Source organism: Pseudoliparis swirei, chromosome 10, assembly GCF_029220125.1.
Source record: "Pseudoliparis swirei isolate HS2019 ecotype Mariana Trench chromosome 10, NWPU_hadal_v1, whole genome shotgun sequence".
NCBI lineage: Eukaryota > Metazoa > Chordata > Actinopteri > Perciformes > Liparidae > Pseudoliparis > Pseudoliparis swirei.
The window spans coordinates 17,221,210-17,292,069 of record NC_079397.1 but is presented as its reverse complement, the minus strand read 5'-3'; the positions used below and the strand labels follow the sequence as shown (position 1 = coordinate 17,292,069).

Here is a 70,860-nt window from a genome sequence, read left to right as displayed (position 1 = left end):
TTCATCACTTTTTTACATTGAATTTACATGACGTGAGCTCTACTTCACGTAGGGACACGTGATGCATGAATATGTTCACGTAGTTAAAGCGCCACCTAGTGGCGAAACTGGACTTTGTCGAATCTGCCCCAAACTTTTATAAGTCGCGGCCGAGTCGAGTCCGACGGCGCTCGCCGAGCGGGCGGCATCCGGCTCCCCGACCGGCGTGGGTGGCGAGGACCGTTCGACGCTGCTTGCAGCTTTAATTATTCTTATTCCGCATCTTATTTTTGAACATTGGGCGCATATTGGGGGTATGTATCATATCCCAAAACTCACCAAATTTGGCAAGCTTGTCAGGCTTGGTGAAAATAGCCGGATGACAACGACGTCGAAATTCGGCTTTAAAAAATTGCTCTCTAGCGCCACCTGTAAATTTGACCGGCGACGCCCCTCACCCAGTATGTTCAAATGACTAGCTTTTTTTTTCACAAGTCCACTTGGACCTGCTCTACAAAAAAGCCTCTCAGTACCCTAAGCTCCGCCTACTTAAATTTTCCACCATATTTTTTTTGGTGAAAAACACATCAGAGGCGTTTGCTCTGACATACGGGGTCCAATTCAAACCAAACCTATTGGAGATAATGATTATGGAAGCTACATCATCTAAGATCTATCATCCTTTTTCAAATATATCATTGTGGTAAGGATCTATGGCCCAACGAACATTTTAGGGGCGTGTCCTGTTTTGAAATGCTCATAACTTCAACACTATTGGGAAAAAAAAATAACAGACTTTCAGGATATGTGCAGAATAGAGCCTGGAACATTCACAGCAAATTTAGTGCAATTTAAACCGTAGGGGGCGCTACAATAATTCACCAAAGTCGGCCGTTTTTGGCGTTTTTTGGCGTTTTTCGCTTGATTTGGCCAGTTTCCACTTTTTCCCCTTCGATTATTTCTCCCACAAAACGCCAACAGAATCGGCTAAAAATCAGTTTTATAGAATCTCAAGACTTGAATAATGAACACTGTGAAAAAAAACGGACTTTTCGTCGGTAGAAAATTTACGTTTTTTTACTGCCAATAATTTTGTACTTTCTGTGATTTCTTTATGTTAAAAACTATTGCTTAAACTCATCCGATACTTCCCCAAAAAATCATGTGTGATGCCAGTCAAGGCCTGAACACATTCACACGAAGAAACAAGCACATTTCTTGGAGGAACACCTATTGATCACCTATTGAGAAGTAAAATAACCAAATTTTCCTGCCCAAAATAATGTGAGCTCCTACGGCTGCCTGTAAACCAGCTGGCTCATAGCTCACCATGATAAGTGTTGGTCTGGACACCTGGAGATGCGTGTTCGATTCCAAGACAAGGCAGCATTTTTTCATCATTTTTTAAAAAAACATTGTATTTACATGACGTGATCTCTACTTCACGTCGGGACACACGACGCATGAATATGTTCACGTAGTTAAAGCGCCACCTAGTGGCTCAACTGGACTTCCTTCAGTCCGCCCCAAATTTGTTTGACTAGCCCGTTATTTAGAATGGAATAAGAACTCTCTCTCTCTCTTTTCTCTCTCCTCTCTCTCTCTCTTTTTCTCTCTTCTCTATGTCTCCTCTCTCTGTCTCCTCTCTCTCTCTCTCTCCCTCCTCTCTCTACTGCCCTCCTCGCTGGTCTGATACGGATCCGTATTGCCCTCTTACGTCATTTTCAAAATGAGCTATATTGATAGACAGCCAAGAGCAGTGGTCCTCAAACTAAGGCCCGCCTCCACATTTGTCCCGGCCCTCTGAACAATACCAGAGGCATTATGATTTTTTTTCAGTCTGGCCACGCAAATCCTAGACAAGCCCGTTATTTAGAATGGAATAAGAACTCTCTCTCTCTCTTCTCTCTCTCTCTCTCTCTTCTCTCTCGCTCCTCTCTCCTCTCTCTCTTTTTCTCTCTCTCCTCTCTCTCTCTCTCTCTCCTCTCTCTTCCATGACGTGGTCTATACTTCACGTAGGGACACATGACGCATGAATATGTTCACGTAGTTAAAGCGCCACCTAGTGGCTGAACTGGACTTTGTCGAATCCGCCCCAAACTTGTCGCGCTCGTTACAAGTCACGGCCCGAGTCGAGTCCGACCGGCGCGCCCGGGTCCTCGGCGCCGGCTCCTTGGCGCCGGCTCCCCCGACCAGCGCGGGTGAGCGAGGACCCGTTCGACGCTGCTTGCAGCTTTAATTATGTTCATATCTGAGACATTAGAGCGAGAGTTAGGACTGCGACACAGGAAGATGTGTGCAGATAACATCGACACTCTCACCGCTCACCGTCTCCTGTCATTAATGGCACCTCGATGTGCAAATGTTTTGTTTTTCCCCATAAGCTGTTTTAGGGTTCGAGCACGAGAGAGGAGGGTGCTGGACGAATACCTGCCTGCTATCAGATCCTAGTAGGATTTGAATATTTCTATGCCCTAGTCAAGGGCCATAGATGGGATCAATTGCATTTATCATAACCAGTAAAGATAAATAAAGTTAGATTGGATTGGATAAGTAATTGAGACTCTGTTGGACGACGGATGGCCATTTAATAGATGATTCCTCCCACACAGGGTGAGAAGCTGTTCCTCCGACTCAGTTAAAGATTGCGAATTCAAGCCTAGAAAGTATTAGATACTTATTAAATATAGAAATTAAAATACAATTTTTCATAGTCAAGTGTCACATTCTGTATAGATCCGGCCTAGTGGCTGTTGTGTTGTGTTTTCTCATTCTCTTCAACAGCTACACCTGACGCTCCAGCATCGACCTCCATCGTGTGCTGACTGCCTGCTGTGAGGACCTGCCATGAGGAGCTGCCCACAGGAGCATCGGACACCATCATCACCCGGCTCAGAGACTGAGGAGCCAATGAAGAGCACGCTCTACCACCCACGATGCTGCCCATGAGAGTCATGTCGAATCCAGGACCCATGCGACACCAGTGAAAGAACAACAACAAGCCTGGCCAGGACGATCCTGACGAAATCAAGTTCAAGACCACCGGATGAAGACCCCATCGACAGCCGGAGGAGACGCTGACGCGGAGCAGAGGAGCAGAGGACCAGAGGACCAGAAGGACTTCCAGGACCAGACAGGATGAAGCAGATGGATTGCAGCGGGGACCGGATCGTCAACTGGTTATCAGGATGCCAACCTGCTACTCACCAGCCGCTAGGATGCAAGACCCCCCCTCCTGCCTGACCACTCTCAATTTCATCTCTTTCCTTCGACACCTGCACACTACAGATTTAACGCACACAGACATACTGACTTCCCTAGGATGGAAGATCTAAGAGGGTGGATCGGAGTACCACATGACAGAAACCACGCCCCTATTCCCATCCCGAACCGAAGGAGACTCTCACCTGGAGAAGCAGGTATCGAGACAGAGCCACTGTACGCGATATGGCACGAGAATTATCAGTACCTACAACGTTGGGCTATCACACATCCCTTTTTCACTGGTTACCCTCCCGCAAACAGTCTCACAGGGTTGCAGATCCTATGGGATCTCAGTTTAGGCAACGCCAAGAAGAACAAACTTCGGGTCAGACAGTACAACTGGCCATACCAAGCAGTCGAGGACTGGGCGGTCATTAGTACGGTAACACAGTGCTCCACGGTTTCTGGCCTACAGATAACTCTGGGTATGGATGTTGTGATGTGTACCGGCGCCCCCTGTCCCTTTGGCATAGCCCCAACTTTCTATGGGCTGAAAGAATGGGAGAGCGTGTCACAAAATGAACTTGAGCTCCATACAAGTAGGCCTCAGTACCCGCCTTCCTCCTCTCCGGTTCTCCGTTGGGCACAGCGGGAGCGAGACGAGAGGGAAGCAGCCCCTCTCCTTCCCCCACCGAATGCTAGGGAGATAGCCGGGGACAGGGAGATCCATAGGCGCTTGGCAAAGAAAATAAAGTTCTTCCAGACCATGGATCGTAGCCGCTCAGTGCGGCCAGGCCAAGATGAAGATCTGGCATAGTGAGGGAGATAAATATTCCCGGAAGTAAAGGTTCACATCCAGCGGATGTGAAAAGAGGGATTTGTAAAGAATATATACTTTAGTTTAGCTTGCCCTTATCGTGATGTGCATAAAGCTTAGGTTTAAGGAGGGAATAGACTGGAGGAGGGTTGGAATGTCTAATGGGGCACTCTGGCGCCTGGGCTGATCTAAAGAAAATAACAGTGACACCTATGTACCCCCTCCCCCCCGAGAAACAGCAGGCACAGATGTCCCCTCTGACCTAACACTCATCTTCTCCCTCTGACCAAGCAGACACAGATGTCACCCTTGACCTAACACTCATCTCCTTCCTCTGACCCAACACACACTCTCACATGGGAAGAGGCCCCCCTTTTGTTTGGACAGCCTTCTGAGAAGATCCAAACCCCATCCCTGCACGGACAAGGCGCCTTCCTGTCTCTCACACTTCTTTACAAGCATATGAACTCATTGGCAGACGAGAAGAACCAATGAAGGAGCGACAATGGCGGAAGCAAAGAAACAAGGGCCAATGAGAAAACCCCACCCCCTTATCTCCTGACGAATCAGAACTGTTCTTTTCGGCTATTTAAGATGGCCGCTCACTCTGAACCGGCACCTCCTTTCTCCAGCGCTGAGGCCATCGGTCAGAGCTCTGGAGGGGGGTCCATGCATGATTGTCCACTTGTATCCTGATTTCTGAATAAAACGCTTATAGATGTAACGTAGAAGTCTACCGCTCTTTCTTCCAGTGAGTGTCGTCCAGGTGGTGTGTCGCTGTCCAACTCCAACATAGTCAGACACTTTACGTGTTAGATTTATACACCTACGGGGAGCAATTCATATATACAGTATATATTTATATATGATTTTAATTACATAGTTATGTAATTGTTTGTTGTATTTAAAACGTTCCCTTTCATATAGTTTGATATTTACGGTATTAAAGTTTTCAGTTACCGATTTTAGACTTTCAGATTTAAATGTGATTTCTTTCCACTTTTAAATCGTAAAAAATTGTTTTAATTGTTTGTTTTTTATATGAATAACAATAAATAATCACAAACAAATAAATGTAGATGAATATTATTGTCCGATTTATTTTTTCTGTTTGTTCTATGTTTACAAAAAAACACTTTGCCGGGACCTCTAGGTCCGGGTTTCATTGCGAATCTTCGCGAGGGGCGGGGCTTATCTCCATGAAAAGTCATTATATTTTCCTCCATCTACCGTGGAAGAACTATAATCACTAATTCTGCTTTATGTTTTAAAAAGACAAACGTCTGAACATCCAACGCCCTCGTGTTCATAACAATATATTTTATATATAATATATATTGATACGTGCCTGTTTTATTCTGTGATTCCGGTGCTCATGAGGTGTTAAACGGCTCCGGTGTCCTCCATTTGTTTCTGATGTAACAGCGATGAGCAACTCGAGAGCCGATTGGCCGAGTTGTGAAGTTTTAGGCTCCTAAAACTCCGCCCGGTGAAATGTCCCGTCTGTACGTTGACTTTGGGGGATCTACTCGCGGGAAACTTTCTTAACGCTTTTATTGTGAACGCACCTTTACACACTCAGGTGTTAGAGATGAGATTATATATATATATATATATTGTTGGGGAAAATCATATAACCTTGGTTGAACTCCTTAGAGTTAGCCAGCATAAATAATGATGTACCTTGCGATGACACTCGGTTATCCAACAGATGTTCTCCTGAATGTGGACTACGATCCCTGGTTATCTGGTGCGGTTGGGCCACTGTCACCTTGATCCAACCGGAGTAAATCATGTGCCTGGCTCTTCAAATAATTGATGTGATTGGTTAAAAGGTCTGATGGGAGGGGCTAAATATACATTACAAGTATGTGCTAAAGATGCTAAAAAGATGGACTTGTTCACTAGTTGGATGTTGCCTTGTGCTCATCAATACAGTCCCGCTGGGTTGCTACATCAAACCCCAAATCATCGTCTCTCTACTCTTCATTTTTGCCACAACATATTGGAGCCCAACGTGGGGCTTGACCCAGCCTGGCCAAAAGGTGGCACATTTGATGTGAGGATATGGAGCTAAGAATCAAAGATTACAAACCAAAAGATAAAAGCAAGAAACGTGTAAAGAAAAGAGAAGTAGAACTAAAAACAATTAACTTGTTTCAGGTTGAATAGAATAGAATCAGCTTTAATGGCCATGTAGGTTTGCACATACATGGAATTTGACTCCGGTTTCACTTTGCTCTTCCGTACTTATACACACACACAATATACAATAAGCGGGATAAATATAAAAAAGACATTAAAGACAGTAGTCAAAAAGTGCAGATAGTGCAGATGGAAGAGTCTGATTAATTGTTCATCAGGCTGACGGCCAGTGGAAAGAAGCTATTTCTGTGTCTGGTGGTTTTGGCGTACAGTGCTCTGTAGCGCCTACCAGAGGGCAGGAGTTGGAACAGCTTGTGTCCAGGGTGTGAAGGGTCTGCAGTGATCTTTCCTGCCCGCTTCCTGACTGGCGGTGTACACGTCCAGAATGGAGGGGAGGCTGGAACCAATGGTTCTTTCTGCAGACCTGACGATCCGCTGTAGTCTGACTCTGTCCTGTTTGGTGGCCGATCCAAACCACACAGTGATGGAAGAGCAGAGGACAGACTGGATGATGGCGGAGTAAAAAAGGATCAGCAGCTCCTGAGGCAGGTTGAACTTCCTGAGCTGGCGCAGAAAGTACAGCCTCTGCTGGGCCTTTTTGTGGATGGTGTTAGTGTTGGAGGCCCACTTCAGGTCCCGGGAGATTGTGGATCCCAGAAACTTGAAGGTCTCCACCGCAGGAACAGTGCTATTTTGTATGGTGAGCGGGGATAGTGTTGGGGGGCTCCTCCTGAAGTCCACTGTCATCTCCACAGTCTTGAGCTTGTTCAGCTCCAGGTGGTTCTGTCCACACCAGAGGTCCAGCCGTTCAACCTCCCGTCTGTACGCAGACTCGTCACCGTTCCTGATGAGGCCGATGACTGTTGTGTCGTCTGCGAACTTCAAGAGCTTAACAGACGGGTCCTCTGAGGTGCAGTCGTTGGTGTAGAAGGAGAAGAGCAGTGGAGAGAGCACACATCCTGGGGGGCGCCAGTGCTTATGGTCCGGGTGCTGGATGTGGTTTTTCCCAGCCTCACCTGCTGCGTCCTGTCTGTCAGGAAGTTTGTGATCCACCGGCAGGTGGGGGCTGGCACGGCGAGCTGGGAGAGTTTGGGTTGTAGAACCTCCGGGATGATCGTGTTGAATGCAGAGCTGAAGTCCACAAACAGAACCCTTGCATATGTCCCTGGGGAGTCGAGGTGTTGCAGTAAATGGTGCAGTCCCATATTTATTGCGTCATCCACCGACCTGTTTGCACGGTAGGCAAACTGCAGGGGGTCCAGCAGGGGCCCTGTGACGTCCTTCAGGTGGGTCAACACCAGCCTCTCAAAGGACTTCATGACCACAGACGTCAGGGCGGTGGATCTGTAGTCATTTAATCCTGTGATGGAGGATTTCTTGGGCACCGGGATGATCAAGGAGCGCTTGAAGCAGGAGGGGACTTCACACAGCTCCAGTGATCGGTTGAAGATCTCCGTGAAGATGGGGGACAGCTGGTCAGCACAGACTTTCAGGCAGGAGGGGGACACGCCGTCTGGGCCCGGAGCCTTCCTGATCTTCTGCCTCTGAAAGAGCCGACTCACATCCTCTTCGCAGATCCTCAGTGCCGGTGGGGGGTTGGATGGGAGAGGTGAGGCAGAGAGTGGAGGTGATTGTTCGATGATGGAGCAGTTGGGCGGGGTGGAAGTGGGCTTGTCGAACCTACAATAGAAGACATTCAGGTCGTCAGCCAGTCGGTGATTGTCCTCAGTGGGGGGGGATGGTCTCTTGTAGTTGGTGAGTACTTCCAGGCCTCTCCAAACTGACGAGGGGTCGTTGGCTGAAAACTTTTTTGCCAGCTTTTCAGTGTAGCTCTTCTTAGCTACCTTGATCTCCCTCGTTAGTGTGTTTCTGGCCTGGTTGTACAGAATCCTGTCCCCACCTCTGTAGGCCTCCTCTTTAGCCCGGCGAAGCTGCCTGAGTCTTGCAGTGAACCAGGGTTTATTTTTGTTGTATGTGCAGAAGGTTTTTGTCGGCACACACATGTCCTCACAAAAGCTGATATATGATGTCACAGTGTCAGTTAGCTCATCCAGGTCTGTAGCAGCAGCCTCAAAAACACTCCAATCAGTGGAGGCAAAGCAGGACTGTAGCTCCAGCTTGGCCTCGGTGGTCCATCTCTTCACAGTCTTCACCACAGGCTTTGCAGATTTTAGTTTCTGCCTGTAGGACGGGAGAAGATGAACCAGACAGTGATCAGAGAGTCCCAAAGCTGCACGAGGGACTGAGCGATATGCGTCCTTTAGTACAGTGTAGCAGTGGTCCAGTGTGTTTTTGTCCCTGGTGCTACACTTAATGTGCTGTCTGTATTTTGGCAGTTCTTTGCTGAGGTTTGCTCTGTTAAAGTCCCCAAGAACAATGAGCAGGGAGTCTGGGTGTTTGTGCTCCATGGTGGTGATCTGCTCTGCCAGGTGTTGGAGTGCCTCACTCACACAGGCCTGAGGTGGGATGTACACACCGACCAGGATGAATGAGGAAAACTCCCGCGGTGAATAAAATGGTTTGCAGTTTATTAAAAGAGTTTCTAGGTGAGGGCTGCATGATTCCTTTAACACCGTGGCATCTGTGCACCAACCTTCATTAATATAAAAGCAGATTCCACCTCCCCTCGTTTTCCCCGACAGAGCCGTTACGCGGTCCGCTCGGTGGAGTTGGAAGCCCGGCAGATGCAGTGCGCTGTCCGGGATGTGCGCACCGAGCCAGGTTTCGGTGAAGCACAGGGCGGCAGATCTGCTAAAGTCCCTATTAGTTTTGTTCAGGAGCAGCAGTTCATCAATCTTGTTCACCAGATGAATTGACGGGAGCGCAGTTCGAAATCCCCGCTGACTCACTTTAACAAGCGCTCCTGCACGCTTCCCACGCCGGCGTCTCCGGTGAATTCCGAGAAGAGCAGCTGCTCCTGCAACCAAAAACCCAGTAAAGTCATCCGGTTCATTGAAGACCGGTGAAAAAAATTGTCCAGTGGATTCACGGAAGTTTAAAAGTTCCTCCCTGCTGAATGTGATCAGAGAGGGAGAGCTGGAGACGAGACAAACAAACAAAAACAGGAAAAGTACGAGAGAGCGCAGTACCGAGGCTGCCATCTGCGGCGCCATCTTATACCTTCTATCTAAGGTCAGTGCTACAGAAAGAATGTAAGAGACGGGTTAGTTGAACTAATACAAAGAAAAGCAAAAGCTGGCAAAATGGACTATTCGAGAACTGCAGGAATGTATCCATCAATGGAGACTGAAGTGAAAGGCAGGTGCGTCTCCATCGATGCACAACACTCCCGCACTTCGTCGCCCGAGCACAGCGTCTGCTCCCGGGTCAAACCTAAATCACAGTTTGTACGGCTATAAAATGGATGATCAAGCCCCAAAATGTTGCAGCACCGAAAGAAAAAGGGAAAGTAACAAAAGCATCGCAAATATTAGATTGTTATGCAGGACGGAGTGAGACGACAGGAAAAGACGCAGGAGAGTCGTTCTGGGTGGATGTGGAGCAAGTGAGAGGAGGAGAGGGAGCAGAGAGGAGAGGTAGTTCGGACCACGATTAAAGAGACGGAGGAATGCAACGACACTGTAAATGCCAAATCGATGACGGCCACAAGGAGCTGTATGGGAATCGGGGTGGGGCAGCAGGGATGTGGGACTCGTAGGAACACGCATAAACACATGATTTAAGACATAGAGTCAGTCTCCAGCAACCAGACAGATACACCAATGGAGAGTTTCCTATTTTGATCAGGGGACCTCAGGGGCCTGATACACCTTGGCAAACACTTGACCTTGCAGGACTGATTTCCAGGCTGCCTGACATTCATGAGGGGGCTGGGAAGTGGATCAAGGCATTTGAGGAGGAAACGGTTAGTAAAATGCTGGCTTTGGGAGATATTAAGGCCGTGTGTGCACAGAGTCTTGGGGTATCTACTATGGGAAATATTTGGATGGCAGATCCTATGGCAGATGGGACTGAGCTCAATGCTTACAGGGCTGGGCTCTGGGCAGCCTTGAGGGTGGAGTCCCCTACCAAGATAGATCCCAAGGCATTGAAGGGTGAGCCTCTGGCAGAGACCGAGAATCAACAAACAGCTGAAAAGATGTAAGCAAGAGGAAGCGGCTGAGAGGAGCCCAATCCTAAGGACTTGGTTACCTTCGCATTCAAAATGCAGAAGGTTATGTTTTGATCGCCGTGTATTTATTTATTTATTTGTATGCGTGTTCCTCGCATAACTCAAAAAGTATTAAACCGAATCGCATGAAATTTGGTGGGATGTTTGGTTGTTATCCGGGGATCATTTGATTCGATTTTGGGATCGATCGGTTCAAAGGTCAAGGTCATGAAAAGGTCAATATCTTCTTGAATCACATGAAATTTGGTGGGATGTTTGGTTATTATCCGGGGACCATTTGATTAGATGTTGGGATCGATCGGGTCAAAGGTCAAGATCAATTTCTATCCAATTGGCATGCAACTAATGCCAACATGTTCATAATTCAATGCCCAATCTTGTGAAATGCGAAGGTATGCGCTCTACCGAGTGCCCGTTCTAGTTCAGGAATGCAGTGATTGAAGTCCTGCCAAGTCCAGTGCGAAGCAGGCTGGAGGATGTGGTGGGCCCGACATCGGCGCCTCACCGGCGGTTCCGTGATCACGTGGTATATAGGAGGGAGGAGAATACAAAGACCGAGAGAGGCCTTCTACGAAAATTGGCACAAATGCAAATCAATGACCTGCAAAACAAACAAAGTGATGACAAACCCAGAGATGCCAGCACCTGTTTGTGTGCGTCTGCGTGAGTCAAAGACTGTATGCACACGTGTGTGCAGGGTGTCTACAGGAATAAACCAGTGAAATTTAAGACTTTTTAAGACTTTTTAAGACCACGTCTAAATAAAATTTAAGACCTAATTTACGATGGAAATATACATTAATCTAAATTAATTAATTCAAAGTAAACACACTGATGTCTGTTCAAAATTAACAGTATGGTGTAATGCAAAAGGATAACACAAATGTCATTGCTGTTGTAAATTATATTTATTAATACATTTTCAGAACATTTAAGTCCCATGAACAAATGTCTCTAAAATTAAGTAAATATATTTAAAAAATACATGCAACATAGTTCCTTTTGAACAAAAAAAATCCATAAAACAAATAACATTTCCAGCTGCTTTTAAAATGCAAATTCATTTACATAATAGAATGTATGTGTGTGTGAGTTCTTATGTCTCTATGTGATGGATGTTTGTGCACAGGTTCATGTCTACTCCTGAGCTTTTGTGAATATACTAGGAAAACAATCTTTTTCAAACTGTATTAATATAAAAACTTCCAGTTGACATTTGGTCCATTCTCCTGGAAAAAAGAAAGAAAAAAGGCAGACATTAGCCAAACAACAGTCACCACATCTCTTCATGACACCACCACTTCAGATTAATGTCAGACTGGATAAATAGGAATGAATACTATTTTTACAAATTAAGCAACGCGAGCCATCTCTTGAGCCTAGTGAACACTATGTAGACATATTGACAGGTAAACACTCTACTTACTACCATTATAAAACTATTTTTAATTAGTTTAATTAATGTGTAGTGCGCCTATGCATAGCTGTTATTAACTTGACACATGAGTAAAGCTTAACTATATGAAACACACTCATATACATGAGGTTAGTTAATACATATATTTATGTTACTTACTTTGAGATGCTGAAGTAGGTCCTGGTGTCATGGCCCATGAGCTCCAGAGGATCCTGACGGGACCTGGTCATTTCACCAATAGCACATGAAGTCCAGCTGTCTGCTCGCGCTGGTCTGGTCCAGAGTCTCGTGGAACAGAATGAAGAACGCACTGCAGCATTGGTCTTCGGTGATGAGCTCTTTGTTGCAAGGCGCTGGATTTCCTCCGGTGACCTCCAGCGTTGTAGTTGACGTCGTTGCGGGCGGCGGAGCAGGAGCTAGCGGCGGAGCAGGAGCTAGCGGCGGAGCAGCAGCTAGCCCCGCGGGCTGCTGGCGGCCTTCGCTAGTCTCTGTGCTTCTTGCTCTGCTCGTGAGATTCCACCGCTGGAAAGTCTCGCAACACACAACGCAGATTCAGAAGCATTTCACCCACCGTGACCAGAAACATTCGTTCTTTTCAAGCCGTTGTTGAACTTGCATCCTGCCATGTTTTCTAAAGTAGCCGATGCTTCACGTTGTAGGGGATTGATAGGACCGAATACGCGGTGCTCACCCGTGTGCGCGCATCACGGCAGCTTCGATGCCGGCGCGCACATCGCTCTGTCGCGCGAGCCGAGAATTGTTTGCGGGGGGGGGATTTCACCCTGTTATAGGGGAAACACTGGAGTTGATAAGCGTGTCTTCTTGTCTGATCAATACGCAACTGTGAGGTGCGCGAATGGACCGAGCGGACAGCTGCTGATCACTCAACAGCCCGACCTGCACAAATAGACGGTGCGCGCGCAGCGCGCCAACATATTTTTTGGGAGCACCGAAGACCCATTTTGACCCAGGAAAACCCCTGGACATGACACCCAAAAAATTTAAGACCAATCCAATCTGAATTTAAGACAATTTAAGACTTTTTAAGGCCTTATTTTTAGGAAAAGCAATTTAAGACTTTTTAAGGACCCGCGGACACCCTGTGTGTGTGTGTGTGTGTGTGTGTGTAGCACGAGTAGATTACGTTGAGCTCTAATGGGCCCGGGGTCACATGACCACCTCCTAAGAGTGAGCTCAGCATGTAGAGGGCAGACAGGCTGCTGAGTCAATAGAGGTGTGTGTGTGTGTGTGTGTGTGTGTGTGTGTGTGTGAGACACACATCCTGGAGATGATTCTTTTTCAATCGCCCCCAATGACAATGAAAAAAAGGTGCTGAGGACCAACGAGCCCGATCTCATGACTGAGGGCATTGAACCCGAGTGACCACACACACACACACACACTAGGCAGCTATTTGTGGAGCTGCTTGGCTTAAACCCCGAGCCCACGATCTATTCATACGGCTGACTCAGCAACTCCACACACACACACAGTTACCTTCAATGTTTTATACTAAAGTTCAAACGTTAAACGCTCTGATGGCGGCGTAACAAACATTCTGCGTCTTCTCCTGTGGACCCGTGCATCGGCAAAGAGCGGGATCCCATATGCAAAGGGAAGAATGCAAAGTAGGGTTGAGCTCCAGTGACACGGCGAGCGCTCCAGGTAACACACCGCCCTCTCGCGCCAGGTGAGCGGCGTGACGCGGAGCAGGACGCAGACGGAGCGGCTCGTTTGCATCTCGTGAAGCGGTGAAGTCACGGGCGCCGGCGGCTCCGGGCGTCACGGTGACGCTTCGCTCACAAACACAATGGAGATGATTTTTATTATTTCAATATTTTTACTTTGAAGTCATTTAAAGTCCGAGAAGCACTCGGCAAAAGTTCATCTGCCACAGAACTTTAATTTCCACTCGCTATATTTTAGAGCGCGATAACCTCCTGATGTGCAGAATGTTGAGAGAGAGAACAACATAGAGAGAACAAAAGAGAGAGAGAACCACAGAGAGAGAACCACATGAGAGAGAGAGAACCACAGAGAGAGCGAGAACCACATAGAGAGAGAGACAGAACCACATAGAGAGAGAGAGACAGAACCACAGAGAGAGAACCACATAGAGAGAGAGACAGAACCACATAGAGATTTTTTGATTTTTGAAAAACACTTTATTTCACATTTTCTCAGCTTTTACATAGCTTCTTAAAAATAAAGTGCTTTAAAAAATTAAGTTGTTAAAAATAAAAAAACACCACAACCAAAAATAAAACATTAAAAACAAATAAAACATGTTTTACCTCATAAAAAGTGGTGCAAACTCCAGCTCCTCTTCCACCACAGAGCAAACAATACCGTTAAAACACCAGCGTTGTTTAAAAGCATCCAGGTCTCCAATGTGTTTATAAAATCTGAACTCCAACCAGAGTCTGGCTCTGATGTTGCAGAGCCACACTGCCCTGGCTTCCTGCCCCTCTCTGTTTTCCACCCGGGACTTTCTTGTTAAATATATGGCCATTTTGGCTTCGCCGGATAAAAAATTAAGGAGCTGCCATTTTTCTTTTTCCGTCTTTTTGTAGGCAGCTCCCATGATAAAAACCTTCTCTGTAAAAGCCACATTAAAAAGACTAAAAACCAATGTTAAAAGAGCGAAGAAACTCAAAAGTCTCTTACACTCGTTAAAAACATGGTAAATAGTCTGCCGGAGGTCACAGAAAGGGCACTGGCTCAGGACAGCGGGATTGATTACCGAAATAAAAGCGTTGGACGCGACAGCACCGTGTAAAATCCGCCACTGGAGGTCAGCGGTCCTTTTCTTCAGGGAGGCTAGTATAGGACCCCCACTGCGGGCCAGGGCCTCCATGCCCAAGTCTCTCTGACCACACAGTGGGCGGTCTGTTGCACAGTCTGGACCTGTTGATACTCTTCACGAGGTTAAAATACAAAGTCTTCTTGTCTGCTTTGTTCAGTGTGCAGTTTTCTGGGTGGCTCGTTCTTAGCAGGGGCGGTGAGTCCCCTAGCCCGGGCTGAGGGAGATGTCTGGGAAGGGTCTGCAGGGTCCGGCTCTGCTCTCTGCTGGCTGTAGTCGTTGAGGAGGCTCCTCTCCAACCCGGTCAGCCTCTGCCTCCACAGCTCCAGGAGCCTCCTCGCCACCCGGTCGGAATGCATCCCCAGCAGGGAGCCCAGGGCCGGGGGGTCGCTCAGCGTCGGCCCCACTGCATCCACCAACTGCTGCAGGCAAAGGGTCTTTGTTCGCAGCAGCGCCCCCGTTAGTCCAGGGGTGACGCTGCTGCTAATGTCCATTCTCGCTTTATAAATTAATGGTTCTCTCAACAACCAGAACAGAGAGTCAGACTGTGAGCACCTTTCGTGTTTAAAAAGGGCCCATGACTTAAAAACACCCTGATAAAAAGGAGGCAGCCCACTTAGTTTTAAAAAGCTGGGGTCTATTAAAAACAGAGCAGTATCCAGCCCCAGGTTGTCAGCACGTCTGAGGATGCAGCTGGCCACGTCTCGCCACACTAAAAACCCCGGACTCGTTAAAAACTTCTGAACAAACTGTAATCTAAAAGTGGCCGTCCGGCTGGCCAGGTGGACAAGGCCCTGTCCCCCCTCCTGTCTGGCTAAAAACAGCACCCCCTGTGGCACCCAGTGTAGACCCTCCCAAAAGAAATCCACCATCTTCTTTTGTATGTTGGCTAAGAAGCCCGAGGGAGGGTCTAAAACTGTCAACCTGTGCCACAGTTGGGATGCAATAAGATTGTTTAAAACCAGTACTCTACCTTTAAAAGACATCTGGAGGAGCAGCCACTTCCACTTGGAAAGTTTCCCCTCTATCTTCTCTGTGACGCCTCCCAGTTCTTCTGGACCATGCTCGGTTTCCCCAGGTATATTCCTAAATATTTAAAACCGTCCGTCTTCCATATGAGTTTTTGTGGAAGAACCGGGAGGCCGCCACGCCACTCCCCACAGCGAGGGCTTCGCTTTTCTTCCAGTTCACCCTCGCTGATGATGCCGTGCTAAAATCATGTACTATTTGATTTAAAAGGTTTACATCTTTTTGGCTTTTAATAAAAACAACGACGTGCCGGCATACGCCGATAAAATCATTCTTCCATTAAAACCAGGTAAAACCAAACCATGCAGGCTAGAGCGTATTTTAATGAGGAGGGTGAGGAGAGTGAGTAGAGCATCCCGGACAGAGCACAGCCCTGCCGGACCCCTCTACTCACTCTAAAAGGAGCACACAGCCTGCCGTTTATCTTCAGCACACTCTCAACATTACTGTACAACACTTTGATCTTAGCTATGAAACCAGCGCTGAACCCAAACTTCCCCAGAACTTTCCAGAGGAAGCCGTGTTCAACGCGATCAAAAGCCTTTTCCTGATCTAGAGAAATCAGACCAGTATCCATACCCAACGAGCTGGAGACCTCCAAAACGTCCCGAATGAGGTGGACGTTGTCCACCATGGACCTGCCGGGCACACAGTAGGTCTGGTCCCGATGGAGGACCTGCTCCATAGCTCCCCTCAGCCTGGAGGCCAGGACCCTGGACAGAAGCTTGTAATCCACACACAGCAGAGACACAGGGCGCCAGTTACCGATATCCTGCGGGTTTCCTTTTTTTGGCAGTAGCCAGCACTGCCTCCGCAGGACATCGGCATGGAACCAGAGGCCAGACTCTCGTTGAAGACATCTAGGATGTCCCTCCGAGGACATCCCAGTACTTCTTGTAAAACTCAGCGGGGAGGCCGTCGATCCCGGGGGCGCGCCCTCCCTGCAGGGCAGCTTTCAGCTCTTGGGGGGTTATGGGTCTGTCGAGCTCCTCATTAGTCTCCTCAGAGACCTGAGGCAGCTCCCCACAGAGCCCCTCCGTCGACTCTCCCTCCTCCCTATACTCAGTGGCATAAAGGGAGGAGTAAAACCCCACCGCTCGCTTCCGGATCTGGCTTGGCTCCACAACCGGCTGCCCTGCGTCCGTCAGCAGTGAGTGGATCACTCGCCCCTGCCCACTCCTCTTCTCCAGGCCGAAGAAGAAGCTAGAGGGAGTGTCCATCTCCGCGATGGTGTTGGTTTTTGGACAACATCACACCACCTGGACAGGACTCACTGGAAGAAAGAGCGGTAGACTTCTACGTTATATCTATTAGCGTTTTATTCAGAAATCAGGATACAAGTAGACATCATGCACTTGGACCCTTCTCCAGAGCTCTGACCAGTGGCCCTCAGCCCCGGAGGAAAAGAGACCACGACTTAGAGTATGCGGCCATTTTAAATAGCCGAAAGGAACAGTTCTGATTCGTCAGGAGATAAGGGGGCGGTGTCTTCTCATTGGTTCTTGTTGCCAGCTCCCGCCTCTGCCGCTCCTTCATTGGTTCTTCTCGTCTGCCAATGAGTTCACATGTTGTGAAAAGGTGGGGGAAGAGGAGATAGTTGATTTAATAAACCCTCTCTTGTAAGAAGACTTCCTTCGGGCCTTATCTCTTCAGGGATGAGGCCTGGATCTTCTCCGAAGGTCGTCCACACACCGGGGGCTTCTTCCCACGTGTGAGTGTGTGCGTGTGAGGGGATCGTGAAGGGGGTCAGTGAGGAGAGACAGTGAGGGTTTAAAGTGTCTAAGAAGGAGAATAAATGGCCCCATCTGGACCCTTGTTATCTATCCTCCCGACGAGGTAAGGACTGTGATTGCTCTTTCTAAACAATGAATACAATGAGCTCTTTCTCTAGTCATCTTCTTTGATGAGTGCAGTGCAGAAGGGGGTTTACATCAACATTCCTTAGGTGTCACTGTTATCTTTCTTTAGATCAGCTCAGACACCAGAGTGCTCCGCTGGAGGTTTTAACTTCCATTCAGTGTTTTCCATCTTACACATAATCTATATGCAAACAATACTAAGCTATGCTAAACTATAATATATATTCTTTAACAATGGTCTGGAATCGGGACCTGACCAGTGCGCCTTGTACTCTAACTTCGAACAGGTCGGCGAGAGCCGCCTTTTTACTTTTGAGGACTTCAATATGTCCTCGATCTCCTGTGGACTCGCTCAAACTTTCTAGGTCCACTATCTCAGTCTCCAGGTCCTTCATAGATCTGGTGACGTCTCTAGTGACGTTGAAAGTGTGCTGCTGACAAAGGAGCTTAATTTCTACCTTACCACGGTCCCACCACTGCCTAAGATTATTAAAATCACTCTTCCTCAGCCTAAAACGCTCCAAAAATAAAACAACACCTCTCTAAAACTCCTATCGAAGGTTAAAACTGTATTAAAATGCCAATATGCGCTCCTAGGTAAAAAATTCCTAATAAAAACATGACATAAAACCAAAGAGTGATCAGTAAAACCAGCCGCAATATTGCTGCACATTTTAAAAATATTAAAATGGTGCTTAAAACATAAATACGGTCTAACCTGGCTGAGGAGATCCTTCCTCCCTAACGTGGGACCATGTGTACTGTCGGCAGTCCGGATGCATCCTTCTCCACACGTCCACCAGACCATGAGAATGGACCAGCCTCCTCAGCACCTGCTGTGAAGCTGGATGTGGCTCTGTGTGGTTTCTGTCATTAAAATCATCCTCTGTGCAGTTAAAATCCCCCCCCAAGAATAAAAAATCCTCCGAGGCACAATCATTTAAAACATCATTAACTTTGGATAAAAACAGCTGCCTCTCTGTCCCAGTTGTTGGAGCATAGATATTTATTAAAACCACGTTAAAAAGGTCGAACCGTGCTTTCACAAAGAACAGCCTCCCCTCCACGATGTGTTTGACCTCCAGTGACCGCGGGCTGAAGGCCCTGGAGAAGAGGAAGCCCACTCCTCCGCTGAGGTTGGTGTTGTGGCTCAGGAGGACTTCCCCCCCCCACTCCCTCCTCCAGTCCGCCTCGTTGGTGCTGTCGCTGTGCGTCTCTTGTAAGAAGAGAACATCGTTGGCTTTCATCTTGTTAAATTCATAAATAGATGTTCTCTTCTTACTGTCCCTCGCTCCATTTACGTTTAAATCCGACTCTGAATGTGTTCATTAAAAGAAGAGTTTAAAAAACAAATAAAACTTAAAATCAACAAATCAAATAAAACCCACATTGGAGCTCTCCACCTCCCCCTGCTGGATGCACTCCTTTACTTTGGGTAAAAACGTTTTGATCCTAAAAACCTCTTGTCTGTCTAATTTTTTTCCCCTCATGTGGAAATGGCACGAGTGTACAAAGGCCACGAGGTCAGGGAAGTGATCCTTGACCTCTACTTTTTTTTCCCTTTTGTTTTGTGCAGAAACAGCCTGATCTCATCAGCTGTGTACAGCTTTTGCGTCTGACTATTTGTTAAAAACAGAGGAGAGTCGCTGTCCTCTGACCCCTCCTCGTCACTACTGTCCTCCACCGGCCCCGCCCCCTGACTCCTCCTCCTCACTTCCACCCTGCTGGCGTTGGCCTCGCTGCCGGCGCTCTGGCCACTCTTCTTTCTTTTTGAGGCCACTTTCTGCCCCCCTGCTTCCTCCTCATCCATCTCCACCTGCTCCGCCCCCTCCTCCCCTGCACCGTCCTCCTCCACCTCTTCGCCTCCCCCCACCTGTCTTACCCCCTCAATGGGCTTCTCGCCACCACTGTCCTCGTCTTTTTTTTCCTTTTCCTCCTCTTTCTCACTTTCCTCATTATTCTCCACCCCATTCCCCACTTCCACCTCTAAGCCCGTGCCACCATCACCAATATAATTTTTTGTTTTTTTAATCTTTTTTTGTTTTTTTCCCCCTTCTTTTTCTTGTTTTCTTTCCTCCTCCCCACTTCCCACCTCACCCACAGCCTCTACCCCACTGCTCTTGGCAGATCCACCCACATCCCCTCCATTTTTTGGGTCCGCTTTTCCTTCTTTTCCTTTCCTCTCACCGCTCCCGACTCCACCCACAGCCTGCCGTTCACTGCCCTGTCCAGCATCCCCACCCTCATCCCCACCCTCACCACCCTTGCCCGCATCACCCCCATCACTCACTCCCTCATTCATACCCACCACATGTGTGTCGGGTGCAGCAGCAGTGACGCCGCCGCGCTCTCCGTTGAATCGGGCGCTGCCGCCGCAGCGCCGGCCGCCGCCGTGAGCCCCGTAGCCGCGGCAGCGGCAGCCGCCTCACCTGCTGTTCCCCACGCTGGTGTAGCGCGGCGTGACGCGCCGGACAGACCCGCCGCCCGGACCAGCTGGCGCCGGGTCGCCCGCTCGAGCAGACCTCGGTGTGCCCTCCTCCCGCAATGAAAGCACTTCATCGCCGATGAAGACGCGTAGACGTTATAGTTAACATCATCTACTCTGACGCTGAAGCGCAGGTTTAACTCCGCGCTCCGGTCGTTGAGTATCATATAAACCGATCTACGGTGACTCATGATGTGCTTCATCGAGCTCTCCTTGAACCCCGATGAGATCACTCTGATCGGGGAGACCAGCTTTCCGTGAGGAGATGAACGGAGGGACGTTTGACACGAGGACTCTGGTGGACGGCTGGTCCAGCGGAAACACCTGCACAAACAAATCTCCCACCGAGAGACCCTCCTCTACCACGCGGCTCACCTTCCCCACCTGATCCAGGAAGATCACGACCGAGCCGTTCATCTTGGCGGCGGACTTCACGCTGCTGAACCCGACTTTCTTCCCGACTGCCCGAGCCAATTCCTCCACGCTGCACGAGGAGTCACCGGCAATCTTCATACCGTGTCTCCTCGTGAGCAGCGGGGGGGGAACCGGGGCAAACATTCCGCCACGCACCGAGCCCGGTGAGGCACCGGCAGCGGGAAGACACCCAGAGAAAAACCCAACTAATCACCAAACAAATTAACCTACTGTGAAACCCAACTAATAAACCACATAAACTAAATACACACAACTATGAAAGAACAGAAAAGAATGAGACACACAGACAACGCTCCGCAGCGCTCACACGCACACCCTGTCGCTCTGACGCTCAGCGTGAACTGAGAGAGAGAGAGAGAGAGAGAGAGAGAGAGAGAGAGAGAGAGAGAGAGAGAGAGGGAGAATGAGAGAGAGAGAGAGAGAGAGAGAGAGAGAGACAGAACCACATAGAGAGAGAGACAGAACCACAGAGAGAGAGAGAGAGAGAGAGAGACAGAAACACAGAGAGAACCACAGAGAGAGAGAGAGACAGAACCACAGAGAGAGAGACAGAACCAGAGAGAGAGAGAACCACAGAGAGAGAGAGAGGCAGAACCACAGAGAGAGAGACAGAACCAGAGAGAGAGAGAACCACAGAGAGAGAACCACAGAGAGAGAGAACCACAGAGCGAGAGAGAGAGCCAGAACCACATAGAGAGACAGAACCACAGAGAGAGAGAGAGACAGAACCACAGAGAGAGAACCACAGAGAGAGAGAGAACCACAGAGCGAGAGAGAAAGCCAGAACCACATAGAGAGAGAGAGACAGAACCAGAGAGCGAGAGAGACAGAACCACAGAGAGGAGAGAGAGACAGAACCAGAGAGAGAGAGAACCACAGAGAGAGAACCACAGAGAGAGACAGAACCACAGAGAGAGAACGAGATAGACAGAACCACAGAGAGAGAACCACAGAGCGAGAGAGAACCACAGAGAGAGAACCACAGAGCGAGAGAGAACCACAGAGAGCCAGAACCACATAGAGAGAGAGAACCACAGAGAGAGAGAGAGCGACAGAACCACAGAGAGCCAGAACCACATAGAGAGAGAGAACCACAGAGAGAGAGAGAGAACCACAGAGAGAGAGCCAGAACCACATAGAGAGAGAGAGCCACAGAGAGAGAGAGAGCGACAGAAACACAGAGAGCCAGAACCACATAGAGAGAGAGAACCACAGAGAGAGAGAGAGCGACAGAACCACAGAGAGAGAGCCAGAACCACATAGAGAGAGAGAACCACAGAGAGAGAGAGAGCGACAGAACCACAGACAGAGCGCCAGAACCACAGAGAGAGAGAGACAGAACCACAGAGAGAACCACAGAGAGAGAGAGAGAGAGAGAGAGCGTTGTAATTTGACAGTCACATCCTGAATGCACGCGGTCTCTCCTGATTGGCCCGTTAGAGGTCGTTAGGGAGCGGCTCCCGGTGACCACGGCGATCGGACTCGGTCCGATGGAAACAAAGCGACACGGAGAACACGGCTCTGTTCAGGTCATTTATTGGTCCTCTCACACGGCCGAGAGGCGCCTCTCGCTCCAAGCATCCAAAAACTAATAAATACACAAGAAAAACTGTTTTTACAACAAGAAAAAAAAACATGTTCAAGCATCTCGAGCAGAAACGTTAACAACTTTTACAGATCGGACTTTCCAGTCGTACAAAAATACTTCATCGCGCTCTCCAAACGACGCCTATGTGCAGCTTCCACGTATATACAAAGATATCAACAGAAAAATATATAGGCGCTTAACTTCATGGCATCGAGAGAAATGAGCTCGTGTCAAATGATCGGCACGATAAATAAACAGTGAAAAGTTAAATATCCACGTGATGCGGCGTGATGAGGTTAAAACGTGGCGGCTCTCCTGGAGCGGGAGGAGCTCTGCAGGCACTCTACGGCAACGCGTCGCCTCCGTTACCGTGACAACGGAGGGGAAAACGACACGGAAGAGACATAAAAACCTAATTTATCCTCATTGTGCAAAAATAAATCGCTTATTTTATAGTGTCGAATATCAAAAAGGGTTAAATCGTATCGCTCTTTATTTGCACACATTTTAGAAGAGAGAAGAAAATCAGAACATATTCGATATTCTTCCTCTTGTTTTTAAAAGTGCAATCAGAAGTTTAAAATAAAAAATAAAAAAGATTATTTTGGAGAGACCTCGCCGTGAGGTCATTAGTCTCTCCAGAATAATAAAACCAGGAGAAAATAGTTTCCCAGAGTTCTTGTGACGTTAGGAGTCTCCCCAGGACACGGTGGGAAATGACAAGATGATTTAAAGGGTCTAAATAATCACGATCATTTTGAATGAAAAAATAAAAAAGTGCGGTTACTCGTGTCCTTGGCCGACAAAACTATTTTAAACTACTAAATAAAAACGCATTCCCCGTCGTTGCGCTGCAGTGCGCCTCCGTCTCCGATGAGGTGGGTGCAGTTCACTGGCAGGCCTGCAGGACGTCACGCAGGCCAGGAGAGCTTCTCCTCAGCTTCTGGAGCCACAAAGAGAAAAGAAACACGCCAACAACACCGTTACGGCTCCAGAGACGACGCAAAGACAGTGTGGCCACCGGAGTCTCAACAACAACAACAACAACACAAAAGATGGAGCACAAACATCCGCCGCCCGGATTATACTCGCTCACGGAAGCACAGGTTACATCACCGACGGTCTTTTGAGAGGGCGTGAAAACTACCAGAGTTCACGAGCATGTGTGTGTGTGTGGGGGGGGGGGGGGGGCAGCTTTAGCCTATCGGAGGCCAGCTTTATACATTTGTCTCTTTCCTAAATGAGCCGGTGTCCCATTTTCTTTGGCTATATTATCGTAGTTTGACCAGTCTTAAAAATAAACATTCATTTTTGTTTGATAAAACCAACAATACTTTTAAATTAGCTTCTGAATAGCGTTCATTTGTTAGCGCGCCAACAAGCTAACCGCGGCCGTGTCCCGGTTAGTGGCAGTCGAGTCTCTCTCTTAGTTCCTAAACTAAAGAGTCATTTGTTCCACAGTAATCCGGTTCAGTGGAGGCCGGCTCGTCTCGAGGCGGGACGCGAGCGGCCCAAAACAAACCAAAAATAGAGACAAGAACGGGAGCGTCGGCATGAGTCAGCGTACTACGACGTGCCGGTGTGTGTGTGTGTGGGGGGGGGGGGGGGGGGCGACGACAATGAAGACGGCTGCAGGAATGCAAGATGGGAAGTGAGGCTCGGTCAGGCTGTACTTTGGGACGCAGCTCTCCTAAGAACAAGGCGCCAGTGACTCGAGTCGGGAACACGACAGATTCACCAACAAGAAAAGGGGGAAAAGTCAGTTTCCTGAAATAAGATGCACGCATCATAACAAATATGATAAATAGAGGTAATACAATGTAAATGTGACTGATAAATGTTTTATTTTTTGGCAATGAGAGTCAATATTTCGTGACAGACGTTAACATTTAGACTTTTTTCGTAGTATTCTTTAAGCCTGAGAATAACGGTCAGCGGGGATAAAAAAGGAAGATGAAGCGACGGGAAGAGAGAGAGAGAGAGGAGGGGTGAGATAAGAAAACAATAGAAACAGCGAGAAGCCAGACGGACTAGAACTGAGCGAATTCTCACAGGCAAACTTTACCCGGCCGGTGCTGCGAGGAGAAGTCGGCGGGAGAGGAAAGGAAACGAGTGAACAAGCATGAGAGGAAACAGATGAAGGAAATGTTGTTTTTAAACTTGATTAGAAGAATTCAGCCATCTTGCCTCTGGTTGGGTTCTGCCTTTAAGAAACCCAGACGAGCTTAAACCCGAGGAACTCTAAATCTATGACGTGTAATGAGTGTGTTTGTATAAAAAAGGGCGCTACCTGTCCGGCGAGGGGGAGGGGCTGCATAGCGCGGCCGGCGGCAGCTCCGGGATGGGCGCCTCGTCGAGGATGCGAGGCTTCTTGATGTTCGACTCGGGGCTGGTCAGAGGCGTCACGCTGTTCCGCCTGATCAGGGTGCCAGGACCCCATCGGACCTCCTGCAGGGCCAGAAATATCAACAGAACTATTGGAGACATGTTCTTATCTTTATAAAAAAAAGAGGGCAAATTAAAGTTCACTTTTCTGGGCGGTTTCATACCTCTGGCCGGTCCCGGTGGGTGTTCACCGCCTCCACCTTCAGAGAGATGGACTCCACCTTGCACCCGTAGGCCACCGGGGTGAGCTTCAGCACCGTGTGGAGGGGACACTTCAGGTAGGGCAACTCCTCTGAGGAAGAAGAAGCATGAGGAGAAGAAGAATGAACAGAAGAAGGAGAAAGAAGAAGAAAGAGAAGAATGAAAGGAAGAAGAAAAAGGAGAAGAGAAGGAGAGGAAGAAAGAGAAGAAGGAGAGGAAGAGAGAAGAAAAAAAAGAAAGAGAAGAAGGAAAGGAAGAAGAAGAAACAAGAAAGAGAAGGAGAGGAAGAAAGAGAAGAAAAAAAAAGAAAAAAAAGAAAGAAAGAGAAGGAAAAAAAGAAAGGAGAGGAAGAAAGAGAAGAAGAAAAAAGAAAAATAATAATGAGAGGAAGAAGGAGAAGAAGGAAAAGAGGAAGAAAAAAAAAAGAAGAAGTAGCAGAAGAAGAGACGTGAACACAGAGCGACAGGTCGGAGCGTCGCAGCTCTTAATTCTAAGATTACTCCGACGCAGAAGAAGCCAGGGGGCTTCTGGGACTTGGAGTCCAGACCTGCACTCTTATCCAGGAAGTAGGCCAGCAGGCAGCGCATGACGGCCTGGTGGCAGATGACCAGAACGTTCTCCTGCCTCTCCAGGTCCATGATGACCGGCTCCACCCGCTGGACCAGGTCCTGGTAGGACTGATCGGGATGGGGAGGGGGGGGTTGTTGATTAGTGTTACTTTATATACCGTAGCAGTGGGGTTATAGTGAATAGCCAAATAAATGCTCTGTATTTTAGGTGCGTTAGTGTGTGTGTGTGTGTGTGTGTGTGTGTGTGTGTGTACCTCCCCAGCAGGGTAGCGGTAGTAGTATTTATCTTCATCTCTCAAAGCAAACTCCTCTGGATATTTCTCCTTCATCTCGTCGTACGTCATCTCTTCACATATCCCCTAAAAAAAATGTAAAAAGCCGGAGTATTGCATCGTTAGCTTGCGTGACGCGTCGCAACGGTTAGCTAATAATGATTGTATTGTAAATATTAATGTAGTTCTTCTTGTGACTCAAAGGAAGGCCAGTTTTATAGCTTCTCTCACCAGCATAACTGTTTTCAGCTGCGCTCACATAAAAAGTGTTGAAGGGTTTTCTACCCCTCCGCAAGTCTTCTAAGGCGATAACACAATGTACCACTAGAACACTGGAGATGGGCCTCTACACATGTAGAGACTTCATTAAGACCAGAGAATAGACATCTACACATTAACTATGTAGAGAGAGTATTTATGATTCATTTAATGTTATAGTAATTGAAAAAAAAAAAAAAAATCTTGCTTTACTATGAAAAATAAGTGACGACCCGCCGCGATGAGGCGTACTCACGGCGTCGATCTCGTCGAGGGCCTTCCACTGCTCGTACGGGACCCCCAGGTGCTCCGCGGTCTGGATGCTGCGACACAGCCGGCTGGTCCAGACCTTCAGGCCCGCCGGCTGCCGCTCCGCCTCCACGAACCGAGCCAGAGCCGAGGAGAACTACAGCGAGCACAAAGAGCATTCAGCACCTGAAGCTCAAGATCACATCGGGGTTCATGCACACGGTGACCGACGGCCAGGACTTTAAACCAAATTTCAACAATTTAGAAAATGTAGCGTATTGAGAGCGTACGTCGGCTTATATTTTGAGCGTCTTTCTTTTTAAAAAAAAAATTTATTTCAAACTCGGCATAAATAAACATGTGATAACAAAATTCCATGAATTTTCCAGGTTTTCCATGACCGTACGAACCCTGATGGTAACAAACGACAAGGACTTTAAACCAAATTTTCACGACTAAATGTTTTGTGAAATCTCGGTGTGAAAATGTCGTATTTAAACTAACAATGAGAATTCTGAAGCATACATTAAATAACCTAAAATGACAAATGAATGAGACAATAGTTTGATTAAAAGAATAAACATTTATATAACAATATGAGAAGAAAACACTAGGAATTGCTGCTAGTATGAGAGCGTATGCCGGCTTATATTTTGAGCGTCTTTCTTTAAAAAAAAAACACTAATTATTTCAAACTCGGCATAAATGAACATGTGATTATAACAAAATGCCATGAATTTTCCAGGTTTTCCATGACCGTACAAACCCTGATGGTGACCAACGACCAGGACTTTAAACCAAATTTTCATGACTAAATGTTTTGTGAAATCTCGGTGTAGACATGAAAAAGTGAGAAAATGTCGTATTTAAACTAACAATGAGAATTCTGAAGCATACATTAAATAACTGTCGTGTATTTTGCATTACAGCTCTTAAAGATTCCAGAGGCCCACAAGGTGTCCATGGTATAGAATACCATTGCTTAGAGCTGGACCAGATGGTTTGCATTAGGTAGCATGAGATCATAGTAGGGGGGGCTAGAAGCCCGCTCGAAACCATTGCCAGCCCATAAGATGAACGCCTCCTCTTTCCTCTGTCTATATAACCCGTGACAACATGATAAACCATTGAACTTTCTCATCCGGACCCTGAAAGTTTCCAGTCATTCTAGATGTCTGTCTTCGGCACGTAACTTGTAGAATAAACTTTGTGTTCTTATCAAGTACCGTGTCGCTCGAAACTTCTTCTCCATCATCTCAAGGGACATGAAATAACCCACATATTTGGCATCACGATTATACAATATTTGGCGTCACGAACAGGATGGACAGACCTGCAGCATCATTCACATTCTCTCACGGTGAGCATCTTGGCTTCATTTAAACGCGATAATTGGAGCTGTTGTGTGCTGTGGAGGGTGTGGCTGTAAGTTTGTGCACCATGAAAGAACTTTTTTCTCTTTTGTGGGAGAGTGTCTGACTGAGATTGATGTTTTGAAGTTGTTTTTCGTGTTAAATTTTAATTTGATCTGCGCAAAGAATGCACAGAAGTGGGGAGTAAGATTAAAGTAAAAGAGTTGTAGAATAGCAAATGTTATTATAAGTGTGTTAATTAGTAGGTGCAGATTATTCAAAAATAAGGCCTTTGATTTGTTTTAACATTAAGACGCGTGAAAATTAATCACTAAATATCATTTCTGAAAAATAGTCGGTAGGAAAAGATAAAAGAAACAAATTAAGATAAACCTAGACCCAGGTTAGGTTATTTGAAGTAATAAAGGTAGGACAAGAGTTAATAGAAGTTAAAAGTGTGCAAAGAGATTAAGAGAGAGATTAAGAGAAAGGTTAAAGGACCTAAAGGAAAATGATCATAGAGCTGCTTAAATCGGATAGAACATAGTCTAAAGAAATTAGTACTGGCTTAACGAGATTGAGAAATAAAGTACGATTGTATGCTCCCACTCTGCGGTTATTGACGAATAAATGCACGAAGCAGCCTCTCATCGGAAATGAAGTCTCGGACGGTAGCAGAAATTAAACCTTAAGAGAGGAACAAGCGGCAAGAGCATGCTAATACGTATGAATGGTATAAATGACTGATTTTAGGAAAGAAAATAGCCATTTGTGCGACGTGTAGGCACATTGCCTGATCACAGCTGAGAGAAAGAAAAAAGGCAGAGCGTTGCACCGCGGGAGCGCGCGCAGTGTGTGTGTGTGAATTTGAGGAATGCAGAATGCCACGCGCGTCAAGTGTGTGTATGGAGTATGGGTCCCGTGGGAGCCAAGTGTATGCATGATTTGTGTGCTATTCAAAGTTTTGGAAGAGAGCAGAACTAATACGAGTGCCAGATGTGATGTGTTAAATACTGGAGCTTCTGAGTGTCAAAGAACAACATCATAGATATCTGAAATAAAAGGAGACTGGCCATAACCCCCTGTGTTGTTTTAAATGAAAACATGTGTGTGAGGGATGTGTGAGAGAGGGAAATATGTGCGAATGAAACTAAGCACGCCTTACACATTTAATCTACAGAGAACGTAAAGAGAAGCATGAGCGTCCTGTTGAGGAGACTAGCTAGTTAATGATATTGATTAGTTTAAACATGAGCTTCCTTGAGGAATAGCTACACTAGCAGTCATAAAATTAAATAAGCTCCAAAGGGAGGCTGCGTGAGCCCAACTAGGGTGGGAGACCCTTCTTCAAATTAAATAAAAGAAAACTAAGGACTTTGAGTTAGACTAGTGGTCTAGCGCTGGGCCGCAAGGAGAACAAGGACCTTTAGGTAGACTAGTGATCGCCCCCTGGTGGTCCATCCCCCCATCTTAATCCTTACGTCTAAAGGCCAAGGGGTTCTGGGGTGTGCTGGGAGTGAAAGGTGTTTGGTTACACAGATGGAAGCAATCTGTCTCACTTCGCCATGCATTAAGTGGGGAGGAAAAACACACAGTTCTGTTGAGAGGGAACTTTTTTGTGTGAACTGCTCTTATTAAATCTAAAAAGAGGTTTTGTTTTGTGTTGTTTTAGTTTTAATTTGAAGAATTTAATGAAGGTTACATGCTGATGATAGAACCTAATCATTTCATATTTCTTTCCTTTTGTTCATGCACGATGAATGAGAGTTGGACTCTGAAGGAGTAGAGGCGTTGACATCAAGGAGCCAGTCCAGGGCGTGGCCGCTGACTGACGTGCTGACTGACGTGCTGACGTCACCGATGTACAGCTGAAGAGGCCTGTACAAATTTAGCACAAACTCCTTGAGCAACAAACCCTGCATTTGTCAAATTTAGACTTATGAGAATATCGATCTGTTTGCATAACACATGAAGACTAAATGCTGTAGTCAGTTTTAAAAGAAGAATAACTAAATAAATAGAAGGCTTGGCAGCTGATTGATCATTGGTTAATTGATTAATTAATTAAAAATACAGAATAAAGACAAATAAAAACAGAATAATGGGAAAAAAGTGCATTAACAATCCAAAACTGATTACTCCTGTCGATGTAGTGCAGAGGAATAATCCTTTAATCAGCAGCGTCACAAACGTTGCGAAGATCTCTGAGAAATGGTCTAAACGATGGCCTCAAATTGACCGACCGTGGCCCTTGGAGGGGACACTAAATCCAGCTGTAATTAAAATAATGCATGTACTTGTATCTACCTACAAGGCAGAACAGAAGAAGGGAAACCAAGGAAGGAAACGCAAAGAAAGGAGACAACTCGAGCTTGGAGTTCTCCAGCTATTTGCAGATGAGGGACAGAAAATGATTGCAGCTGCGTCTGTAATGTATCCCAAGACAGTCTGTCCTCAGGTTCCAGTGTCCAGTCAGAAGGGGCGTCCTCAGATCAGTGACGAGAGTGATCAGGAAGAGGTCAAGGGGGGTTGCGACCCCAAAGCCAAGTGGAGCAGAGCAGAAGAGGCAGACGACAGCGAGGAGGAATACAACGATGAAGAAGACTCCCAGATGACTTTGAGTGAGGTCAGAGAGTTGCAGCCCATAAAGAGAGAGTTACTGCAATCTAATAAAGTGTCAGCACCAGGAAGCATGTTCCCAGTGATCATCAGAGAACAAGGTTTCGAATATAGACCATTGCAGAGCACCGATAGGTCAGCCATACTTGAGAAGCTTCCCATTATCGAAGACGGAGCACATCCTTGGATTGCAAAACTAGAACAGATTTTGGTCGGAGATCTTCCTGCGATGGGGGATATTAAGAAGCTACTGGCTAATGTCGTTGGCGTTTACAGTATGGAAGAAATTTTAGAGAAAGCTGGACTTAATCAATACATAGGAACAAGTGTGAATGATTCAGACCTGTTTGCTGCGAGTCGAGGTCGAGTGTTCAGAGCATTGAAAGAAACATTCCCGACGAACGTAGATCCAGCCAATATTTTGATTGAACCACTCGGACTGGAGGAAAATCCCAGATCCTTTGTTTCGAGGTCTCATCAAACGTGGATGAATGTCACAGGTAATGATCCAGAACAAAATCTTATGAACAAATCGATTTTGAGAGGCAAAATCCTGATGGGGTTGCCGTTGCCAGTACGAAGCAGATTGGCAGAGGTGGTTGGCCTTGGAAACATGAAGAAGAGTGTCTACACAGACCATATAGCCCACCAGGTGGAGCTGTATGGGAAGAAGGGAGACGATTTGAAAGAACAAGATCGAGAGACCCTCAGGAAACTTAATGAAATACGACTGGTGAGTGACAAGGCTGAGAAGAAGCAGGCCCTGATGAAGAATCAGGTCCCATCAAATCAACCTGCACCACAACCGGAGCCGAATCAAGCTGAGTTCCAGTCGTTCGAGCCATATCCATTGGTTCCAGTTGCCTTCTACCAACAGCCAGTCTTTGATCATGAACAATATTGGACCGGTAGTGAACTTGAAGGTCAATATTACACTCAATGATGTGACTGTAATGAAGAAAGATGCTTCTGTAATTATTAAACAGGTGGAGACAGATTTTCACAATGGCACGAAGCGTGTCTAGCTGAAAATAAAATAGTGCTCAATAAGTTGCCAAGCAAAATGCTAATAAAGTGTGTCTATAAGATGGTGAAAACTATTTTAGAGAAAAACTAGGAGTTAAACAGCATCTTGGTGCGAAAGAATACAATTTTTTTAGATCTTATGATTCTTAGAATCCTAAAACATTTTTGATTTGATTTTTTGCTCTTTCGGAACTCTGAAGAGTTCCGAGTGGGGAATTGAGATGAAATAAATGACAATATATTAAAGGGACAAAAATGTTAAGTGATAATTCATGTTTGATGTTTTGATTTGCATCTGTTCTGTATGCAAGATACTGGTTCTCTTCTGTCATTCTAGAGAAACCACTGTGAGGTGATGGAGTGCTGAGGGACTCCAGTGTTGAATGAAACCAGCCTCTCAAAACGTGAACATGACGAGTGACCTGAAGAACTTTGAACGAGAACTGGTGATGAGACGAGTGTCAAGGCTGCTGAAGAACTGCAGTGATATGTCTTCTCGTATATGAAATATTAGTAATATTAAAAATGAATTTTCTTGTTCAGGTGTTAATTGTTGGGGAAACGATATTTTCTGTTTGGTGAATATAATGGAATCTCAGATGTTCTCTTTTCGTGACGTTTAGGGACAGAGGTGATTAGGCAGGGATAGGTCCATGGGGAGAGGCGATGGGTTGACCAACTTGATCCTGGACATTATTATTTCGTTATTATTTGCTGAGAAATTCCAGGTGTATTCGTTTGAATCATTTCCCTACACAGTTTGCTAAACATTCCTTATTTCAGTGGTATGGAGTTCGATTTAAGGTTGCCTTGGCAGAGGGACCGTGAAAGAATTTTCCTGTCTACATTGTTTAATTGATATTTCAAGAAAAGATAACTGCCCGACAGGTTTTTCAATTTCACATATAAATACTTCATTTTACACCACTGTTACACTTCATACAGTCACAGTAATGTTAGAACTTTACTGTAGGACGGGGTGGTATTTTTGTCATGATAATACACCTGTATGTTTGCATTGGTTGTTTGTTTGTTGTCGAGAGTTTATTAACTCTCGAAGGGAGGTATATGTCGTGTATTTTGCATTACAGCTCTTAAAGATTCCAGAGGCCCACAAGGTGTCCATGGTATAGAATACCATTGCTTAGAGCTGGACCAGATGGTTTACATTAGGTAGCATGAGATCATAGTAGGGGGGACTAGAAGCCCGCTCGAAACCATTGCCAGCCCATAAGATGAACGCCTCCTCTTTCCTCTGTCTATATAACCCGTGACAACATGATAAACCATTGAACTTTCTCATCCGGACCCTGAAAGTTTCCAGTCATTCTAGATGTCTGTCTTCGGCACGTAACTTGTAGAATAAACTTTGTGTTCTTATCAAGTACCGTGTCGCTCGAAACTTCTTCTCCATCATCTCAAGGGACATGAAATAACCCACATATTTGGCATCACGATTATACAATATAACCTTAAATGAAAAATGAATGAGACAATAGTTTGATTAAAAGAATAAACATTTAAATCAGAATTTGAGAAAAAACACTAGGAATTGCTGCTAGTATGAGAGCGTATGCCGGCTTATATCGAGAGCATCTTTATTTAAAAACATATTAATTATTTCAAACTCGCCGTACATGAACATGTAAAAACAACATTTTCATTGTCATTTTTTTCAAGGGATTTTCCAGGTCTGGAAATGAACATTTTAAAGTTCCATGACTTTCCCAGGTTTTCCACGACCGTAAGAACTCTGTACACGTTTTATTTTTTCATTCCGATGCGGCTGCTCGTACCTGCTTGCCCCGCAGCGAGAGGCCGGCGTCGCCGCCCAGCCGCCCCTCCAGGTTGTCGGTGCTCTCTCCGTGCCGACACAGGTAGATGGTGCGCGGCTGGACGTGGATGTTCATCAGGTAGTAGACGATCTTACTCTGGATGTGATCCTGGATTTGGTTGACGAGGAAACGCCGACCCACGTCGATCACCTGGATGAAGGAGAGATCCCTGGAGGACGGGCGGGACGTGGTGAGCGTTTCACGGGGTCCACGCACATGTTGGATAATGAGTTACAAGGACTTTAAAAACAATGTGTGGTCATGGAAGTTTGGTATAATCTCTGTGTAGACATGAAAGAGTGAGAATATGTCGTATTCAAACTAACAATGAGAATTCCAAAGCATACAGTAAATAACCTTAAATGACAAATGAATGAGACAATAGTTTCATTAAAAGAATAAACATTTATATAAGAATGAGAAAAAACACTAGAAATTGCTGCTAGTATGAGAGCATCTTTCTTTAAAAACATATTAATTATTTCTTTCTTTAAAAACATTAATTATTTCAAACTCAGCGAACATGTAAAAATAACATTTACATTTAAATAACCTTAAATGACAAATGAATGAGACAATAGTTTGATTAAAAGAATAAACATTTGTCTTTTCAGTTACGGTGCGTTCACTTGCAGGGCTAAAAAAATGTGCGAGTATAAAAGAGCGTAGGCCGGCTTATATTTCTAGCATCGTTCCTTAACCCTTGTGTTGCCTTAGGGTCATTTTGACCCGAATCAATATTACACCCTCCCCCCGCCTTAGGATTAATTTGACCCCATTCAATGTTTAATGTCGGTGTTCTTTCGGTAGTCAACAAACAAACATAAAGTGCCTCACACTTAAACTTGGAAAACAATATTAATTCTAATAATTTTCTGGAGGTTTTAATTGCTGGCGTCAAATTGAACCCAAAGGGTAAAATATGTTAGTAAATATAAAGGTAACAGGAGGGTGAAACATTGAATCGGGTCAAAATGACCCTAAGGCAACACAAGGGTTAAAAAGCATATTCATTATTTAAAAATCAGCTTAAATCGACATGACTTTTCCAAAAACTTGGACTTTCCCAGGCTTGGAAATAACCATTTAAAAATTCCATGACTTTTCCAGGTTTTCCATGAACCCTAATTTGCGTTGGACATCGTAGACGTCCCGCCGAAAACCAACGCCGATGGTGTACCTGTCGTGCTGGTCGGGGTCCAGAGGCTGGTAGCTGGTTTGGTAGCATTCGATCCTCCTCTGGAAATCCAACACGGCGTCCGTCTTGTTGCAGTCCTGGTAGTCGGGGCACGACACCTTCACTTCCTGCGCAGGGGAGGAAGATCGTCAGAAAAAAAACACGCCCGATCCCAGAGAGTCATCGTCTCTTCAAAGCGCCGTGCGTGACTCACCATGATGTTCGCCGCGATGACGCCGGGGTCGTCGCACACGGACTCGATGAAAAAGATCTGCGCGTGGAAGAGGAACAAAGTGGGGTTGGAAGCCGACGCGGCGAAGTCGTGACGCGACTCCTCTGGTCGCCATAGTAACGCGTACCTTGAAGTCGTTCTCGACGCCGAACTGGAGGATCATGGCTCGCCGGTCTCTGGTCGTGTTCGTGGCGTCGAAGACCTGGAATGGCACCGATCAAAAATGAGGTTTTTTTTTACCGTCGCATTGAAAATGCGGAAGGTAATGTTTTGATCGGCGTGTGTTTTTATGCGTGCGTGTTATTCGCATAACTCAAAAAGTATTAAACCGAATCGCATGAAATTCGGTGGGATGATTGGTTATTATCCGGGCACCATTTGATTTGATTTTGGGATCGATCGGGTCAGTCATGAAAAGGTCAAAATCTTCTTTTTACCATGGCACGGTCAATTTTTATGTTCATAATTCAATGCCCAATCTTGTGATATACGCAGGTATGCGCTCTACCGAGTGCCCGTTCTAGTTTGTTTTGTCTTTTAAAAAGGACGCAAGATGGGAAACTCACCGCTACTTGGCCTCCCTCGTCCTTCAGATAGGACTTGACGTCCCTCAAGGCTGCTAAGGCACATTGCCTGAACAGAAAGACAGTTATTTTTTATTTTGCGTTATCAATAAACAATAAAGCAGCGGATCTCGTTGTGGATGTGCTTTTGTTACCGTGTGTGGAACTCACTCCCGGATCTTCACTGCACACTCGTTATCGGGCTTGGAGAAGTCATACGAGCTGTAGTTCTTGACTGCCTCCCTGCGGTACTGCCCACGTTAAAGACTACAACACACGAAGAAGAAGGAGAAAAGGAAGAGAAGAAGGAAAAGAAGAAGAAAGAGGGGAAGAAAGAGAAGGAGGAAAAAAAGAAAAAGAAGAATGAGAGGAAGAAGGAAAAGAAGAAGGATAATAAGGAAAGAGGAAGAAGAAGGAGAAGGAGCAGAAAAAGAAGAAGAAAAAGAAGAAGCAGGAGGAGAAGAAGAAGGAGAAGACATGACGACTCGATTCCATGGGGCAAAATACTTTGAATGACGTCCTATGAGCTACAGAGCAGGTGTGTGTGTGTGTGTGTGTGTGTGTGTGTGTGTGTGTGGTTACCTTTGGTGGGCATGCCAATCCAGTTGAGGTAGCGGGTGAGTTTCTTGGACATGTACGTCTTTCCTCGAGCCGGAAGCCCCACCATCACGATGACGGTGGGCGGGTTGGCGAAGTGCGGGGCGCCGCCGGCTGCGGAGGAGGAGGGGGTGGGGAATGCGTTACAACGACGTACACGCCTCCCCCTTAAAGAGCCCCCGAAGGCGCGAAGGACATCGAGCAGCTCGATCAGCGTTTTGTATTTCCGGCCTGTGCTCTGCAACCCGAGGACGGCCCGGCAGCTGCTTTCCAAGAATCCAGTCAGTCAAACGACATCAACAACAACATCAACCAGGGTTCTTACGCATGTGGACCGATGGATTTCCACGACTTTGAACCAAATTTCCATGACCAAACTTCAATCTCGGTATAAACATGAAAAATGTAGAACATGTTTTATTTTTTTATTTTAAATTTTATTTGTCAGGGACAAAGCAGCGCACATTATTACACAAAGTGTACATGTGATACAGAAGGTTTCTAGCCAATTGGCTAATTTGCAACCCCAGTCCCTGGTCAGGCCTTTCTAAAACAAAACAAAACAAGAAACATGTCTAGATCTAAAACTAATCTAAAAGTGGTGTATGTGTGCAGACAGCTCTCCATACACAGAGAAGACCTGACAAAACATCCATGCATAGACTGAGTGTTCATACACCTAACCATACACATCATAAGATAATAAGATATATACAAGAGCAACACAGGCAGTAGATCCTCTAAACTAAACACAGTTAATACAATACAATAAAACCCGTACAATACAATAAAAACCCATTAAATTGAGTGTGTGCGTGTGCGTGTGTGCAGGCTGGCGTGTGTTTCAGTGTTGACATCCCTGGTTTACTTTTAGCCAGAGTTTTACCTTGCTATTAAATGTTTTCAGTTCAGTTTGTGTTTTTAGTTCCGTTGGTAAGTCGTTCCAGAATCGGGTCCCTTTTGTTGAGAAACATGACTGACCGAAAGTGGTTTTGCGCATCTCTGCTGTGCAGTTGCCACCCACTGTTCCCCTAGTGGCCACTCTCCTGGTGCACGTTTTGTCACACTAAGACAGAGTACAGAAGGTGCTATGTTGTTTGCACATCTAAAGATGAGTTTTAGAAAGGAAAACTTAATGAAGCTGTCGAAACTTAAAAGCTTGTATTTATGTAAAATTAAACAGTGATGTGTGGTTATTGGTTTCTGGTCCATTATTTTCAGTGCCTGTTTGTATAATGATGTGACTGGTTTAACTGTTGTCTGGGAGGCTTGGCCCCATACAGTAATACAGTAAGATATATGAGAAAGAATCATTGCGTGAAAGTACAGCACGGCTGCCTTGACTGGTATGTGATGTCTTATGATTCTGAAACAGTTCAGATTCGTCCGGACGGTCTTGCAGAGTTTGTTAATGTGTTTTTTGAAGTTACGTTGTGAATCTAAGACAACCCCTAAAAATTTGAATTCACTAACTTCTTCTATGGCTTCTTGGTCTATTTTGATGGGGCATTTAGATTTCCCTCTTATAGAGAAGCACATGGAGAAAGTCTTTTTGATGTTTAGTGTGAGATGGTTATCTTTGAGCCATTGGGATACTCCCTCCATCTCCTTGGTCAGGGTCTCTGCTGCTGCACCTGGTGTCTTAGCTGAGGCATATATAACTGTCGTCAGCGTACATTTGACAGTTTGCGGATTGACAGCATGTTGGGAAATCGTTTATGTATAGACTGAACAGCAGAGGCCCCAAGATGGAGCCCTGTGGAACACCCATAGTGGCTTGTTGTGTCGTTGAGAGTTTGTTGTTTATTTTGACACGTTGCTGCCTGTGCGCTAAGTAAGATGCAAACCAGCCAATTGCATGTTCAGAGAAGTTGAAGTTGGTTAGTTTGTTCAGGAGTATATTGTGGTTCACTGTGTCAAAGGCCTTTTTGAGGTCTATGAACACAGCTCCCACCACATTACCCCTGTCTAAATGTCTCTTAATGTTCTCGGTTAGGTAGCAGTTAGCTATTTCTGTTGAGAATCCTCGTCTAAATCCAAATTGTTTGGGGTGGATCATGTTATTGCTTTCAAGGTAGTCAACTAATTGATCTTTTATGATCTTTTCCAGGATTTTGGAGAGAGCAGGTAGTATTGAGATGGGCCTATAGTTACCTGCTTGGTCCTTTGCACCTGTTTTAAAAATTGGGGTGATAATGGCTTGTTTCCAGCTTTGTGGGAATCTGCCTGCTCTAATGGAGATTTACTAGATGTGTTATAGGTTTAACCAGGGATGAGCAGTGAGTTTTAATGAAGGCGGTGTCCAACCCAGACACGTCCTTAGCCTTAGATTCTTTTAATGTGTGAATGACTTTGCATATTATTTCCTGACTTACCTCCTTAATTTGGAAGGATTTTGGTTTAGCCTTTGATCCCTGTAAGGTTACCGGTTCAAAGTTCTTAGCAAGCTCTTCCACTGACTGAATAAAGAAGTTGTTGAGTTCATTTGCAATTTCTAAGTAGTTAGTGCTGGTGTCCCCATTCACTTTCAGTTCTGTTATAGTTTTTTGTTGCCTTGGCTTGTGTTTAGTGAGGCTGTTGAGGTGCTTCCAGAGTGATGCGCTGTTCCCTTCCGCTTCCTCAATCAGTTGCATGTAATAAGTTGTTTTTGCTTTACGCAGTTCTGACTACTCTATTTCTCAATCCTTTAAAATGAGAAGATCCGTATTAGTTTTAGTAAGTAATGATTTTTCAAAGCATAGTCTCTCTGTTTCATGAGCTGTAGTATGTTATTATTCAGCCAAAGTAGGAGACTTTTCGCTGCGTATCTTTGAATGTCTTTGTGTATTTCCCAACCAGGTTTATCAGATTTTGTGTCAGGAATTACAACAATTTTCTAGCTCATTGGTCTGTAGCACATTATCCCAGTCTAATTTGTGTAAGTGATCTTCAATTTGTATATGATTGGTTTTGGGAATGCCCTGGTTCCCGGATTTTCTTTCATTTGTAAATTTTGGGAGACGTTGTTTAGTGAGTTTTCGGACGACCATGGTCATATTATGATCAGAAAGTCCTGTGAGTAGGTTATATGTTCTAATAATTCGCTGGGGTTTATTTGTGATTATTAAATCTATCAAGGTTTTACTTGTTCGTGTAATCCTCGTTGGGCCTTTCACCATCTGCTGGAGACTGTGTTTTGACACCAGTCTCTTTAAGTTCGTTCTACTTTTTTTCTCTAACCAGTTAATATTAAAATCACCCAGAAAAATTGATTCTGTACGAGCATTTATGTATTTAAAAAGTTTGTCGAGATCATCATAAAATGAAACATCATAAGATGGTGGATTGTACAGTACAACAATATTAAAATTCATCTTTGGCGATAAAACAATGTTCACAGCTAGACATTCAAGTGTCGTGTTCAGTTCAATTTCATTACATTCAGTCTCTGCAGTGCTTTGAAAGTAACCCGTAAAACTGATCATACAGGTCAGAGGTGCCCGTGTCCTTCTGCCAACTACAGGTAACATATGATTATAACAATATGGTTGAAGATGGGGCATTGACTTTAGGCTGAAACTGTCAGAGAGAGATGGTGTCAAACAATATACAGCTGTCACAATAAATAAACACAATAAAGTAAAAGGGCCATGATTTTAATATTATTTAATTATAGCAACAGACTAATGGGGGGGAAAACTTTTACAATACTTTTGTGTTTTTACACAAGGCAAGAAAGTGAATGTTAAAGTAGAAACATGTTGTGTGTGTGCTTTCAAGGTTTTGTTGAATGAAATCCAAGTTTTGCTCAAATCTGAGAGAGTTTTCACACACACACACACACACACACACACACACTGCTCCTTAATATCTGAGGATGGGTCAAATGCAGAGAATTTCCCAAATGGATAAATATACATAATAATGTACAACATTTTTCTGACGCTTTTCGTTGTTCTCAAAGACGCTTTACGTCACGATTAAAACATCCTGGAAGCGACACAATAAAAATAACTAAAATTACAACAACAACAATAGATAAAAGCAAATAAGAACGGAGATAACACAATCCAGAAAGTCCGGTGCTTGGTAAATATAAGATATATTATTATATTTATTATGAAGAATAGAATACTGCCAGCTTTTTATTTTACAGGATCTGCTGCTGTCAGCAAGTCAAGTCGCTGGACTGAGAGAAAAAACAATTGAATGTAAATTCTAATTATTCTATTCAATGAAGAACTCTGGCACACATTTCAAAGCCATATCCAAAAAAAGCTGAATACTATAAAACATTAAAACCGAGTGCTCTACCTCCAGGACGTCCATGAAGCAGAGCGCGAAGACGAAGACAGCCAGAAGGAGGACGATGGCAAAGAGCCTTCCTCTTCTCCATGGATGGACCTTCATGATCAGGTAAGTCTTCACCTTCAGCTTCAGTGCAGCTCTTACTCTGGTACTGGATTAAAACTGATATATATATATATATAAAATAAATAAATGAACACCTTGTTGTGCTGAAGGTTATTCCTTGAGATCCTCCCTCGGCTCTCAGTGTTAAGGATCAAACTTAATCCTGTCAACTTCATTTCCGTCATCGGTTCAACGACCAATCAGAAGACAGCGTGGCCTCTATATGTTTGACATGACGCATTCTTTCCATTCAGACAATGCAGTCCTTTATAATTAACCCATACAACTCGTTAACCAGCCCAGAGGTTACCCAAACACTTCATCTTCCTAGTGATAATAAACGTAGCTTCTCTGACACGGTGTCGTTTTACTCCTGTTCCCATGTCAACTTTGAGAGGCAGACATAATATTTCTTATCAGGCAAATACTTCAGCTGCTACGTGTTGTTTATTCTGAGGTTTGAAGGGACCTGGACAGGACAGTCCAATTCAATAATTCAGATAAATATTAATAATCCCCCTTTTTACATCATTCATTATGTAAATAAACGCTAATATAAGTCTAGAAGAATGGGCTCCATCAGTTCATAACGATGTGTGTAAATTATTTAATGGTCTAAGAGATTAATCCAAAGCTAGAAAAATGTCTTGTATCAGTAACAGAGTGGACATGTTACCAGTATAATATGAGGCTAAATAAGTGTAGTGTCACTAATAGTGTAGTACCATATTGCCCCACTAGAGGGCTGCCTCACGAAGCTGGGCTACTTGTGGTTCCTAGAGTCTTAAAAGTAGAATGGGAGCCAGAGCCTTCAGGTACCAAGCTCCTCCTCTTTTATGAACCAGCTTCACCTTCAGTCCTGGAGACAGACTCCGCCCCCTCATGGAGACTGAAGACGTTCCTCTTGATGTCTTATAGTGAGACCAGAACCAGGTCCACCTGGTCCAGACTAGAGACGCTGCTATAGGCTGAGAGGCTGAGGGGGACGAGAGGAGACACTGAGCTCCTCTCCTCTCTCCTTATGGACGCTTAGGAGACACTGAGCTCCTCTCCTCTCCTCTCTCCTTATGGACGCTTAGGAGACACTGAGCTCCTCTCTCCTCTCCTCTCTCCTTATGGACGCTTAGGAGACACTGAGCTCCTCTCTCCTCTCTCCTTATGGATGCTTAGGATACACTGAGCTCCTCTCTCCTCTCCTCTCTCCTTATGGACGCTTAGGATACACTGAGCTCCTCTCTCCTCTCCTCTCTCCTTATGGACGCTAGGATACACTGAGCTCCTATCTCCTCTCCTCTCTCCTTATGGACGCTTAGGATACACTGAGCTCCTATCTCCTCTCCTCTCTCCTTATGGACGCCTAGGAGACACTGAGCTCCTCTCTCCTTATGGACACTTAGGATACACTGAGCTCCTCTCTCCTCCTCTCTCCTTATGGATGCTTAGGATACACTGAGCTCCTCTCTCCTCTCCTCTCTCCTTATGGACGCTTAGGATACACTGAGCTCCTCTCTCCTCTCCTCTCTCCTTATGGACGCTAGGATACACTGAGCTCCTATCTCCTCTCCTCTCTCCTTATGGACGCTAGGAGACACTGAGCTCTTCTCTCCTCTCCTCTCTCCTTATGGAAGCTTAGGATACACTGAGCTCCTCTCTCCTTATGGACGCTTAGGATACACTGAGCTCCTCTCTCCTCTCCTCTCTCCTTATGGACGCTTAGGAGACACTGAGCTCCTCTCTCCTCTCTCCTTATGGACACTTAGGATACACTGAGCTCCTCTCTCCTCTCTCCTTATGGACGCTTAGGAGACACTGAGCTCCTCTCTCCTCTCTCCTTATAGACGCTTAGGATACACTGAGCTCCTCTCTCCTGTCCTCTCTCCTTATGGATGCTTAGGATACACTGAGCTCCTCTATCCTCTCCTCTCTCCTTATGGACGCTTAGGATACACTGAGCTCCTCTCTCCTCTCTCCTTATGGACGCTTAGGATACACTGAGCTCCTCACTCCTCTCTCCTTATGGACGCTAGGATACACTGAGCTCCTATCTCCTCTCCTCTCTCCTTATGGACGCTAGGATACACTGAGCTCCTCTCTCCTCTCCTCTCTCCTTATGGACGCTTAGGAGACACTGAGCTCCTCTCTCCTCTCCTCTCTCCTTATGGATGCTTAGGATACACTGAGCTCCTCTCTCCTCTCCCATTAAGGACGCTTAGGATACACTGAGCTCCTCTCTCCTCTCCTCTCTCCTTATGGACGTTTAGGATACACTGAGCTCCTCTCTCCTCTCCTCTCTCCTTATGGACGTTTAGGATACACTGAGCTGCTCTCTCCTCTCCTCTCTCCTTAAGGACGCTTAGGATACACTGAGCTCCTCTCTCCTCTCCTCTCTCCCTATGGACGTTTAGGAGACACTGAGCTCCTCTCTCCTCTCCTCTCTCCTTAAGGACGCTTAGGATACACTGAGCTCCTCTCTCCTCTCTCCTTATGGACGCTTAGGAGACACTGAGCTCCTCTCTCCTCTCTCCTTATGGACGCTTAGGAGACACTGAGCTCCTCTCTCCTCTCCTCTCTCCTTATGGACGCTTAGGATACACTGAGCTCCTCTCTCCTCTCCTTATGGACGCTTAGGATACACTGAGCTCCTACCTTCTCTCTTCTCTCCTTATGGATGAATTTTCATCTCTCCATCACACATTATTAACTCTGCTTCCTCTCCTGAGTCCTTGTGACTTCATGTCTCTGAGGGTCCATTGGACCTGACTGGGTCTGATGTCATGGCCCTCCTGATGCCCCGCCCACTCCCCCTCTCTACCTCCATCTGCCTGATGGATCGTGGAGGTCTGGATCATGGAGGTCTGGATCATAGAGGTCTGGATCGTGGAGGTCTGGATCATAGAGGTCTGGATCGTGGAGGTCTGGATCATGGAGGTCTGGATCGTGGAGGTCTGGATCATGGAGTTCTGGATCGTGGAGGTCTGGATCATGGAGGTCTGGATCGTGGAGGTCTGGATCATGGAGGTCTGGATCATGGAGGTCTGGATCATGGAGGTCTGGATCATGGAGGTCTGGATCGTGGAGGTCTGGATCATGGAGGTCTGGATCGTGGAGGTCTGGATCATAGAGGTCTGGATCGTGGAGGTCTCGATCGTGGAGGTCTGGATCATGGAGGTCTGGATCGTGGAGGTCTGGATCATGGAGGTCTGGATCATGGAGGTCTGGATCGTGGAGGTCTGGATCATGGAGGTCTGGATCGTGGAGGTCTGGATCATGGAGGTCTGGATCATGGAGGTCTGGATCGTGGAGGTCTGGATCATGGAGGTCTGGATCGTGGAGGTCTGGATCATAGAGGTCTGGATCATAGAGGTCTGGATCATAGAGGTCTGGATTGTGGAGGTCTGGATCGTGGAGGTCTGGATCATAGAGGTCTGGATCGTGGTCCATGCCGACTACCAACTTTTCATACACTCTCATTGAATGTGTTGTTACTCTGAAATGATTCCTTCTGGTCACATGACATCTATTGTTCATCTGGTCACATGACATCTATTGTTCATCTAGTCACATGACATCTATTGTTCATCTGGTCTCATGACATCTATTGTTCATCTAGTCACATGACATCTATTGTTCATCTAGTCACATGACATCTATTGTTCATCTGGTCACATGACATCTATTGTTCATCTAGTCACATGACATCTATTGTTCATCTGGTCACATGACATCTATTGTTAATCTGGTCTCATGACATCTATTGTTCATCTAGTCACATGACATATATTGTTCATCTAGTCACATGACATCTATTGTTCATCTGGTCACATGACATCTATTGTTCATCTGGTCACATGACATATATTGTTCATCTGGTCACATGACATCTATTGTTCATCTGGTCACATGACATCTATTGTTCACCTGGTCTCATGACATATATTGTTCATCTAGTCACATGACATCTATTGTTCATCTGGTCACATGACATCTATTGTTCATCTAGTCACATGACATATATTGTTCATCTGGTCACATGACATCTATTGTTCATCTGGTCACATGACATCTATTGTTCATCTGGTCACATGACATCTATTGTTCATCTGGTCTCATGACATCTATTGTTCATCTAGTCACATGACATCTATTGTTCATCTGGTCACATGACATCTATTGTTCATCTAGTCACATGACATCTATTGTTCATCTGGTCACATGACATCTATTGTTCATCTGGTCACATGACATCTATTGTTCATCTGGTCACATGACATCTATTGTTCATCTGGTCACGTGACATCCATTGTTCATCTGGTCACATGACATCTATTGTTCATCTGGTCACATGACATCTATTGTTCATCTAGTCACATGACATATATTGTTCATCTGGTCACATGACATCTATTGTTCATCTGGTCACATGACATCTATTGTTCATCTAGTCACATGACATCTATTGTTCATCTGGTCACATGACATCTATTGTTCATCTGGTCACATGACATCTATTGTCCTTCTGGTCACATGACATCTATTGTTCTGTCCATCCTGGAGAGGGATCCTCCTCTGTTGCTCTCCTGGAGGTTTCTTCACTTTTTTTCTCTGTGAAGTGTTGTGTGACAGGTTTGTATTCCCCCCCCCCCCCCCCCCCAAACCGGCACCATCAGATCACCAGATCTGCTCTTACACTCTCTTTCCTGCAGGGGGCGCTCGTTTCCTTCACTGCCATTCATAAAACAAGAGAGGAAAACTTCTCTTCCATCACCTGAGTCTGAGTGACTCATTGTGAACGTGAGTTATGCTGGGAAATCCTTCCAGAACACTGACACACACACACACACACACACACTAACACTAACACTCACATACACACCCTCACACACATACACAAACTCGCACACACTCTCACTACGGAGCTCTCTCCCCACCAGTGGAATCCGCCTTGGTTTCACCCTCGTGGTTATTCATGTCGATGGGGCGAAGGAAAGGAGAGAGGAGGGGAAGGAGGAGATGCAGCCAGGGAAAGAAGGAGATGGCGTACGTGACTTTGCTCACACTCATCAAAACCCTTCAACTGCATTCATCCCGTCGTCTCCATCTTCTCTTCTCTACTCCTTCCTGTCCTTGCCATCAAACGTCTCCCTCTTTATTACCTTCGCATTGAAAATGCCGGAAGGTTATGTTTTGATCGCCGTGTATTTATTTATTTATTTATTTATTTATTTGTATCGTGTTATTCGCAAACTAAAAAGTATTGAACCGAATCGCATGAAATTTGGTGGGATGATTGTTTATTATCCGGGGACCAGTTGATTAGATTTTGGGATCGATCGGGTCAAAGGTCAAGGTCAAAGGTCATGAACAGGTCAAAATCGTTCACAGAACTTAAAAAGTATTGAACCGAATCGCATGAAATTTGGTGGGATGATTGTTTATTATCCGGGGACCAGTTGATTCGATTTTGGGATCGATCGGGTCAAAGGTCAAGGTCAAAGGTCATGAACAGGTCAAATCTTCTTGAATCACATGGAATTTGGTGGGATGATTGGTTATTATCCGGGGACCATTTGATTAGATTTTGGGATCAATCGGGTCAAAGGTCAAGGTCAAGGTCATGGAAAGGTCAACATCTTTTTTTTACCATAGCACGATACATTTTTGTCCAATTGGCATGCAACTAATGCCAAAATGTTCATAATTCAATGCCCAATCTTGTGATATGCGAAGGTATCGCTCTACGAGTGCCCGTTCTAGTTCCTTATGTTTACTTTCCTTCCTTATCTTAGCCCTGTCTCCCCTCCTCTCCTCTCCCTCCTAACGTTGGCGTGTCTGCAGCCGGGATCGATCCTATTAGTCGGCCATCTTGAATCCATTGACTTGGACTGAGTCCGAGTCGGGACACCGATACAACAGGAAGTGGCGCTGTCGTCTCACAACATCCAAAGCTTCCTGGCAACTTCTCTCCTTGGAGATTTTGCTCTTTTCAATCCAGTAGCTGACCTAGAGTCTGTTTGGAGGCGTTAATGAGCCCCTGCAGATGCGGGGAGGCCTAATTGGCCTCAGCTGGGAGGATCAGCTGATGGCGTCTCTGCCCTATATGAGGTGGCATAGGGGTGGAGGCACGAGGGAGCAGAGCAGAGGCAGTCTGCAGTGGAATAAAAGATATTACCAAATATCATCCTTGTGTGCTCATCCTTAGGTGCTTGGGGGGGGAAACCACATGTGACATCCACAAACCTATTACAGAGATATACAGCGGTAAGTAGTGTGCTTAAGAAGTGCGGAGGATGGATTTATGTTATTTGCATATTTATTACAGAGCTTGAGAGTATTTCTTGAACTCAACGTGTGCCGACATCACATTCAACTCCCCAAGAGACAAACATTTAGCCGTCCTTCTGGGGACATACATAGGACAAGAGCTGGTTTACCATGTTCTCAATGATAGGAGGTGGCGGGTGGAGGTTATGCGGCAGGTGGTGGGCCAGGCTCATCTCCCAGGCATCGATCAGATGAACGTTCAGTCCTCTGAACACGGCTCTGAGCACCTTGTCGCACTGCAGCGAGACCCAGTCGCTGTTGCTTATCGACACGGAAAGTGTCAAAATTTTGGGGTTCCCGGTCCGGATGGCGACCAGCGTGTCCGGAGCCCTGTTCAGCAACCGCACCCCGCCTATGGATGCTCTGCAGCCGCCGGATGTAGATCTCCATGGGGAAAGAGGGGAAGTGAGCCCAGATGCAAAAAGCTACGACTGTTTCAGGGCCTCCGATTAAGTCATCTAGCTCATTGGCGATGTAATGAAGTTGGCTGGTTAAGATGGAGCCGATCCGGATGGGAGGGCCGTGGAAGCGGTACTTCACCAGGATGTTGTGTCCATAGTCCAATAAGATGTACGGTCCAGCTTGTTTTGGGCTGTTCAGGTCAAACTCCTTGAGATCTGAAAGTATGACAGGGGGAACACGTTTAGCTTTGTGGGAACAAAACCAAACGGTTGCATGACATCCGTGAGGATCGGCTACCTGGTAGGGCCGCCTTGAGGAAGTGAAACCACTGCCTGATGGTGGAGTCTCCATAGATGTGGACCGCCTTGCCCTTCAGACACGCAGCGATGGAAGACTGGTTGAACTGGCGAACTGGGGGGCCACTTAGCGCTCGCCACAAACCCCCGTAGTAATAACCAGAAGGTCCAGATGTCATGGTGCTGCTCTTCACCATCAGTTGACCTGAGAGGGAGGTAAAAGAATACAGGTGGGTTTGTCCCATGAAAAGACCAAAACCAAGGTACTAACCCTAACCCTAGCTTCTGTCAGTCTGCCCCAGGGCAGCTGTGGCTACTGATGTAGCTTACCACCACCCGTATGACTGTGTGTATGTATGACGACTGGACTCTGGACTTTGTAAAGCGACTTTGGGTACTAAGAGAAGCGCTATATAAGACTAAGGATTATTGTGTTCTATCTCTTACTCCTGAGAGACGAGGAACACTGTTAAAAGCTGAAGCCACATTCTAAACAGTTAGCCTCATGCTCCATAATCCCAGCACTCTTTTCCAAATTGGACTGATTACTGTTCATCTCTCTTCAGAAGAATGCTGCTCGGAAGAATGAGGTATGCTTTTTCTTGAGCTTTCTTACCTTTCTTCGTACGTATGAGTGAACCACAACAAATTCATCGAGATAGAAATAAAAGTTATTCTCTACATTTGACCCATCCTTATTTATTAAGGAGCAGTGGTCTGCAAGTGAAGCGCCCGGGGGTTTCTGTGTCTTGCTCAAGGACACTTGGACATCGATGTGGAGTCAGATCAGTCTCAATAATTGAAAATGCACACAGAGAGACTCACAAATGCAAACACAAAGACTCACAAATGCAAACACAAAGATTCACAAATGCAGTGCGATCCAAAAGCAAATCGTAATTTATTTATGTGTGCACTGAATGTATTTATGAATCGTTCTGCGAGCATTTGTGAGTCTGTGCTTTACCTTCTTTCTGTGGCAACACGGTGACATTAGAAGGTCCAGAAGTCCGAATGAAGACTTTCAAGTTAAGACCTCTGAGGAAAAGCACAGACAACATATCTCAGAAATACACGACAACATTAAGAACATACATTTGATCAGACGCAACAGGCAGCTGCTTTATGCTGGAAAGCTGATTAACCAATTAACCGTACTGGGAATGTATGTTACCTTCATAGAAACAATGGATCAATGGGCCAATGGGTCAATGAGCCAATGGGTCAATGACTCAATGGTTCAATACGCCAATGGGTCAATGGTTCAATGAGCCAATTGATCAATGGGTCAATGGTTCAATGGTTAAATGGGTCAATGGGATAATGGGTCAATGAGTCAATGGAACACTGGGCCAATGGGTCAATGGATCAATGGAACAATCAACCAATGGATCAATGGACCAATGGTCCAATGGGCCAATGGTTCAATGTGTCAATGGGTAAGTGGGCCAATGGTTCAATGGGTCAATGGGCCAATGGGTCAATGGGCCAATGGTTCAATGGGTCAATGGACCAATGGGCCAATGGTTCAATGGGTCAATGGGTCAATGGTACAATGGGTCAATGGGTCAATGAGTCAATGAGTCAATGGATCAATGGGCCAATGGATCAATGGGTCAATGGGCCAATGGTTCAATGGGTCAATGGTACAATGGGTCAATGAGTCAATGGGCCAATGGATCAATGGGTCAATGGGCCAATGGGTCAATGGATCAATGGGCCAATGGGTCAATGGTACAATGGGTCAATGGGTCAATGAGTCAATGGATCAATGGGCCAATGGATCAATGGGTCAATGGGCCAATGGTTCAATGGGTCAATGGTACAATGGGTCAATGGGTCAATGAGTCAATGAGTCAATGGGCCAATGGATCAATGGGCCAATGGGTCAATGAGTCAATGGGTCAATGGGTCAACTATTTGTTTGATCCTTACATTTTTAAAGCTCTTCAGGGTCAACACATGCCTCTTCGCCCCTCACCTTTGGAAGAGCTTCACCTCCTGGGCCTTGATTCGTGGGTCGTGTACTCCCATCGCGTGGTTGATCCTGGCATCACAGCTCAGGTTCTTTGGCTTGTAGCAGAACCACGGCTCCCCCGTCCGGAGGTCCGTGTAGTTGCACATCGGCCCGATTGGCCGGAGGCAGACGTTACAGACGGTGGTTTCAGAGAGAGCGCCTGAGCGGAAGAGGCTCCTGAAGTAAATCCTGTCCGGCTCTTCTCTGGACAGCCGTTTCAGCACTGAGATGGCCTCACTAGGGTGGACCAGAGTCACCTGATTGGATAAACCAGAGTTCACTCACATCAATCAAGCCAGATAACGTGAATCAGACTTGAAGCTCCACATTCTGTCACATTTATGAAGACGCATGTCTTGAAGTTCTGCACCACATTGACGTCCCACGATGAACCCTAGAGGGTTTTCTATCCATTATATTTGTCTGATTTCATGTAATCTGCTCATTTTAGCGTGAACAGCTGACCAACTCACAACCTACACAACCAACACAATAACCGAGCCTTGCTTCTAACACCAAGGAGTATGTAGAGGTTGTTGTTTATTTTAAGTTACGCTTATAACTTTAGCTACTGTGTCATATTTCCCCAATATGTGTGGGCCTTCATTGGAAACTTCAGTCAAACTATTAACATCAATATTTTTATTAATGTGCACTGTCCCTTATTAAATATACCAAATTAATATATGTAATAACAAGAAATAACCATAAATAAATAATAAATTGAATATGAGTCTGATTTATAAAATCTCAAAAAAATACTTTGAATGTCTAGACTAGAAATAAGTTATAATTGTTAATAATTGTTTAAAGAAATGTATAATAAATATCCGCAAAGAAATAAGAATAACATTGAATATGATTGTCTGTTTTATGTTTTATGTTGTTTTTTTGTTTAAAAAAATCTAACAAAACACTTTGAATCTGTAGACTACTGCCTAATAGTCTTATTATTGTCCAATAGTCTTATTATTGCCTAATAGTCTTATTAATGCCTAATAGTCTTATTAATGCCTAGTAGTCTTATTATTGACTAATAATCTTATTATTGCCATTTTTTTGATAATTGCTCATGTAAGCCTAAATATGTTAGGATATGCAGTGTTTCCTGTTTTATTTTGAAGTCCCTGTCTCGTTTCCTCTGTTCCCCTGCTCTTCTTCCCTGTGCTTGTCTGTTTCAATCCTGATTGTCTCCACCTGTGTCTCGTTCCCAGTGTATTTAGTCGGTGTCTTTCTGCTTGTTCGTTGTCTGATCGTCGTTGTCTCTGTTCCTGCTCGATCCTAGTAAATAACCTTGTTTTTGAGAAACCCTTCCTGCTGCGCTTGGGTCCAAACTTTGCCACCCCAGAACAAAATAAGTATATTTATTATTTTTGAACAAAGGTTAAATGTTATTTCACAAGTTTCAAAAAGTGCCCCAATTTATTTTGAAATGCCTCTGGAGTTCAGACAGTGGGGCAAAAATGTGCCCCAACAAAATATGTAAATATCTCCCCTGACCTGCAGCAGCAACACATGAACATTAAATCGTCTCCGTCACCTCCACCTGAGCGTCTCCTTCCCAGAGCAAAGAGAAGACGGCCGAGTAGCTGCCGTTCAGGTGATCCACAACCTGCCCGGCAACACCCGCTTCCAGCGTCCTGTTGTGCAGCCGGGCGAGCAGGAAGTCCCCCCCGGACTTCCTGGGACGACCCTGGTGGTCAGAGGTTTGTATGAGGACCTCCAGCTGATCCCCGACACGCCACCGCCCCTCTCTCCTCCCCGGGAGGATGGTGAAGCTGCTGTGGGCCGCGTCACTCATCTGCTGCAAGGAGATCAGAGCTGGAAGAGGAGGAGTTTCAGGCCAGGAGGAGGAGGCCAGGAGGAGGTGCTCCTCCAGAGCGTCCTGGGGGGTCAGCGGCTGGAAGGAGCAGAAGCTGCAAGCCGTGTGGTGGGGAGAGGAGACTCTCGGGGGGAGGGGGGGGCTGGCTTTAGTCTGGAACAGAGAGAGAGAGAGAGAGAGAGAGAGAGAGAGAGATTATTTATTTATTTCTATTTTTAGAAAACCTTTATTTTATGCTTTGCACAACAACAAAAACAAATTACTTTTAACACACATCAACGTAACTGCAGCACCAATCCTGAAAAGAAAAACGTCCAAGATGCTCATATTCTTAATAAATGAAAACTAAATGCACTGAGGGCAGGAAGCACTTCCTGTCCTCAGGAAGCACTTCCTGCCCTTCGTCTTGCTGCTGGAGCTGAAGTTCCTCTCGCCAGTGCTGTGAGGCTCCGGCTCCAGGCTCTTCCTCCTCACTCGGCTCCACCGCTCGCTGAAGCCCTCTTCTCCTCTTCCTCAGCCAGCAGCTCCTTCCTGAGCTCACACAGGATCTCCTTCAGCCTGGAGAACTCTAGAACGCTGAAGGCTCCTCTTTCGTTTTGGCCGTGAAGAAGGAGGCAGAGAGGAAGAACGTGTCTCTGCTCCGGAAGTGGGCCTCCACCTTCACGTGCTACACCTGATTGGTCTTCCGGAGAAAGGCCTTTATCTCCCGGACAACTGTCTCGCTCTCCTCCTCTTCCTCCTCCTCACCCTGCTGGACCATGCCAGCCCTACCTTCTTCCCTCCTCTCCTCCTATTCCTCCTCCTCACCCTGCTGGACAATGCCAGCCCTACCTTCTTCCCTCCTCTCCTCCTCTTCCTCCTCACCCTGCTGGAACATGCTCAGAGCCAAGAGGGTGGGACCACCCTGAGCTCCAAGATGAGACGGCAACAGTTTAAACCAGGAGTGACGTCTCCATCTACATTATCCAATCACGCCTGCTCTCTTAAGCCCCAACGCACCCAATTGGGTGCATTTTTGATATTGTGTTTTAAACTGTCTATACCATTATAATAAACATGAGCAAATATATTGATGTTGTACATCACATTAAAGGAGACAACTTGGGTTAAAAGTATCAGTGAGCCATTTCAACACAACACAATTCAATTCAGTTTATTTGTATAGCCCAATTTCACAAATTACAAATTTGTCTCGGAGTGCTTTACAATCTGTACACATAGACATCCCTGCCCCAAAACCTCACATCGGACCAGGAAAAACTCCCAAATAACCCTTCAGGGGGAAAAAAAGGGAAGAAACCTGCAGGAGAGCAACAGAGGAGGATCCCTCTCCAGGATGGACAGATGCAATAGATGTAATGTGTACAGAAGGACAGATTTTGAGTTAAAATACATTCAATGAATATGACAGAGTGTATGAATAGTTCATAGTAGGCATATTCCACGATGGAGACCTCCACGATCCATCAGGCAGAGGGCGGTGGGGAGGAGGAGTGGGCGGAGTCTCAACAGTGGGCGGAGTCTCAACAGGACAGTGGCGTAGTCAGGAGCAGGAATTCCACGACCCAGACGATCCATCAGGCAGATAGGATCTATGCCGTCTCATAGGGTCCGATGACCCCATGAGACGTGAAGTCAAAAGGACTCCGGCCAGAAAGCAGAGTTAGTAACGTGTGATTGAGAGATGAAAATTCATCCTTAAGGAGAGAAAAAGAGGAGATAGGTACTCAGTGCATCCTAACGTCCCCGGCAGCTATAAGCCTATAGCAGCATATCAAGGGCTGGACCAGGTGAACCTGATTCAGCCCTAACTATAAGCTCTGTCAAAGAGGAAGGTCTTAAGTCTACTCTTAAACGAGGTGACCGTGTCTGCCTCCCGGACTGAAATTGGAAGCTGGTTCCATAAAAGAGGAGCTTGATAACTAAAGGCTCTGGCTCCCATTCTACGTTTTAAGACTCTAGGAACTACAAGTAGTCCCGCATTTAGTGAGCGTAGCTCTAGTGGGCAATATGGTACTACAAGCTCCTTAAGATATGATGGAGCATCACCAATCAAGGCTTTGTAGGTTAAGAGAAGAATTTTAAAAGTGATTCTTGATTTTACTGGGAGCCAGTGCAGAGCAGCTAGTGCAGGAGTGATGTGATCTCTTTTCTTAGTTTTATTGAGAACACGAGCTGCAGCATTCTGGATCAACTGGAGGGACCTAAGAGATTTATTAGAGCAGCCTGATAATAAGGAGTTGCAGTAATCCAGTCTCAAGTAACAAGCGCGTGAACCAATTTTTCTGCATCTTTTGAGACAAGATGTGCCTGATTTTGAAATATTACGTAGATGAAAGAATGCAGTCCTTGAGATTTGCTTTACGTGGGAGTTAAAGGACAAGTCGATCAAAGATAACGCCAAGATTCTTTACAGTGGTGTTGGATGCCAGGGCAATGCCGTCTACAGAATCCACATCACCAGATAATTGATCTCTGAGGTGCTCAGGGCCGATTAAAATTACTTCGGTTTTGTCTGAGTTTAACATCAAGAAGTTGCAGGTCATCCATGTTTTTATGTCTTTAAGACATGCTTGAATTTTACCGAGTTGGTTGCTCTCCTCTGGTTTTATCGATAAATATAGTTGAGTATCATCTGCATAACAATGAAAGTTTATGGAGTGTTTCCTGATAATATTGCCCAAAGGAAGCAATAAAATTGGTCCAAGCACAGAACCTTGTGGAAATCCGTGATTAACGTTGGTGGTTATCGAGGCGTCATCGTTTACAAATACAAACTGAGATCGATCTGATAAATAGGATTTAAACCAAATTAGTGCCGTGCCTGAAATGCCAATCGACTGCTCCAGTCTCTGTAACAGGATGTCATGGTCAATGGTGTCGAATGCAGCACTAAGGTCTAACAAGACCAGGACAGAGAGGAGTCCTTTATCTGCTGCCATTAAGAGGTCATTTGTAATTTTCACCAGTGCCGTCTCGGTGCTGTGGTGTTTTCTAAATCCTGATTGAAATTTCTCAAATAAACTATTATGATGTAGAAAGTCGCACAACTGATTTGCGACCACTTTCTCAAGGATCTTGGAGAGGAAGGGAGGTTAGAGATCGGTCTGTAGTTAGCCAACACCTCTGGATCCAGAGTGGGCTTCTTCAGGAGAGGTTTAATAACAGCCACCTTGAAGGGGTGTGGTACGTGGCCTGTTAGCAGAGACACATTGATAATATCTAATAGAGAGCTGCCAATTAAAGGCAAAACGTCTTTAAGCAGCCTCGTCGGGATGGGGTCCAAGAGACAGGTAGACGTGTTAGAAGTAGAAACCGTTGAAGATAATTGGTCACGGTTGATGGGAGAAAAGCCCTTCAAATATACACCAGGGCATACAGCGGTTTCCAAGGCCATTCCACTTGAGGACAGATTGGCACTGGTTATGGGCAAGAGAATATTAATCTTGTCCCTAATAGTTAAAATCTTTTCATTAAAGAAGTTCATAAAGTCATTACCACTAAGGTTTATAGGAATGCTCGGCTCCACAGAGCTGTGACTCTCTGTCAGCCTGGCTACAGTGCTGAAGAGAAACCTGGGGTTGTTTTATTTTTCTATTACTGATGAGTAATAGGCTGCTCTGGCATTACGGAGGGCCTTCTTATATGTTTTAAGACTATCTCGCCAAACTAAGCGGGATTCTTGAGATTAGTTCAACGCCATATGCGTTCAAGCTTTCGTGACGTTGCTTCAGTTTGCGGGTCTGAGGGTTATACCAGGAGCAAACCTCCTCTTCCTCACTGTCTTCTTCTTCAGAGGGCTATCGAGTCCAGTGTCATTCTCAGAGAGCCTGTGGCACTGTCAACAAGATGATCAATCTGGGACGGACTAAAGTTAGACCAGGAGTCCTCTGTTATATTGAGACGTGGTATCGAATCAAATACAGAAGGAATCGCTTCTTTAAATTTAGCTACAGCACTGTCAGTTAGACATCTGGTGTAGAAACTTTGGACTAACGGAGTACACTCCGGTAGTATAAATTCAAAAGTTATGAGGTTGTGGTCTGACAGAAGAGGATTCTGTGGGAAGACGTTCAAATGCTCAATGTCAACGCCATAAGTAAGAACAAGATCAAGCGTGTGGCCAAAGCTGTGAGTGGGTTTCTGTACTCTCTGACAGAAGCCAATCGAGTCCAACAAGGAGATGAATGCAGCACTAAGGCAATCATTATCAACATCCACATGGATATTAAAATCTCCAACAATAATAACTTTATCGGTTTAAGAACCAAACTTGATATAAATTCTGAGAATTCAGATATAAACTCTGAATATGGACCTGGTGGCCGGTACAGAATCACAAATCGAATTGGCTGTAGTGTTTTCCAGGTTGGATGTGAAAGACTAAGAACAAGGCTTTCAAATGAGGTGTAGTGTAATTTTGGTTGAGGATTAATTAATAGGCTCGATTCAAAGATGGCTGCTACTCCACCTCCTCGACCGGTGCCTCGAGGAATGTGAGTATTAATATGACTTGGAGGAGTCGATTCAATCAGGCAGACATATTCTTCATGGCTCAGCCAGGTTTCAGTTAGGCAACATAAATCAATGAGATTATCTGATATTAAATCATTTAGTAACACAGCTTTAGATGACAGAGATCGAATATTTAGGAGACCACATTTAATAGACCTATTTTGTTGCACTGCTGAAATAATGGTGTTAACTTGTATAAGGTTATTGTGTACGACTCCTCTTCTGCTTACTTTTGATTTATTTAATTGAAGTGGCCGTGGGACAGACACAGTCTCTACTCTAAAGTCATGGGTGGGTAACTGCTCGAATGGAAGAGCAGAGAAGGGTGTTAAACTACAACTCTGCTCCCGGTTCCTGATCTGAACCCTGGGTTGTCATGGATTAAGTCCGTGATCAACTTGGTCATATTCGCAGAAATGAGGCGCTCCGTCCAACGTGGGATGGATGCGTCTCTCCTCATCAGATCAGGTTTTCCCCAGAAAGTCTTCCAGTTGTCTACGTAGCCCACATTATTCGCTGGGCACCTCGACAGCCAGCGGTTGAAAAGCGACATTCGGCTATACAATTCGTCTGTCTGCAAATTTGGGAGAGGGCCAGAGAAAATTACGGTGTCCGACAACGTCTTGGCATAAGCACACACCGATTCCACATTAATTTTAGTGACTTCCGACCGACGGGCTCGGGCGTCATTACCACCGGCGTGTATTACAATCTGACTGTATCTCCGCTTGTCCTTAGCCAGCAGCTTCAAACAAGACTCCACGTCGCCCGCTCTGGCCCCCGGGAGGCACACGACTCTGGTCCGTGGCTTCGCTATTTTCACGTTCCTGACTATAGAGCTCCCGATAACCAGGGTGTGTTCCTCAGCGGGTGTGTCGCTGAGCAGGGAAAACTGGTTGGAAACGTATAGTGGTTGGTGCACAGCGGGCTTCTGTGTAGACTTACTACTCCTGGAACAGTTACCCAACCATCCGGCTGCTCGGTTACCACCGGAGAACAGCTAGCAGCTGACTGTAGCTCCGCGCCGGCTACGGGAGAGGGCGGGCTAACTAGCATAGCTGTCTGAGCTTCGATAGCGCGGAGCCGTGCATCTAACCTAGGAATGCGCGATATAAACGATATACGATATAAACGATAAAAAATGGCCTACGATAGAGATCTTAGTTATATTGCTCTATCGCGATATTGCATGTTTGACGCGATCTATCCATGACCATGAAATATAAAGTGCCACGAGTGTCACGATGTGTACAGGATGTGGACCCAGCGGATGTGGACCCAGCGGGGAGGCGGTGATCGCGGAGGCGAGGCAGGAACGGGTAGGCACTAGGCAGACGGATGATCGGCTGGCTGCTGACGGAACGAGTAATCCTCTGGCGGGTGTACATTACGTATAACAATAACGCATGTGACAATAGTACAATGATCCCACAACTCGTGGGTGTCAAGCTGGGGTTCTTATAGTCCCGTTGATTTGTGATTGCTTGCCGGTGTGTGCGCGGCAGCGGAGTCCGAAGCCACGCCCCCCACCGCGTCAAGCCCGGTGACACGGTCGCGACCGTGACAACGAGCTGCAACCGTCTGCAACGCATCGTCCGCGACCCGCGAAATTTAAAAAGAGCCACGAGCTGCGACCGGCATCAACGCATCATCATCTAAATGGTTCTATTATGATTTACAGTATATATCGTGATATATATCGTTATCGCAATAGCTATAATGTATATCGCAATATGGATTTTAGGCCATATCGCCCATCCCTAATCTAACCCACTTAGACCTGCCTCCAACCTGCAAATAAACTACACTTGTTGCATGTATCGTTATCATTAAGGGAGGCAGAGGGTTTAACTATACATGAGACACACTGAGCAAGAGGGAGCGGGAGGGAGAGAAGAAGAAGTCATGCTCGCTGTTGAGCTGGCAACCATAGCTTACCGGAAGAGTGAGATGATGCGTTCAGGAGCAGCTGGGAAAAGTCAACTGAAATAAAAGTACAAATATCTTTATCATAATTGTGGCAGTAGTCGGCCCACTCAAAACGTTTCCGGAACTAGCGACATGTAGCTTCGTGCTATCGTTCAAAAAACCGTTAGAAAGCAAGAGGACTTCACACAGATTCTAAATATCTTTACAGAATCCTTCTGCACCAAAGTATCACGGAGATATAAGCCAAAGAACACAGAAATATTGATCGCTTCATAGCTTTACATTCAGCAAATTCAACTTACTTTTGTTCTTGAGAAGAAGAAAAAAAGGATTTTCTCCCATGAATTGCAGCTGGCATGGCTTCCGTGTGTGTGTAGGTCCCTTTAAAAAACAGACGGACTATTGGGGAAGCGTCATAGTCCGCTGTCAGGAAGTTAAATTTCAGCGAATCGGATTTCACATTTGAAATATGGCGACGCCTTTCTGTCTTCTATTGGCTTACAGTGCTGTCAATCTTGTCTTTCTTGGTTCCAATCGATTCTATTGGCTCTAAGGATTTCAATGACGTGTCGTTTTTTTAAATCCACCCTTCCCCGGCGGGGGTATCTGCGCGGGCAACAGCTGCGCTGTGACAGATCCAGAAACCGGCTTTACGCGCAGCACACACGCGCACAGCACCACTTTGTTTGATCGTTTTTTTATCTTTGGTTTACTGTTTTAAAGCCACAGAATGATGTATTAAACACCTAAAGTAAAAGTGAAAAGAAAGAAATGGTTTGGTACATGAGAAAAGTCAAATGGCACAGATGGTGCTCCAATGTGCCATTTGACTTTTTGGTCTGGGGCTGCTTTGGTGCTGGTAAAGTGGGAGATTTGTACCAGGTAAAAGGGATTTTAAATAAGGAAGGCTATCACTCCATTTTGCAACGCCATGCCATACCCTGTGGGCAGCGCTTGATTGGAGCCAATTTCCTCCTCCAACAGGACAATGACCCAAAGCACACCTCCACATTGTGCAAGAACTATTGAGGGAAGAAGCAGGCAGCTTGCTGGCTGTAATGGAGTGGCCAGTCACCAGATCTCAACCCCATTGAGCTGTTGTGGGAGCAGCTTGACCGTATGGTCCGCAAGAAGTGCCCATCAAGCCAATCCAACTTGTGGCAGGTGCTTCAGGAAGCGTGGGGTGACATTTCAACAGATTACCTCAACAAATTAACAGCTAGAATGCCAAAGGTCTGCAATGCTGTAATTGCTGCAAAAGGAGCATTCTTTGACGAAAGCAAAGTTTGAAGAAAAAAATTAATACTTCAAATACAAATCATTATTTCTAACCTTGTCAATGTCTTGCCTATATTTTCTATACATTTTGCAACTCATTTGATAAATAAAAGTTTGAGTTTTCATGGAAAACACGAAATTGTCTGGGTGATCCCAAACTTTTGAACGGTAGTATAAATAAATCAACTTTGTTTTGAATTTCACTTTGCCGTCCCGAGTCATCTTTTCCCAACCGTCGACACATTCCATCACATTATTACATTACATTACATTACATGTCATTTAGCAGACGCCTTTATCCAAAGCGACTTACAATAAGTGCATTTCAACCAAGAGTACAAACTAAGAACAACAAGAATACAGGAAGTAACATTTCCTCAACATAGTTGAACGACAAAAGTACCATAAGTAAGAGCTATTTAAGTGCCACATGAAGTGCAAATCTGTGTTTTACTCCAGATATAGTCGGAAAAGGTGTGTTTTCAGTCTCCGACGGAAGATGTAGAGACTTTCTGCTGTCCTGATGTCAGTGGGGAGCTTGTTCCACCACTGAGGAGCCAGGACAGCAAACAGTCTGGATGTAGAGTGATTAGCTCGAGGTGCAGGAGTCACAAGTCGATTGGCTGTTGCGGCGGAGCGGAGCGAACGCGGGTGTACGGTGTGACCATATCCCGGATGTACGGGGGCCCGATCCGTTCAGAGCACGGCGCCAGAACCAGTGTTTTGAAGCGAATGCGGGCAGCCACCGGTAACCAGTGGAGAGAGCGGAGGAGCGGAGTGGTGTGGGTGAACTTCGGGAGGCTGAAGACCAGTCGAGCTGCTGCATTCTGGATGAGCTGCAGAGGTCAGATGGCCTTAGCAGTTAGACTAGCCAGGAGGGAGTTGCAGTAGTCTAGGCGTGAGATGACCAGAGCCTGGACCAGAACCTGTGCCGCCTTCTGAGTAAGAAGAGGCCGTATTCTCCTGATGTTGTGCAGCATGTACCTACAGGAACGCGTCGTCGCAGCGATGTTGGCTGTCAGGGAGAGTTGACTGTCTAGTGTCACCCCGAGGTTCCTGGCAGTCAGGGTAGGGGACAACACAGAGCTGTTGAAGGTGGTAGTCAGGTCATGGGTGGGGGAGCCTTTCCCTGGAAGGAATAGTAGCTGGGTCTTGTCAGGGTTGATTTTCAGGTGGTGAGCAGACATCCACTGAGAGATGTCGGTCAGACAGGCAGAGATTCGTGCCGCCACCTGTGTTTCGGACGGTGGAAGAGGAAGATCAGTTGGGTGTCGTCAGCATAGCTATGGTAGGAGAAGCCATGCGAACGAATGACAGAGAGAGAGTTTGTACAGAGAGAAGAGCAGGGGACCCAGGACGGAGCCTTGAGGAACCCCAGTAGTGAGAGGACAAGGATCAGACACAGATCCTCTCCACGTTACCCGGTAAGTGCGGTCGTTAAGGTAGGAAGAGAAAAGTGCGAGTGCAGTGCCTGAGATCCCCAGATCCTGAAGAGAAGAGATCAGGATCTGGTGGTTCACGGTGTCAAATGCTGCAGAAAGGTCTAGAAGGATAAGGACAGAGGAGAGAGAGGCTGATCTAGCAGTGTGAAGCTGCTCAGAGACAGCAAGGAGGGCAGTCTCTGTTGAGTGGCCGGCCTTGAATCCAGACTGGTGAGGGTCAAGAAGGCTGTTACTGTGGAGATAGGAGGACACTTGGTTAAAGATGGCTCGCTCCAGAGTTTTGGAGAGAAAAGGAAGAAGAGAGACCGGTCTGTAGTTGCTGACTTCAGACGGGTCGATGTGGGTTTCTTCAGGAGAGGGTTGACTCTCGCCTCCTTCAGAGAGTTAGGGAAACAGCCAGTTGAGAGGGAGCTGTTAATAAGATGGGTGAGAAAGGACAGAAGGTCAGGAGCAATAGCCTGGAAAATGGGAGACGGGACGGGGTCAAGGGCGTAGGTGGTCGGTCGGGCGGAGGTCACCAAGCTAAGAACTTGATTGGGAGACAAGGGGGTGAAAGAGGAAAGAGAGGGGGATGAAGAAGTTAATGTTGGTGAAGTGATAGAAGATGGATTAGTAAAGGAGGAGCGTATGTCGTCTATCTTGTTTGTAAAGTAGTCGACAAAGTGGCTCGGCAAAAGGGTGGCAGGAGGAGGGGGACAGGGGGGATCAAGGAGGTTGGAAAAGATAGAGAAGAGTTTTTTGGGGTTAGAGAAGGAAGACTGAATTTTGGTCAGGTAGAAAGAGCTTTTGGCTGCAGAGATAGAGGCAGAGAATGAGGAGAGGAGAGATTGATAGAAGAGCAAGTCATCCGCTTCATTCGATTTGCGCCATTTCCTTTCCGTTGCTATGGGGTGGCTCTCTCGGCGCACCGAGTCTGACAACCACGGAGCCGGAGAGGATTTCCGAACCGGTCGTGTCTTAAAAGGACAAAGAGAATCAAGAGATGAAGACAGAGAAGAGAGGAGAGTGTCTGTGGCAGAGTTAGGATGCATGAGTGAGAAGCAGTCAGTTGAGGGGAGAGCAGATAGGACAGAGGAGGCAAGAGAGGAGGGACAGAGGGTGCGAATGTTGCGGCGTACAGGTGCAGAGTCTGTAGATATGGGTGGGTTGTCAGTACCAGAGAGTGAGAGAGTAAGAGATGAAGAAGTGGTCAGAGACATGGAGAGGAGTCACAGTGAGGTTAGAGGTAGAGCAGTTTCTAGTGAGAATATAGTCAAGGTGGTTGCCGGCTTTGTGAGTGGGAGGGGAGGGACTGAGTGAGAGGTTAAAGGAAGACAGTAAGAATAAAAGATCACATGACTTCTCTGTCTGGATGTTGAAGTCACCCAGAAGGATGAGCGGGGGGCCGTGTTCCGAGAAGTTCGATAGGAGGGCGTCTAGCTCTTCCAAGAAATCTCCCAAAGAACCAGGGGGACGGTAGAGAACAACAATGTGAAGTTGAACCGGATGAGTAACCATCACAGCATGGAACTCAAAAGTCAGTGGGATAAAGAGTGGAAGGTAGGGAGAGAAACACCATGTGGGTGAGATGAGTAAACCTGCACCTCCACCCCGACCAGAGGGTCGAGGTGTGTGGCTGAAGGAGAAGGCAGAGGAGAGAGCAGCCGGGGTAGACGTGTTGTCTGCTGTGATCCAGGTCTCAGTGAGAGCCAGGAAGTCAAGCGACTGCTCCATGGCAAAGCCAGAGATGAAATCGGTCTTGCGGTTGGCTGACTGACAGTTCCAGAGGCCTCCCGTGACAAGGTGCTGGGTGTGAGTAGAACGGGTGGGAAGGATAACAGAGGAGGGGTTCCGGTACATGAATGAACGAGTCCTATAGTAACTACGAGTAGAGATACGCACAGGTTTGGAAAAGACACACATATTCAAAAAATGGGGAAATACTCAGCCACCCCCGAAGACTCCAACGGAAGACTCCTATGTCTTTGTCCTCCGAGTCTTCGTCCGACGCTGACGCTGAAGACCAGATCCGGTTATGAGCCCAAGTTGGTGCCAATTACCTCCAGCTGCGTTGACACCTCCCCTTGGCCTTTGGAATTCAAATGACGGTCAATAGAAACCAGGTGATGAGCGCTCGTCCAATCAGTGAAGATTCAGGTGTCGGAACTCAGGACACACCTCTCTACCAAAACAACTCCTTAAAACAGGACAGACTAACAATCTAGCAGCTTTAAACAACAAACACTACAGTAATTTAGCAGATTTAACTAGTTTTAAGAAGATACTTAGCAGGATCCAAGTAGTCAGTAGTCTCGCCTCACAGGTAGAAAATGCACACTGCATTATTACTTGAACTCAGTTGTGTTATCCTCCCTTGGCTCTCAGTCTTAACTTAATCCAGTCAGATTCCTTTCCATCATCGGTTTAACGACCAATCAGAAGACGGCGTGGCCCCGCTGGCCCCCCCCCCCCCTTTCGTTTTAAATGACGCATTCTATCACATTCAGTCTCTGCAGTGCTTTGAAAGTAACCCGTAAAACTGGGCATACACGTCAGAGGTGCCCATGTCCTTCTGCCAACGACAGGTAACATATGATTATAACAATATGGTTGAAGATGGGGCGTTGACTTTAGGCTGAAACTGTCAGAGAGAGATGGTGTCAAACAATATACAGCTGTAACAATAAATAAACACGATAAAGTAAAAGGGCCATGATTTTAATATTATTTAATTATAGCAACAGACTAATGGGGGGGGAAACTTTTACAATACTTTTGTGTTTTTACACAAGGCAAGAAAGTGAATGTTAAAGTAGAAACATATTGTGTGTGTGCTTTCAAGGTTTTGTTTCATGAAATCCAAGTTTTGCTCAAATCTGTGAGAGTTTTCACACACACACACACACACACACACACACACTGCTCCTTAATATCTGAGTATGGGTCAAATGCAGAGAATTTCCCAAATGGATAAATATACATAATAATGTACAACATTTCTCTGACGCTTTTCGTTGTACTCAAAGACGCTTTAGGTCACGATTAAAACATCCTGGAAGCGATACAAAAAAAATAACTAAAATTACAATAACAACAATAGATAAAAGCAAATAAGAACGGAGATAACACAATCCAGAAAGTAAAAGCAGTCGTGAACAGTTGGGTTCTGATTTGGGATTTGAGGAACGACAGGTCGGTGAGTCTGGGGAGAGAGCCCCCCCCCCCCCCCCAGGTCCGGTGCTTGGTCAATATAGGATATATTATTATATTTATTTTGAGGAATAGAATACTGCCAGCTTTTATTCTACAGGATCTGCTGCTGTCAGCAAGTCAAATCGCTGGACTGAGAGAAAAAACTATTGAATGTCAATTCTAATTATTCTATTCAATGAAGAACTCTGGCACACATTTCAAAGCCATATCCAAAAAAAGCTGAATACTATAAAACATTAAAACCGAGTGCTTTACCTCCAGGACGTCCATGAAGCAGAGCGCGAAGACGAAGACAGCCAGAAGGAGGACGATGGCAAAGAGCCTTCTTCTTCTCCATGGATGGACCTTCATGATCAGGTAAGTCTTCACCTTCATCTTCAGTGCAGCTCTTACTCTGGTCCTGGATTAAAACATATATATATAAAATAAATAAATGAACACCTTGTTGTGCTGAAGGTTATTCCTTGAGATCCTCCCTCGGCTCTCAGTGTTAAGGATCAAACTTAATCCAGTCAACTTCCTTTCCATCATCGGTTCAACGACCAATCAGAAGACAGCGTGGCCTCTATCTATTCACCTCAAACTTCCTCAAATTTGAACAGCAATAAAACCGAGGTTGTCCTCATTGGCTCCAAGTCCACTCTCACCAAGCATCCCAGTTCCACCCTTACAATAGACAACTCCTCGGTCTCCCTCTCCCCTCAGGCTAAGAGTCTGGGTGTCGTCCTCGACAGCACACTGTCAATCCACACTCACATCAACACCACATCCGGTCTGCCTACTTCCACCTCCGGAATATCAACCGCCTCCGCCCTTCACTCACACCCAACAGCACCGCAATCCTGGTCCACTCTCTTGTCACCTCCCGCTTGGATTATTGCAATTCCCTCCTCTTTGGTCTCCCCCACAAACTCCTCCATAAGCTCCAACTGGTCCAGAACGCTGCTGCCCGCATCATCACCAAAACCCCTTCCATCAGTCACATCACCCCTGTTCTACAACAACTCCACTGGCTTCCCATCAAACACTGCATTGACTTTAAGATCCTGCTCCATGCATTCAAGGCCATCCACGACCTCGCCCCTCCATACCTGTCTCACCTCCTCCATATCAACATCCCCACCCGGTCTCTCAGGTCGGCCTCCTCCATCAACCTGACCCCCAGCTCGTCTGTCCACCACGGGGTCACGAGCCTTCAGCCGCTCTGCCCCTCGCCTATGGAACTCTCTCCCCCCTGACATCAGAAACATTGACTCTATCATTTTATTCAAAACTCACCTCAAAACTCACCTTTTCAGGCAGGCCTATGGCTGACCTGTTCCCCTCTTGGTTGCTCTGCTGCAGACTGTTCTGCTTTTTAACTGTTCTGCTTTTTAACTGTTCTGCTTTTTAATTGTGTCCATTTTTAAATATGTTGTACGGCGACCTTGAGTGCCTTGAAAGGCGCCTTATAAAATGAATGTATTATTATTATTATCTGTTTGACATGACGCATTCTTTCACATTCAGACACTGCAGTCCTTTATAATTAACCCATACAACTCGTTAACCAGCCCAGAGGTTACCCAAACACTTTGTCCTCCTGGTGATAATAAACGTAGCTTCTCTGACACGGTGTCGTTTTACTCCTGTTCCCATGTAAACTTTGAGAGGCAGGCATAATATTTCTTATCAGGCACATATGCTTCGTGCTGTTGATTCTGAGGTTTGAAGGGACCTGGACAGGACAGTCCAATTCAATAATTCAGATTAATATTAACAATCCCCCTTTTTACATCATTCATTATGTAAATAAACGCTAATATAAGTCAAGAAGAATGAGCTCCATCAGTTCATAACGATGTGTGTAACTTATTTAACGGTCTAAGAGATTAATCCGAAGCTAGAAAAATGTCTTGTATCAGTAACAGAGTGGACATGTTACCAGTATAATATGAGGCTAAATAAGTGTCGTGTAACTAATATTGTAGTGTAGGGGACACTGTTGGGAGCACATAATTCACAAGACGAGTAGGGTGGTGTGCAGGATACGTGACCGGGTCCCTTTAAGAGCTGGGAGCGTAACCAGGGCAACGGGGTGGCGTCGAGGGGTTTAAAGGTCACGAGGTGTCAGTGTCACAGGGGAAATGTTTGTGTGAGGAAATAAACGGCCACAGAGGTGTGCAGCCAAAGAAAGTGACTTTGTCCATCTCGTTCATTCCCGCGCTCCTACATTGGTGACCCTGGCTCGACTGGACGGTTCCAGAGACGAACATGACGACGCACGCAGTTTCGCTTAAGCTGCCGGAGTTTTGGGAGACGCAAGCATCGGTCTGGTTTGCTCAAGGTGAAGCGCAGTTCTCACTCAGAGACATTACCGCAGACTCGACGAAATATTATTATGTCGTGGCGGCGCTCGGCAGTTCGACAGCGAGCCGAGCGATGAGCATCCTCGAGAACCCCCCGTTCAGCGACAAGTACGCCACTTTGAAAGAACACTTGCTGAAGGCGTTTGGACTGCCGGACACCGAGCGGGCTCGCCGGCTGCTCACTGAACGGCCTCGGGACAGCAAGCCGGCGGAGCTTATGGACAAGATGCTGGCGCTCCTCGGGAGACACCAGCCCGAGTTTTTATTCATGGAACTGTTTCTACAGCAGCTGCCTTTGCAGGTGCGGTCAGCTTTGGCCAATTCCAGGATTACGGATTGTCGGGAGTCGGCCGAGGAGGCCGGTAAGTTTTTTCTTGCCGGACAACAACACTGCGCGGCCGTGCAGAAGCCGGCGCTAGCTACATGGCTACCAGCGGAGACAGCGGTTGTCGCGGCAGCGGAAGCAAGTCAACGACGGGGAACCGCCGGCTTGTGTTATTACCACGCAGGGTTTGGACCGAGGGCTACACGGTGCCGCTCGCCATGCAGTTACAGCAAGAAGGGAAATGCTGGGGCCGGCGCTCAGTAGCTGCCATGAGCGTCGGCCGAGCGGGCAGCTGCTGTTCCTCCATGACGACGTCTCCGGGCGGCGTCTTCTGAGCGATACGGGCGCGCAGATCAGCGTCATGCCGGCATCACGGGTGGACATGCTGACTCACGGACATGCCCCCCCCCCCCCCCCCCTTGAAGCCGCGAACGGCAGCTCCATCCGCACATTTGGGACACGGAGCGTACAGCTGTGTTTCAGGGGGCAGCATTTCCACTGGGACTTTGTGACGGCTAAGATGAACATGCCCTGACTTGGTGCGGATTTCCTGTGTGCCTCTGGACTGTTGGTAGACGTCAAGCGCCGCCGCCTGATTAATGCTTTGACTTTCTTCTCTTACCCGTGCACACTCGGGGGAGCAGAGGCACCCAGGCTGGCTCGCCTCTCGGCTACGGATGAGTTTCTTCGGTTGCTGGCTGAGTTCCCGGACCTCACACTACCCACCTTCTCATCCTCCACGGTCAAACATGGGGTATAACATTACATCTCGACCACTGGCCCACCGGTACATGCCCGGGCCCGGCGCCTGGACCCGGCAAAGCTCATCATCGCCTGGGCGTCATTCGCCGCTCCAACGGCCCGTGGGCGTCACCCCTGCACGTTGCACCGAAGCCTGGAGGTGGGTGGCGTCCGTGTGGGGATTATCGCCGGCTCAACGAGGCAACGATCCCGGACCGCTACCCAGTTCCGCACATCCAGGATTTTTCTGCCCATTTGTCCGGTAGCGTGGTGTTCTCTAAGGTCGACCTGGTTCGGGGTTATCATCAAGTGCCCGTGCAACCTCTGGATATTCCCAAGACGGCACTGATCACACCTTTCGGCCTCTTTGAATTTTTGAGGATGCCGTTTGGCCTCAAAAATGCAGCACAGACTTTCCAGCGCCTCATGGACACTGTGCTTAGGGACCGGCCCTTTCTGTTTGTTTACCTGGACGACATCCTGGTTGCCAGTTCATCGAGGGCAGAGCACATGTCTCACCTGCGGATATTGTTTGCTCGGCTCAACCAACACGGGTTGATCGTCAACCCAGCGAAGTGTCAGTTTGGGTTGACAACCATTGACTTCCTTGGACATCGCATCACTAAAGACGGGGCCGTTCCCCTTCCAGCGAAGGTGGACGCGGTGGCTAACTTTCAGCGCCCGCTCACAGTGAAGGCACTGCAGGAGTTTTTAGGAATGGTAAACTTTTACCATCGATTCATCCCCCGGGCAGCACAGTTGATGCGACCCCTTTTCGAAGCCCTGAAAGGCAAGACTGTCAAACAAGCGGTTGACTGGACAGAGGAGCGGGACCAGGCATTTGGGGATACCAAGACTGCTCTGGCAAGGGCAACGAGGCTCCGATCGCCATCACCACTGACACTTCAGATTTTGCAGTGGGCGCCGTGTACGAGCAGTGGGTGAAAGGGGCATGGCAGCCACTTGCTTTTTTTAGTCGACAGCTGCGTCCTAACGAGAGAAAGTACAGCACTTTTGATTGGGAGCTCCTTGGCCTGTTTCTTGCCATTCGACATTTCCGGTTCCTGCTAGAGGCTCGACAGTTCACAGCTTTTGTGGATCACAAGCCATTGACATTCGCTATGCGTAAGACAGCTGAACCACGGTCAGGCCGCCAGCAGCGCCAGCTCTCCTTCATCTCCGAATTCACCACGGATGTTCAACATGTGGCAGGCAAACATAACCTGGTCGCAGACTGTTTATCAAGAGCTATCGTGGGGCCGGTTCATTTGGGACTGGATTATGCTAAAATGGCGGAGGATTAAGTTTCGGATCCAGGCGTGCAAGAATTGAGGATGGCAACAACGGGACTGCAATTGGAGGAGGTTCCATTCGGCGAAAAAGGGACCACGCTCCTCTGCGACGTCTCCACAGGTCAGACACGACCGGTTATTCCCACCGGATGGAGACAGCAAGTGTTTGACACTATTCATGGTCTTTCGCACCCCGGCAAGAAGGCATCGCAGAGGTTGGTGACGGCGAAGTTTGTCTGGCACGGCTTGAAGAAAGATGTGCGAAAATGGGCGGGGACTTGTGTGGTGTGTCAACATGCTAAGGTTCACCGCCACATAAAAGCCCCATTGTCACAGTTCTCAGTTCCAGAAAGGAGGTTCGCACATGTAGATGTGGATCTGGTGGGACCTCTTCCTCCGTCCCGAGGGTTCACACACCTCCTCACCACGGTGGACCGAACCACGCGTTGGCCAGAGGCCGTCCCGCTGTCATCAACGACATCGGATGAGGTGGCTCGAGCGTTCATTGGGACTCGGGTCGCCAGGTTTGGGGCCCCAGCTGACGTTTCCTCGGACAGAGGCCCACAGTTCACGTCGGAGCTCTGGAACGCAGTAGCAGAAAGCCTGGGGGTGAAGCTCCACCGTACTACTGCTTATCACCCACAGGCTAATGGGTTGTGCGAGCGGTTCCATCGCTCAATGAAAGCTGCTCTCCGGGCCAGCCTCAAGGACGGGGGCTGGGTGGACAGGCTCCCATGGGTCATGTTGGGGCTCAGAACAGCCCCCAAGGAGGACCTTCAAGCTTCATCCGCCGAGTTGGTGTACGGCCAGCCGCTGCGGGTTCCTGGGGAGTTCATCCCCAAGGTCACAGACCCGTGGTCTGCAACACAACAGCGGGCCGCTCTCCTGGAAAAGGCCGGAGTGTTCACCCCTGTGCCCACGGCGCAGCACGGCCTCCCGCAGTCACACGTCCCGTCCAGCCTAAAGACAGCAGAGTACGTCTTCATTCGCCAGGACGGCCGCCATGGGCCCTTTAAACCGCCCTACGAAGGACCGTTTCGCGTTCTAGAGGCCGGGGACAAAACCTTCAAAGTCGACGTTGGCGGTAAGGTGGAGCAATTGTTGGTTGATCGCCTGAAACCATCACAGCTCGACCTAGACCAGCCGGTAAGGTTGGCCGAACCCCCGCGGCGCCTCTATATTTCCACCACGCTGCAAGGCCCAGAAGCTGCCGGCAACGGCCGCTGCCTCCAATTCCGGCTCCAGTAACAAGGAGTCGGGCAGGACGGTTGATTCGGGCCCCGAGACTATGAGTGTGTTTTTTCGTTTTTCAGTCTTGGTGAATTCTGGGGGGGCGTATGTAGGGGACTCTGTTGGGAGCACATAATTCACAAGACGAGTAGGGTGGGGTGCAGGATACGTGACCGGGTCCCTTTAAGAGCTGGGAGCGTAACCAGGGCAACGGGGTGGCGTCGAGGGGTTTAAAGGTCACGAGGTGTCAGTGTCACAGGGGAAATGTTTGTGTGAGGAAATAAACGGCCACAGAGGTGTGCAGCCAAAGAAAGTGACTTTGTCCATCTCGTTCATTCCCGCGCTCCTACAGTTGTACCATATTGCCCCACTAGAGAGCTGCCTCACTAAGCTGGGCGACTTGTAGTTCCTAGAGTCTTAAAAAGTAGAATGGGAGCCAGAGCCTTCAGGTATCAAGCTCCTCCTCTTTTATGGAACCAGCTTCCACCTTCAGTCCTGGAGACAGACTCCGTCCCCTCATGTAGACAGAAGACTTTCCTCTTGATGTCTTATAGTGAGACCAGAACCAGGTCCACCTGGTCCAGACCGAGAGACGCTGCTATAGGCTGAGAGGCTGAGGGGACGCTTAGGAGACACTGAGCTCCTCTCTCCTCTCCTCTCTCCTTATGGACGCTTAGGAGACACTGAGCTCCTCTCTCCTCTCTCCTTATGGATGTTTAGGAGACACTGAGCTCCTCTCTCCTCTCTCCTTATGGACGCTTAGGATACACTGAGCTCCTCTCTCCTCTACTCTCTCCTTATGGATGTTTAGGATACACTGAGCACCTCTCTCCTCTCCTCTCTCCTTATGGACGCTTAGGATACACTGAGCTCCTCTCTCCTCTCCTCTCTCCTTATGGACGCTTAGGATACACTGAGCTCCTCTCTCTCTCTCCTTATGGACGTTTAGGATACACTGAGCTCCTCTCTCCTCTCCTCTCTCCTTATGGATGTTTAGGATACACTGAGCACCTCTCTCATCTCTCTCTCCTTATGGACGCTTAGGATACACTGAGCTCCTCTCTCCTCTCCTCTCTCCTTATGGACGCTTAGGATACACTGAGCTCCTCTCTCCTCTCTCCTTATGGACGTTTAGGATACACTGAGCTCCTCTCTCCTCTCCTCTCTCCTTATGGATGTTTAGGATACACTGAGCACCTCTCTCCTCTCCTCTCTCCTTATGGACGCTTAGGATACACTGAGCTCCTCTCTCCTCTCCTCTCTCCTTATGGACGCTTAGGATACACTGAGCTCCTCTCTCCTCTTCTCTCCTTATGGATGAATTTTCATCTCTCCATCACACATTATTAACTCTGCTTCCTCTCCTGAGTCCTTGTAACTTCACGTCTCATAGAGTCCATTGGACCTGGCTGGGTCTGATGTCATGGCCCTGCTGATGCCCCGCCCACTCCCCCTCTCTACCTCCATCTGCCTGATGGATCATGGAGGTCTGGATCATAGAGGTCTGGATCATGGAGGTCTGGATCATAGAGGTCTGGATCGTGGTCCATGCCGACTACCAACTATTCATACACTCTCATTGAATGTTTATGTAACTCTGTAATGATTCCTTCTGGTCACATGACATCTATTGATCACCTGGTCACATGACATCTATTGTTCATCTGGTCTCATGACATCTATTGTTCATCTGGTCACATGACATCTATTGTTCACCTGGTCTCATGACATCTATTGTTCATCTGGTCACATGACGTCTATTGTTCATCTGGTCACATGACATCTATTGTTCATCTGGTCTCATGACATCTATTGTTCATCTAGTCACATGACATCTATTGTTCATCTGGTCTCATGACATCTATTGTTCATCTGGTCACATGACATCTATTGTTCATCTGGTCTCATGACATCTATTGTTCATCTGGTCTCATGACATCTATTGTTCATCTGGTCTCATGACATCTATTGTTCATCTGGTCACATGACATCTATTGTTCATCTGGTCACATGACATCTATTGTTCATCTGGTCACATGACATCTATTGTTCATCTGGTCACATGACATCTATTGTTCATCTGGTCTCAT

The 70,860-nt window shown here is 46.6% G+C and overlaps 1 long non-coding RNA gene and 2 pseudogenes across 1 annotated transcript; all 3 read right to left on the bottom strand.

Annotated features, from left to right (window-relative positions):
- Window positions 1-11,166: 11,166 nt before the first annotated feature.
- LOC130200291 (uncharacterized) lies at window positions 11,167-12,791 on the bottom strand. Its single transcript, XR_008832975.1, has 2 exons — window positions 11,854-12,791; window positions 11,167-11,506 (listed from the first exon to the last, which is right to left on the bottom strand). It is a non-coding gene; the product is annotated as an uncharacterized LOC130200291 (long non-coding RNA).
- A 9,034-nt stretch (window positions 12,792-21,825) lies between these two features.
- On the bottom strand, window positions 21,826-35,325 carry LOC130200285 (6-phosphofructo-2-kinase/fructose-2,6-bisphosphatase 3-like; annotated as a pseudogene).
- Window positions 35,326-45,908: 10,583 nt separating this feature from the next.
- LOC130200915 (NXPE family member 3-like) lies at window positions 45,909-51,238 on the bottom strand (annotated as a pseudogene).
- Between the last annotated feature and the right edge of the window lie 19,622 nt (window positions 51,239-70,860).